The sequence below is a fragment of the Medicago sativa genome, chromosome 4 (genome assembly GCF_051527215.1).
Source record: "Medicago sativa cultivar Bolivia chromosome 4, Bolivia_mono, whole genome shotgun sequence".
Lineage (NCBI taxonomy): Eukaryota > Viridiplantae > Streptophyta > Magnoliopsida > Fabales > Fabaceae > Medicago > Medicago sativa.
The window spans coordinates 31968170-32040258 of NC_140752.1; the positions used below are offsets into that span (position 1 = coordinate 31968170).

At 34.7% G+C, this 72089-nt stretch overlaps 4 protein-coding genes across 4 annotated transcripts; all 4 read left to right on the plus strand.

Annotated features, from left to right (window-relative positions):
• Positions 1–12875: 12875 nt before the first annotated feature.
• Positions 12876–13991, plus strand: LOC146928786 (uncharacterized). The gene is made up of 2 exons (XM_085708189.1): positions 12876–13166; positions 13394–13991. The coding sequence occupies exons 1-2, from the start codon at positions 12891–12893 to the stop codon at positions 13880–13882; spliced, it is 765 nt and encodes a 254-aa protein (XP_085564315.1). The 5' UTR covers positions 12876–12890; the 3' UTR covers positions 13883–13991.
• Positions 13992–28304: 14313 nt separating this feature from the next.
• Positions 28305–28824, plus strand: LOC146928787 (uncharacterized). The gene has a single exon (XM_085708190.1). It carries the CDS (start codon positions 28305–28307, stop codon positions 28611–28613), a length of 309 nt encoding a protein of 102 aa, XP_085564316.1. The 3' UTR covers positions 28614–28824.
• A 3859-nt stretch (positions 28825–32683) lies between these two features.
• On the plus strand, positions 32684–37410 carry LOC146928788 (protein ORANGE, chloroplastic-like). The gene is made up of 8 exons (XM_085700998.1): positions 32684–33023; positions 33107–33221; positions 34524–34640; positions 34741–34827; positions 35532–35608; positions 35844–35971; positions 36229–36365; positions 37062–37410. Exons 1-8 carry the CDS (start codon positions 32821–32823, stop codon positions 37137–37139), a joined length of 942 nt encoding a protein of 313 aa, XP_085557124.1. The 5' UTR covers positions 32684–32820; the 3' UTR covers positions 37140–37410.
• A 947-nt stretch (positions 37411–38357) lies between these two features.
• On the plus strand, positions 38358–42618 carry LOC146928789 (monooxygenase 1-like). The gene is made up of 6 exons (XM_085700996.1): positions 38358–38474; positions 38566–38712; positions 39464–39514; positions 39619–39790; positions 40753–40987; positions 41525–42618. Exons 1-6 carry the CDS (start codon positions 38395–38397, stop codon positions 42088–42090), a joined length of 1251 nt encoding a protein of 416 aa, XP_085557122.1. The 5' UTR covers positions 38358–38394; the 3' UTR covers positions 42091–42618.
• The last annotated feature ends 29471 nt before the right edge of the window (positions 42619–72089 follow it).

The following is a 72089-nucleotide window of genomic DNA, read 5'->3' on the forward strand; positions in this document are numbered from 1 at the left end:
CAAGTCGTGCTGCGATTTTTGAAGCAAAATTACATCCTCCCTGTTTGAGGGAAATCGCGGCACGCCTATATACATGGCGCGGCGCGATTTTGATGGGTCAGGCCCATGACTTCTATAAATACTGCACTCAATCTGAAGAACAAGGGTTACGATTTTGAAGAGCAAAGTGCGATTTTGAGACATCGGAGACGGCTAGAAGGGCGATTTCTTCAACCTTTTACCAATTCATGTATGTTTTAATTATTTCATTGATTATGCTATTTGTAAACTCGATTATGAGTAGCTAAATCTCTTAGAGATTAGATCCGAGATGAATCTTTGTAACCCTAATTGACACATGTTGCTGTGAAACTCTATTTCGTTTATGAATTCAATTTTAGTTTATTCAATTCAATTGTTCTTAATGTTTTTTATATCTTGATCACATATAACTTGATTTCGTGAGAACGAATGACCACTGACCATGGCTTTCGACTTAGACCTAATTGAATTGTTCTAATAAACAGGGTTAGTCTAGGAATAGATAATCGTTTGTTAGTGATAATAGGTTAACATTCGGTAAAACCTTCAAGAATTATTAGACCACCTAAGGAATTAGGGGCTGTAGTTTAAGAAGAGGGTCCTAACTCAAGGGATTGATTAGGGCTAATTTGTTAATCATCGTAAACTAGAAGAGGGTTCATAACAAATAGGTGCAGTAGACCAATTAGGGGAACTTAGAGGATTCGACGGATCTGATCTCATCTTTCTCTCATATTTTCTTAATCAAATCTAATTTCTTTTATTTGATTTCATAAAATCAAACCAAATCTTCTGCCTAGTGGCAAAACAAAATAAACTTTACACATCCTAATTATATAACGAAATTGAATTATTGAAGTTAATAACAGTCCTCGTGGGATCGATATTTTTACTACTTCGATAGTATTTGGTGCACTTGCCAAACTTCTATCATCTACTGATTCCGTCAACCTACGTTGACTTCTCCCTATCTTGTAGCCTTGCACTTATGTTCCAAAATACAATTCCTTTCTATACAATAAACCCGTTCCAACAACGACTCTTACTGAAGCTTCAGGTCATACTTAGATATTTCCAAATTCTTCACTTACGGGTATACGAAATATCATTAGCAATCTACCCAATGTTATCTGAGCATTCTTCTAAACATTGCCTTACATTCCCGGAGGATTCACACTTTTCAGTGCATCTTCATCACATACTTCGTTCCTCCTGGGTCCTATTCAGCACTCAAGCATCCGTTCTAATCGTCGAATGCTAAATTGAGTTGATCAGGCTCAACTAACAACAACAATTAAAACATTTACCCGGAACCCAATGGCCCCACTACCTTAGTTGTAACCTAATGACCCAAGGCACTGAATCGACCTGCTTTGATACCAAATGTAATACCCACACTAAACGTATCTAGAAAGTTTAGCATGTGCATTAGTTTAGTACTGTATACATTAAAATTTACAACATTAAAAGTTCGAATGAATATCTTATGCAACAGTATGCGTTCGTACAATAATAATACAACTCAACTTTTCTAAAACATAGTAAATGCATCCTCGCATATCCATCATCCTGCAGCGGGTACGAACGAACACTTGCTGAAACATCCATTCGGCTACTAGCTTGCCATCCAACCTGTTTATCTGAAACAAATAAGGATTGGGATGAGACATAATGTCTCAGTGAGTTCCACCTAATCCTAGGCTATAGGTAACCTCAGGGGAAACCTATGGTCACCACGTGTCTACAATACAACCTGCCGGTTGATTATACGTGTGTGGGGACTTGCATACTTAGACGGTCGTGCATACTAGGGCTGTTGTAAGATTCTTCTTACCTTGTTATAGGCTTCACTTCCTATACGTGTCATGGCGGTCAAGGGGAGTCTAAAACCGCATTGCCAAGAATACGCTCTACGTATCGAGGCCTACACATACTATAATCATGACACGATTCTAAACCGGATGATTAAGGGAAACCTAAGATCGTCATCGGCATAACTTTATTTACTTGCTCTATTGCATACATACGATGTGTCTAACAACATATCTTATCTTTCTATCATACTAGTTCTTGATGATCTACGTCAATGCTCTACTAATTCTTGACGATCTACATCAAGGCTCTATGACATAACATAAACATGTCCAATAATTATGCATAGTCAGATTCATTCATTAGGTTAGCGTTTAACAACAAACATTATCTGAGTTCATTTTACGGAGAGCCCCGGGGTGGAGTAAACCCGAGCACAATCCCTCTCTAACCGAAGGAAACCTATCTAAGGTATAACCAACGACACTCCTGCAGTGACGTGCAGGTTCCTTACGGCTAACCCCATTTCACCTAATGGAAACCCCTTGAGCCAACCTAGTGTGGAACATAAGAGACACGACCACTACATCTTGTTTAAACTTTCTTTGTGAATAGATAGCTAATCGCTTCAGAACTTTAATAAAGTCTTGGTATATACATGCATGAGTACTAAATCTATACATGCTATCTCTTTTACCTCGGATTCCTATACGATCCAACTAGAGGTAAACTATATCCTTGCTTAACTTACTATGTGATGAAATATCTAATCAATTCACGTCTTGCCATACTCGTATGGTCACTCTAGCTCCTATACGAAGAGAATACTCTATATCACTTCGCATCTTATCAAGCATAAGACTCTTGTCTAGCATTCTATTTCTTTACAAGCTATTCTAGTTCTTGACAAGCTATGTCAAGGCTCTACTTTCATTCCCTTCCTGAATGATTAAATTGCTACCTGATTCTTATCGTAAAATATCTCGTTTGCCATGCTTTGCTAGCTATGCTAAATACCTGCTTCATTCAAAAGAAAACCTTGCGAAAGATTATTAAATAGGACCTTGGTTTGAGGGGGTTTACTTTATAAAAAGACTGCACAAGAAAAACCGGCTCGAAAGATCACAGAAAGGCCTGAGGCGAGCAAACAGTGCGATGTTGCACTGTCCACTCGCCTAGGCGAGTAAGCTTGCTCGCTGTGGTGAGTTGGAGGCGAGCAACACCCCCAATTTTGAGTTTTAGCTCGCCTAGCGAGCTACCTGCTCGTTGTGGCTAGTTGTGACAGTCCAGCACTTGTAAAAATGGTATTTTTGACCCAAAAACCTCAAAACCAAGTGTCTCTATGTATATTATGACTCTAGTGGTCATAGAAAACCTGTAAAACATTTGTATGGCAAGTATTTGCAAGCTTAGTAAGCATGGCATAAAAAGGGGTAACAAAACTCTATGCTTAAACCCTAGAATTCATGGTTTTCTTACACAAGTAATCACAGAATCCCAAGGGTGGAAAACTATCTAAGAACTCACCTAAACAAGATTCTTGTGACAGCTCCAAGTCCCAAGCTCAAACAAGCCAAAACCCTAACTTTTGATCCACTTGCTTCCTTTGCTCAAACCATTCAATCTTGTTGTTCTTTCTTGCAATCTAAGGCACCTTGATTCTTGCTTGCTCATCTCTATTCCAACTCAAAGCTTCCTTCACCAAAACCCTAATCTCTAGAAAAATCTCTTTGTGAGGAAGAGTAGTGACATCACCCAAAGCTTCTAAGCGTTTCTTGAGGAAGAAGAAGAAGAAGACCATGTTGCATGCTCCATCACCAACCTAAAGATCTTTGAGAGATCTATTGGATTTGAGAGGGAGAGGGGCGGTGGAGAAGAGAGGGAAAGAGAGACTTTCTTTTCCTCAAGCTTAGATAGAGAAACGGATAAGAATTGTGAGATATTTTTGAGCCAAAACATATAAATATCTCTTTTGCATGAAATTACCAAACTGCCCTTGTCTTAAGCGTGTTAAATCCAGCTCTGATACTTAATCCGTATTAAGCTAATATCACATAATAATTATTTCCGTCAAACTTTCTTTCCGTTACATTAATCCTCTGACACGATCGACTGGTAATATTCCGATACTGATAGGCAGGATATTATAGTATGAAAGAGCAATTGAGTACTCTAATGTGTGTTCAAGTGCACAAGACCATATAATTAAATTCTGACTTCGAAGTCAAGTTTTGGTTTTGATACATCAAGCTCCGAGCCTTAAGGAAAGCATTATGGTACTCAAGAGAAGCATTGGAAACATATGAAGACTTAGAAGATGATATGAAGAAAGGTCAACAAAAAGTCAAAGTTATTATTAGAAGATGTTTTGAAGACTCTGATGAGAACAAGTTGTAATGGAGTTAGACTCTGAAGGAAGTATGTTCTGAAGGACACGTCAGCAGTTTGGGTGACTTTGACTAGTTTTATCTTCTTCTGAAGGAACGTCACTTTCAAAGTTATGATAATACTGTTTGTCTTTTTCTGATCACGTGTAGCAACAAACAAGCAACTTCAATGGCAAATGGAATGTAACAAACTGTTCCCTAAGAAGCAATAGACACTTCTAGTACTATACAATAACATTATCCAACAGAGGCAATGTTTTGCGAACTGACTCAAAGCTCCTCAAGGATGCATTTTATGCGCTGGAACTCTTTAAACAATGACTCTCTAATTTCTCTCCTATATAAGAACCTGAACAATTTGAACAAAATTAAGGGACTATAAATATTTTATAAGCGCCAAAAATCTGTCAAATTCAAAAGTGCACAAACACTTAGATTTTTTTTACAAACTTAGTATCTTAGAATTTTTTAAGTGTCAGAAGTTTGTAGACCTTAAAGCTAGTTTGCCACTTTGTGAGTTCTAAAGTGTAAACACATACAAATTTATTTGTTAAACTTTGATTGTATAAGTCCTCTTGTGTGTGACAAGGAAGTCTCTGACTTATGTGTTGGAGCATTTGTAATCTTGTGTGATTATAGTGAAAAATCCCTTGGAAGTACAAGGGGACTAGACTAACCTCATATTGTAGGGTGAACCAGGATAATTTTCTTGTGTTATCTCTCTCTCTCTCTCTCTCTCTCTCTCTCTCTCTCTCTCCCTCTCTCTCTGATTATCTCTTTCTATGTTCTTATTCAGACACTTAAAAAAGATTTTTAGAAAAAGCCAACACAATTCAACCATTCTTCTTGTGTTTTTCTCACTTTCACACCCTGTCATAAAAGTATGTGATTTTTAATTTGTGAAAATTCTCACATTTGAGTATGTATTTGATGACTAAATTTGGCAAGTGCACCAAATTGTTTCAAGTAATAAAGTAGTAAGTAAAATCTTATGAAGAGGGACTGTCGTTTCAATTAGGGAACTAGCTTACCTTATTAAAATAGAAAGTAAAAAGAAAATTAATCAAATAAAAACAATTAAATTTGGGGGAGTTTGAAAGTTTGATTTGATTGTGCAAAACAGCTGAGTTTGATTGCAGAAAAGTAAATGGTTTGATTTCAAAATTTTAGCGGTTGTTAAGATTCTTCGAATCCCACTCTATTTCCTTGTTGCATTTAAAGACAAGCAATTATCAGTAATGACATAAAGGTTCTATTTAAGTGAAGAGTTTGTGGGGTTGTTACGTCCCTCCACCTATCAAATTCAACTTGCTTATCACAATAAGGTTATACGCATTCTACGGGCATATTGTGGTTAATCCTACGGGTATGTATGCCTACATAAGGTTGTTAGAGTGGTGATTTGTTCCGGTGCGTTTTTGCCTTTTTCTTCGTCTTTTTGAGTGCTTTATTCCTTGAAACTTTTATTGGGACTTGAGATATATAGAATTTCCTCAACTCGTAATGTCTTCTGAGTCTTATTGAATTTTCATTGATTCTCTTCTTAATTCTGTATGAGATATCTTGTTTTGCCGAAGTACATGATTTTTCAATGAATTACATCAAAATCATCTGAGAATCGCTTGGTTTATGGAAAACTAGAATTACACGACTTAATATGAAAACATTAAAAAAAATGTCTGTTAAACCATAGGCAATTCTTCTAAAACTTCTCTAATTTGGATCAAACAATAAATAAAATGACTGACAAAAAAATTGCTGAAAATAATGTAAGATGACATGTCATCACAACCCCAAACATAAACCGTTGCTTGTCCTCAAGTAACAAAAAGAAAGTGAATCTTAGATTTGGCATATTTTCTAGAGAAAACTTACCTTTCCGAAAAGGTTGCTCATATCATCATTTCCGAGCCTAACTAACTGATGACATCTCATATTACGTTATTTTTAGCATACTTTTCAGTCATTTTATGTTGGACCTACATATGATAACGTATGACAAAAATTACAACAATGAATTTTTTTTAACCAAGAAATTACAACAATGAATTCGTAACGAATAAACCGACTAAATGAAGAAAAAGAACAAAAGACTAATAATGTATATTCTCGGGAACTACATTTTGTCTAATAAAAAACGCTTTGAATTAAATTAAAATATAATATTTTAAATATAAAAAACTTGACAAACATAAGTGAGTGTATTTTGTATTTTTTATATTCAATTAAATTTGACTCGTTCGCTTTTATTTTCTTACCTTCTCATCTTGGAATTGAAATTCAATTCCTCTATCTATTTATGTAGGGGATGTATTGGATTAGGATTCTAAGGGATTTTAAAAGACTTTTTAATTATGAAAAAGTCTTGTGGTATTCAATCAAGACTCTTTGCAATTTAAAAAAAGTCTTGTGGTATTCAATCAAGATTCTTTGTCATTTTAAAAAAGTCTTGAGGTATTCAATCAAGACTTTTCATCACTTAAAAAAAGTCTCATGGTATTCAAAATCATTCAAATTTCAAAGGATTGTTTAATAAATTAGATTTTGATGGATTTTGTGAGATTGTCTAGTGAAATTTTAACAAAAAAAAGTCTTCCATGAAGACATAAGATTTCTTAGGATTGTTTTTCTTTAAAAGTTTTTAATATCTTTTTCTTATCCCTTCTTCCTTCTCTCTTCTCCCTTCCCCCTTCTCCCTTCCCTCTCTCCTCTCTTTTCTCTCTCTCTCTCTCTCTCCCAACTCTTCGTCTCTCTCTTCTCCCTTCTCTCTCTCTCTCTCTCTCTCTCCTCTCTTTTCTCCCCTCTCTCTCCCTTCTCTCTCTCTCTCTCTCTCTCTCTCTCTCTCTCTCTCCCCCTCCCCTCCCTCTCTATATATATCTCTCTCTTCTCCCTCTATCTCCTCTCTTTTCTCCCTCCTCTCTTCCCTCTCTCTATCTCTCATAAAAATAAAATAAAAAATAAGAGTATGTATTCAAAATATTATGATAGAGAGTGTGTTGTACTTATTTCTTTTAATGAGTCCTTAAAATTCATACAATCTTTTGAAATCTTATAAATCCATACAATCCTTTAAAATCCTTTAAAATCTTATGATGTAAATCCATTGAAATCCAAATTGAAAATCCTGATTGTCTTTTAAAATCATGAAAGTCATTAAAATCCTACAAAATCTTTTTAAATCTTTGAGACTTTTTTAAGCAAAAAATGTTCTTCAAAATCTTAATCCAATACACCCCCGTAAACTTTGATTATATAAATGCCTTTGAAATCCCTGACTGGATAGTTTAGTCAACAAATAGCAGCTAGTGGATTGCCGTTTCTCATATCCCGCAACCACTTTAATGCATAGAGGATAAGTATGTAGTGTGAAATAAAAAAAATTATTAGAAAATAGTATGGATTGAATATATTTTTTCATCTATACTAAATTACCAACTTTCGTTTTTCATCCCTACAAAAAAAGTTGCTCTTTTGGATGCATATAAATTTTCTTGAACAAAGTTATAGTTCATTTTGTTAAGTCAACATGTTTTTTTACTGAATTTTTTTTCATAAATGTTTAAACCATTATATAAAGCACCTTTGCAAAAAATAGTATCAAAATATCATTTCTAAGTCCACATTTTCACTACTTTTATCTTGAACTTTAGGTGTTAAAAAAAATTTATGTTTGATTTACCCCATTTTAAAAAATTATAATCTTTTGTGAAATAACATTTTTAAAATTTTGAATATAATTAATTAAATTTTTTTTTTTAGCAAAAAAGTGGAGCAAAGAACTGCTGCCACCCAATATATAAAACAAGCCAAAAGGAAACAAAGGGGAGGGGGGGACTAGGCCAAAACCCCCTCAAAAAGGAACAAATCTGAAGTTAGGCCAACCTAACTTATCTCTAACAAAGACAGCTTGCAAAGAAGCAGGAATTGTTTGAAATATTGTAAACTGGTTAACAGACAGACCTAAGTTAGCTAAACCATCCGCACATTGGTTCCCTTCTCTAAACACATGAGAAACGTAGTAATTCATAGATTGAAGTAATGTTTTGCAGTTCATCCATCTGTTTCTTAACCTGAAAGGCACTTGCATTTTTGAAGTCAAAGCCTGCACCACCATGGCCGAATCCAGTTCTAACCAAAGATTGCGCCAACCATTTTGATGAGCAGTCTCAATCGCTCTCATTGCGCCAGTAAGCTCAGCTTGGAATGCGTTGTCCACCACAAGCTTCTCAACAAAACACATGATCAAGTCAGAATTATGATTTCTGAAGATACCTCCACAAGAGGAGGAGGTGGAATTGAAACAACCATCAGTGTTGCATTTAATCCAAGGAATGGTAGGAGGTTGCCAAATTACTTCAATAATTTTGGGGGCCCTGGGGGGATGCAGATTGATATTGAACTTCTTGAGAAGGGCAAAGTCTGACATAGAAAGAGAGGTGGTCCTTGAATTGTTCCCTGCTAGAGAGACCTGTGCCAAGACCGAAGAAATAGAACTCTTCTAGTGTATTTTCTTGTTACTAAATCTCAATTGGTTTCTAGCAAACCAGATGGAATTTATGATATTTATAATTGCAGAATTCACAACCAGCTTGCTTTGTTGATTAGAGTACCTGTTACATAGCGACCAGATGTCTTCAATTGAGTTAAAGTGGAGCGGGATCTGCAGCAATCTAGACAGCCAGCACCAAAGGTTGCAAGAGTATAAACAATCAAAGAAAAGGTGAAAAGAGGTTTCTACATTTCTAGAACACAAGGAACACATTGAAGGCATGTTGAAGCCTCTATGAGACATATTATCATCAGTTGGAAGTTTGTCCATCATCAATCTCCACACCATAAGTGACTTGGCTGGAGGGACATCTCTGCTCCATACTTGACTGGTCCAGGGGAGTTTAGATGTGTGTTGTTTCTTAAACTTATATGCTTCAGCTAAAGTCAGTTCTCCATTGGGTGTATGCCTCCACATAAGGATGTCTGCAGTGTCAAAAACAGGCAGGGTGACTTGTGAAGTGAGATTCCTCAGGTTTGGGAAAAAATTGTGCAGATTATCATCAATGCTCCACTGAAAATCATGAATATAATTACAAACTTTGGTTGGGAGTTGGCTGATCAAAGGCTCACTAATCTGATACTCATAAGCTAAAGATTCCCCACACCATTGATCAGTCCAGAAATTCACATTCTTACCATTGCCAATCAGCCAAAAAGAGTTATCAATGATGGTATAATATTCAGCTTTTATACCATTCCAGATAGAAAATGTTATGTGATGAGAAATACAAGTAGATCCTTTAAAAACCCTATTTCTTAACAAGACTGCCCAGTGTTCCTCAGAGTTAAAGAGCTCAAGGCAAAGCTTCAAATTTGTTGCATTATTGAGAGTGATAAGAGATTTAATACCTAAGCCACCTTCTTCATAATTGTTGCAGACCTTCTTCCATGAAACAGTAACCATTTTCCTCTTGTTGATATCTCCACTCCAAATGAAATTTCTGATCCACCTTTCTAAATCCTTGAGCAGGGAAATGGGCCAGGAGTAGATTGACATTGTATGAAGTAGCATGCTATGAATTACTGATTTTACCATTTGAATCCTTCCAGCAATGGACAAGAGAGAAGCTTTCCATGTAGCAAGTTTATTTCTGACTTTATCGGCAATTGACTGAAAATGAAGCACCTTGGGTTTGCCTTTGAAAATTGGTGCACCCAGATAGGTAAAAGGGAGGGTGCCCGCATTAAAACCAATCACATTAATAATGTGGTCAATTCTAGATTGAGTAATACCACCAGCAAAGAAGAAAGATTTAGCAGCATTAATAACTTGGCCAGAACAGTTTGCATAGATAGTGAATAACTTTTTCAGGGCCAGCAAGTTAGAAACCTTCCCCTTGCAAAACACCATCAAATCATCAGCGTAAAAGCAATGAGAAGGAACCTTAGTTCCCCTAGAGCTTGAGATGAGATCCACCTCTCCGTCAGATACTAGCTTAGAAATGCCCCTACTCAAAGCTTCTTCTGCTAGACAAAATAGCAGAGGTGAGAGAGGGTCCCCTTGTCTCACCCCTCTCTTGCAAGAAAAGTAGCCCTGTTGCGTGCCATTAATTGATATAGAAATCATTGCTGATTTGAGAATAGTGTGTATCCAGTTGCAAAAAATATTGTTGAATCCAAAACCATGCAACACTTTTAACAAGAATTTCCAGTCCAATGTATCAAATGCTTTTGAGACATCTATCTTGAGAGCTAAGTTACCACCAAAACATTTTTTATCCAAAAGATTGATTGCTTCAGAAGTTAGAGCAATACAATCTTTTATGTTTCTGCCTCTATTGAACCCTCTCTGCTCTTTAGAGATTATATTTGGAAGGATTGCTGCAAGTCTATCCGCTATGATCTTTGAAATGATTTTGAATTTGAAATTTGCCAGAGCAATAGGTCTATATTGTTCAATGGTGTCTGCATGAGAGTGTTTAGGGATTAAGATGATGGAGTTTGAGTTAAAACCTGGAAGCAACCATCCAGTGGTAAAAAATTGGAGCACAACATTCACTACATCATGCTTAATCACTTCCCAATACTCTTGAAAGAATCCAGCACCAAAGCCATCAGGGCCAGGTGCTCCTTCCTTGTTCATATCAAATATAGCATGCTTGATTTCTTCTGAATTCGGAAGCTTAGTGAGTAAAGTATTGGTTTGAACATCAACAATCTCAGGGATAACTTCCTCCACAAGTGAGCTGTCCTGCAAAACAAGGTTAGTAGAAAACAGACATTTATAATAAGAGACAATGTGATCAGCAATCTGTGAATGATCAGTCAAAATTTCATCATTCTTTCTGATGGATGATATCATTTTGGTTCTATTTTTTATTTTAGAAATTCTATGGAAATATTTGGTATTTCTGTCACCATCAAGGTGCCAATGCACTCTAGCTTTTTCTTTCCAGAAGAGATTTTGTTTTCTAAGAGCTTCCTCTAACTGAACATGAGCATCTTTTTCCAGGTTGAGAAGAGAGTCTGAGTGGCCATTGGAGTTGATTAGGGATTGGATATGGTTCAGGTTGTTTTCAGCAGTGTTGACATATTTAATTAAATTTGAATTTAAGATGAACATATTTTAGGAACAAAAAAGTGCCAATTTTATTATAAGGATAAAAATGAAAGTTTGTGATTTTGTAGACATGATAAAACACATTAAATCCAATAATATATTGGGTAAAATACTTTTTTGGTTCTTATAAAATTACCAAGATTCATTATTTTTTCCTCATAAAAAGGTTATACTTTTTCGTTCATACAATGTTATCTTTTAAACAATTTTAGCCTATGGTTAGCAAAATTATGTTTATCCATCAAATTTTAAATTGACAAATTTATTTTGGCATGCATTTTTCGAACATTATGAGAAAATTGTCTATAGAAATCTAGACTTTTTTTTATTACTTGAGATTAATTGAATATGAATTTTTTAAATAACGACCTAGATCAGTATTTGCGATAATTTTCTTTGGAGAAAATATTTGTAGAATTCTAAACATACTATAAAACGTCATCAACAAATAAATTTTTCTCTAATAATCATGTTGGGACTAAAAAGTATGATTTTATGGATATGAAGAATAAAATTTTGTAGAGCGAATATTTTTATTAAACGTTAATACATACCATATTATAAAGTTAAATGGAAAAAGAAACATATATAAAAAAGTTTCAAGATATACTCTTAAGCCATAACATCAATATTTTGGCTCCTCCTCTGTTATCCTTTTCAGATTTTCTTGTACTTTTTTTATTTTTCTAGTCAATAAATATTGTGTTGCTTAATTTACTGTAATAAATGGTATTTAATTCGCCTCACTAATTTTTAATTTTTCTGTGAAGTAGCATTATCATTCCCCATCGAAAAGACGGAAACGTTTTTACTACGCTAACGGCGTGTAGATTATCAACGATATTTGATAGAAATTTTGCGTGTAAATTACAAACGATATTTCATATAATTTTTTTATATAAATTAAATTATATATATATAGATATTTGTGACTTTCAAATGTAACAAACTCAACAAATCATATTTCTATTTTTCAATGACAACAATAATATAAAAAATATAACAAAAATTCTTATCTTTTTAATAATAATAACAATATAATATTATTATAGAAAAAATTGTTTAAGGGTATATTTGGAATAAAAAAAAGTCAGCCCAAAATCTTCCAAATGAAGAAATTATTCTTCAAAAAAAATAAAGACTTCAATTTTCAATGCAATAAATGCACAAACTTTTATAAAACCTTACCACTTTTGGTGCTTAAAGAGTGCCCGGAGGCACTCGTTAAATTTTTCTTATTTTTAAATATAGAATTAAAAATAGGATAAAACTTAGGTACAATTCCTTATGTACTTTGCGTATGGTTCTTAACTAAATTCATCTTGATTTCCTTAGATCCATAATTTTCTCAAAGTTTGTTATATCCAAAAAAGATGTATTTTTAGTTAAGAACCATACAAAAAACACCTAGAGAATTGTACCTAAGTTTTGTCCTTAAAAATATTTGTGAATTTATTATTTATGGAGTTACTATATGTTTATACAACTTTTCAAGTATATAAATACATGTATGTTTGCACACCCACTATCACTATCAGAAAAAATCTCTTTCTTTCATCATGCAACCACACTCTCATGGTAATCATGGATTTCCTTTCGGCATCAATGGTTATTATGTCGGTGGAATCGCAGGGTTACAACAATCTCAACATCCACAACCTATTGAACTACAACAACCACAATATCATCAACCACAAAATCAACAACAGTGGCAGGGCCATGTTGTTCCCTTTTCCAATTCTCATGTCCAAGTTTCAAGCATCTTAAGTTATCCTACCTTTGATTCTCTATTTGAGAAACAAGTCAAGGAGACAAATCAGTTCATCAATAATCAGGTTAAAATTTATATGCATCATAATTTTTTATCAAGATAAATTATGAAAGAGAAAAAGACTAATAAAATAAAATAATATATTTTTATTCAACGAGTCTCATTCTCCCTGTGATAGAATCTTTGGGAGGATATCAATTCATACATCTTTTAGGACTACATTTAATTATTTTACTTTTTATTAAAACGTATTTTGCTCTGTCTATTCTACTGATTTTTTTGTTGTAACAGAATGATAAATTGAAACTGCTGCTACAACAACATCAAAGGGAGCTACAAGTGACAGCACAACAAATGATGATAATAAAGAAGGAAGAAATTGTAAAAGTTGCAAAGAAAACACAGGAGTTGGAAAATCTCGTAAGAAGAATTGAGGCTGAGAATAAAGAATTTGACAAAATACTTAAGGAAAGGGAAGCGACGATAATAACTTTGCATAACAAGTTGGAAGAGGAGAAGAAGAAACTAAGAATGTTTGTAGAAAATGATGCAAAATCATCTACCGGTGAAAGCGAAGAAGTAAGCCTTGAAAAGCATGTCAGACGTGGAAACAATATTATGTTTTGTCCCAAGTGTAACACAAAATCCTCAGGTGTCTTATTTATGCCATGTATGCATCTTTCTTCGTGCAAAACGTGTGAAGCTTTACTCGAAGCTTGTCCAATATGTGGAATGAAAAAGAAGGGTGTTATTGAGATTCAGAATTTGATTTTAGATTAATATTGTTCCTAAAAAATTTAAATTAATAACTTAGCTATGCTAAGACGGGGTATGAGAATGATTTATTTCTTTAGTTTCATGTTTTATATGATTTTGTATTGTTAGTTTAGTTTGGTCAATAAAATGTTGTTGCTTTATATCAATAATATAATATTTTTATTTTGGTTCAAAATCTATTTATTTAGGTATGAATTATAGGCTCAATTGCATGTGTTAATCTCTTATGTTTATTTTAGGTTTAAAGTTGGTCCCTTTTGTTTTAAAGGTTTCAAGTTGGTACCTTATATTTTAAAAATTTCAAGGTGGTCCGAAATATTACTCATTGAAATAAGTTAGTACTTTCGTCACTTGGCCGTTTAGAGATAAATGTTGAGAATAATGGTGCCGGATTTGAACTTATTTATAAAATCAGTTTTAAAATATTTTTTATTTTTTATTGTTTTATTAAAGTCAATATAATGTGGTGGAAGAGACAAATTTATTTAACTATGAGTAATGTTTTGGACCAACTTGAAACTTTTGAAACATAAGTGACCAACTTAAAACCTAAAATAAATATAAGGGACTAAACATGCAATTAAACCTAAACTATATTTAAAAAGTCCTTGTGAGCTTAGCTCAGTTGGTTGGACAATGCATAAAAATATGCAAGGTCTCGGGTTCAAACCCCGGCCACTACCAAAAAAACTATATTTAAAATATTAATGATACTTTTGTTTCAAGAAGATAATTAGTATTAATAGAAGAAGATTATACTTAGTGTTAAATATTTAAATATCTATACTATATATATATATATATATATATATATATATATATATATATATATATATATATAGGGTTTTGTTACAAGCCACCCTTTGGTGGTGTCTTTTAACAAGTCACACATTAAGGTGTGATTTTCACTTTTTAGTTATAACTTTGTTAAAAGACACCTTCATAAAAGTAAGTTGGTGTCTTTTCGCAAATGCTCATAGAGTAACTTGATAAAAGACACCTTCATAAAAGGCGACTTCTATCATAACCCATATATATATATATATATATATATATATATATATATATATATAAAGAAAACTATCCCTTTCAACAATTTTAGGCTGAATTTTTCCTTTCCAAAAATACCCTTAATTTTCAATACAAATAAGACATGTAACAAATAGATAAGAATAAATTTAAATATTAAAATAAATGTAACAAACACGGTATAAATATATGTCTATATTTTTTCCTTTATCATTTTTTTTTGACAAGTTTTTCCTTTATCATTTAAAAGTGTAACAAACTAGATGAGTATATTTATACTTACTTTTTCATTATCCCAATTATACCCTTAAACAACTTTTTCTATTATAAAGATTTTTGTTGGTGTCATTCAAAAAATAATTTAAATTATATTTTTTTTGTCATATTTTTTTGACAAGGCCAGAGCATAAGACATCAATTTTTTTTTTGTTATATTGTTCATGTCATTGAAATAGATAATCATAATTAATTAGGTCTATTATAATTTGAAAGCAACAAACATTAATATTTTTAGTTTTAATCAAAATCAAAATTTCATAACAAAAATAATGTTCATAATTTTCAAACGTTAGCGCAATAAAAGAGCAGAAAGACGGGCACGTGAGTGCCTATCTTTTCGCTAGTGAAGTATAAAATATTTTGACTCATTTATACATGATCTGTTAATGTCAATTTTATAACGTTTGACTTGACTCGCTTAAATCATGAAGCACTATCTTAAAGTATAGTACGTTTTATATTCAAGAAAACAAAAAAAAATTATCAAAAAAGAAAACAAAAGATTTATTCAATCATTTAATGAGTTGAGTCAAAATAATTCACTTCGTTTGCACGCTTAGACAAGACCACCTTTATTGGTGTAAATTTTTTATATAGTTTTTTAAAATAGTCTTGTTCGCATAACATAAAATCTCACAAATTTTTCTATATAATTTTTCAAACCAACCATTATATTGAAGGTTATATCAAATTAAACTTAGAGAGAGATAAAAAAAGGTTGTTGTGATATCAAATTGATCATTTTTAAATTAGGATCACAAAAAATTTAAACTGGGTTGTATGGTTACTAAAGTCTGAGAAATAAACTAAAGAGAGAAGCAAAATATAAAATAGAAGTGATTAAGGATTTGCGAAATAGGAGAAGATATTGTTCCAACTAGGCAATTTACGTTACTTATTTAAAACATAAAATAAACAAATAAAACAATAAAAATAAAGTAAGTGGGGGGAGTTTGTACAATTTAACCTGTTTGCTCAGAGTTTTGAATGTTGGAATATTTTATTATTTAGTTATATTCCGATATCATTATGTGAGCAAATATCGTAATAATAATTATATTAGCCATCTATCGGTTGTGAGCATTAATTGATTAGTGATCAAATTAAGTAATAAGACTATTAGATTTCTAATTAGATAATTAATTAAATATTTAATTAGTTGATATGAACTCAATATGAGTGGACGTCTGGATGACCCATTAACGGAATAATGTGAAACCCTAATGGTCATCCAATATAAAATAGGCTATGGTCCCAAACTCTCTCTTCACCCCATCTGAAGAGAACTTTAGGCATAACGGAAGAACCAAATCAATCACCACTAACTCTATTGTGAGTTTCAGATCATCTCCTTTTTTTGTTACCATTGTTGATGAGAGGGCTGCCATTAAAGCTTGATCCATGTATTCCTAATACCTTTAATTATTAATATCCTTGACAAAACAAACATGTTGTAGATCCGATCATAATCATGTTCAATGTTTGGTTGCTTCCGCTATTGATTCATAATGATTGAACATGTTTTGTGAAATATGTTTTTATTTAGACATAAATTTATAACATAGAAGTAACCTATTTTTGATTGCAAAATGTTAGTGGCGGTTAGGATTCTCCGAATCCCCTTCATTCATTTGTCGGATTTAAGTAATATAGTCAGATTATTCATGGATTGGTTAAATGATACCAATTTAACTGATGAGTTCGTGAGGTTTTATCCCCTCCAGCTATCGAGTTGCAACCATTACACCTAAGGTTCGACGCGCGTCAAGGGCATATGGTCGTCAATCCTAGAGGGAGAGTGAAACACCCTAACCTCAACTTGTATTTTCTAAATTAAAAATACAATTATTATTTAAAGGGAAAATTACATTGACCTCACTTGAGTTTTACTTAAACAACACAAACACCCCCTCTAGTTTTTAAAAAACACATAACTCCCCTTATTTTAACACTGTTCAACTTCTGTTAGATAAAGAAACAAAAAGGGTTATAGTTTATCATTTTTGTAGCTGTTTCTCCAAAAATATAGTGTTGAGTCATTCATTTTCTTAAGTACCGAAACCGGTAAAACTTGAATTTCATGGCTGATGCGATTCAAAAGGTACATAACAATGGATTGAATGTAATATCCCACTCGACGATTATTTGAATATTACCAGTCGAACGTGCCAGAGGATAATGATATGCAAAGTAAGTATGATGGAAATAATTATTATGTATTGTCAGCTAAATACGAGTTAAGTATCAATGTCGGAATAAACACGTTTTAGACGAAGGGCATTTTGGTACTTTCACGCTATTGAGTATTTAAGTGATTTTGGGCACAAAATCTTCATAATTCTTTGTTCTTTCTCTCTCTAGGTTTTTGAATTTGGGAATCGCTCTCCCTTCTCTCTAAAACTCACGCCCTCCTTCTCTCTTTCTCTTCCTCAATCCTTCCCAAAACATCTTTCAAAATCAAGAAGCATGTTGTACAAGGTTCCTTCAAGATCTTTTGTTACTTGGAAGCTTGTTTTTAGTGTGATTTCTCTACTTCTCCTCATAAGAAGAGAAACAAGGTTAGGGTTTTGGTCTTTGGTAAAGTTGGGAGATGGAGCATGAACTTGTGCAAGCTATGGTTTCTTCATGGTCAAGAATCAAAGAGAAAGATGGATTAAGTGGGATTGATGAGCTAAGGCTAAGGATGTATGTTGAATCAAGAGCTAGGGTTTGGAATTGCTTGAGCTTGAAACTTGGAGCAATCACAAGAAACATGCTAGGTGAGTTCCTTACATAGTTTCCCTACCCTTTGGGATTATGTGTTTAACTTGTAACGAAAAATATGAAAACTAGGATTTTTATGTTTAGTGATTTGTTGCTCTTTTATGCCATGCTTGCTAAACATGTGGAAGCTTGCTATATGAATTTTTTTCAAGTATTCTATGATTCATAGAGTTAAAATATGCATTAAGACACTTGGTTTTGAGGTTTTTGGGCTAAAAATGCCATTTTTACAAGTTCTGGACTGTCACAACTCGCCGGGACGAGCTATTACTCACCACAGCGAGTAGAAAGCCACATAACCATTGTTCTGCTCGCCTCCAACTCACCTAGGCGAGTAGACAGTGTAAAATCTCACTATTTGCTCGCTTCAGGCAGTTCTGGCATTTCGCGGGGCGGTTTTTCCCTGTGACGTTTTATAAAAAGTAAACCCCTCAAACCATGGTCCTATTTGGTAATCTTTCAAAAGGTTTTCTTGAGAATGAAGCAAGCATTTTACATATTGGTAAAGCATGGCTTACGAGAGAATGATACGATATAAGTCGGGTAGTAAATTAGTCTTTAAGGAAGGGGAATGAATGTAAAGCCTCGACATAGTTTGTTGAGAACTAGAATGCTATGCATGAGTCTTAAGTATGTTAAGACGCGAAGTGTTTAGTGTATTATCTTCGCATATGAATAAGAACGACCATGCAAGCATGTTAAGCCATGATTAGATAAGTTATCCCTTCGCTATGTATGAATACGAATATGTAGGTAGTTTGTCGTTAAACGGGTAGATCACGGACCCGTGGTAAATGAGCAAGTATGGATAGGTTTAACCTTCATGTGTGTATGATTAAGACCATGATGTATGCGTAGTTTACCACATATGTTTTTGGATCGCTCAAGGATCCGTGGTAAATGAGTATGTAAGACGTAGGTGTTGTGAGAACGGGATAAGCTCCTCAAGGGGGGCCCGTACTTCACTGAGGGAGTCCGATGTGCCTTAGCTAGGTTTTCATCGGTTATGTATGGGATTGTTCTCGGGGTTACTCCACCCGGGGCACTCTGTAAAATGAATCAAGATAATTATGTTTGTTCAACGCTAAGTTATTCTTTTGATGTATTTATTATGTTTTAGTCAAGCTAAGTTATTCTTTTGATGTACAAACGCTTATGGATGTATAAGATTTATCTTTGAAGTTTTATTGTTGTAAATTTTAATGTATCTAGTACTAAAGATAACAAACATGCTAAACTTTCTAGATACATTTAGTATGGGCGTTACATTTGGTATCAGAGCAGGTCGATTCAGATCGTGCCATGGGTCATTAAGTTACAACTAAGGTAGTGGGACCATTGGGTTCCAGGTAAATGTTTTAATTGTTGTTGTTAGTTGAGCCTGATCAACTCAATTTAACATTCGATAATTAGGACGGATGCCTGAGAGCTGAATAGGACCCAGGAGGAATAAAGTACGTGATGAAGGAGAACCGAGAAGTGTGAACTCGGAGTAAGTATAGTAAGAGTCTAATCGTGCCAGATGGTGGCCGGTGAGCTAAGCCGTTAAAGTATGAGTCCTCCGGGAATATAAAGCAATGTTAAGACGGCGTGTTCCGGCAACGTTGGATGAGTTGTTAATGATTTTCCGTATACCCGAAAGTGAAGAATTTGGAATTGTATTTTGGAACTTAAGTACAAGGTTACAAGATAAGAAGAGGTCGACATATGTCGACGAAATCGGTAAGCTTTCAGGGTTAGTAGTATATGGATGAAGTTCGAGTTGTGAATGCCAAGAGTGGACAAGGTTCTAATGTCTAAAGGGTTGCGCGAGGCGACAAAATTATGAGATAAGCTATTCATAGTGGAAGAAGTTAAGGTTTTATGTTAAGTGTTACTACGACTAAAACAATAATTTCTGATGTACCGATAATTGCGTTGATTGATGTTAATGCTTGTCATGCAAATGTTATGGAATGTTTTTATGCTGTTAGGGGTGGTCAATGTGCATTGTTACTTGCGAGATAAGAATTTTATGTAAAAGCCATTTTTCTTAAAACATTGAATCGAAGAAACTCGCTAATAGCCAACCTGGGGACGGAACTTCAATTTTCCCAAAAACTGTTAGCTCGTCACTAGGGACTGCAATGGCTGTTGGGGGTCGTCTTCACGATATTTTACGCAATGAAAACTCTTTATGACATCAAGTAACGAATGCACATTACATCCTAAAGTTTTAATGGAAAGGCATGGACAACCATTAATGGAATCGATTCGGTTCAAGGTAACATTAGAAGTTAATGTGTTAAGAGTTAAGAATGGGCTTGAATCAGAAGTTCGAGGTTCTGGTTTATGGGATAGATGTTGTGGATGTGAAGTCATGAGACGGGGAGTAGCATGGTGAAAAGTTATGTGTAGCCATAAGATTTCCGAATTATGTGAAGTTATGGGTTTTCTTCGAATCTATGTTTTGCTTAATTAACTTGCTAATGCTCGTTACAATGATGAATTTCAATGCTTATGAAGTTTAAGAATATATACGCATATGGGTGATTGGAGTTGGCGTTCTTGAAACTAAAAAGGAATTCATTATATGTATATGATGAAAAATCGTCAACGCCAATGACCCGTGTGCTAATTTATGAAGTTTTCCTTAAAAGAAAAATTAACGAGCACACATTGGTGTGATTAAGCAAAACATAGCATGCGAGAATACGAAGATGCAATGTTGGATGTTAAGAAAGGCATGTACGAGTACATGATGAGTCTACCATGGGAATTCGAAAGGATGATTCATGAAAATGGTAATTATGTGGTAACAAAGGATGTGCACTATGAGTCAAGATTGCTCGGGAACAAGTTTAAGTATGGTATTAATATGTCAGGAATTAAGCCCAACCAGTAAGTATGTAAGATCTATCCATAAGAAAAGTATATGATTATATGATAAGCCTACCGTGAGATCCAATCTCACAAAGCAGTGAAAAGTGTAAGGTTGCAGTGTTAGTTGCAACATGGAAGATTATGATAAGATAGTAATCATGGGTAGAAGGAGTGCGAAGTTCACTGGTCTCGACGGATTAACGGTTATGGCTAAAATTGATTAAGGAAATCAGAGTGGCGCAACAGAAGTTAATCGGTAAAAGTATAATGAATGTGTCTTCACCAAGTAAGATAGGAAAGACTAGAGTCACTACAAATGAATTAGTCGGGTTGCCTATTTGGTGATGTCGAACACGCGCAAGAACTGTCAGTCAGTTAGAAAGAGTATGTGCTATGGCAAGAGGAATACATGTAAGATTCGGAAGGTTTCTTCTTGTGACTCAAAGTAATGATCAAGTTAACAAGAGTGATAACTGGTATCTGAATATGATGTTATGATGATTCAAGTTCAGTGTCCTTGGAATAAGGGAACGAGATATCGTTATATGGGTCAAGGATCCTATAAGATTTATGTTATGCAGTAATGTGTATCTGAGATATACATGTAAGTTAAGGAGGAATAGGAAAGAATCCACATTTGAGGTTTAAGAATTTTATCACGAAAAGAGATACAATTCATGAGTTTTGCAAGATGAGATTCATACCCTCTTATGCCATACTTGTTAAGTGATAACGATACTTGATATGATAATGTCAAATAATGATTTTATAACTTTTAAAGTTAAGATGGGTACTAAGGGACTTGGAAACGAAGTTTATTTCAATAACAAGAAATTTTTATGTTCTGAAACCAATGACACATGCCATAAGCGAGTAAGCTCACTTAAGATATGCGGACTTCAGGACCAACTCGTCATTGGCGAGCTTAGGGTGAGTTGAAAACCTTTTCAAAATATAGTGACTCGTCCTGTGGTTATGCATTACCGTTATGGATTTGGTTTCGCAATGTTGTTTCAAAAGTCATGCTTCTATTCGTTCCAAGAACCCGTATACCAATGTTTAGAAGATTTCTTAAAGCAAATGATAGAACAAGTATCGTTATTATCTAATAGTATGTGGCACTTGAAAGTATGTAAAGCACTATGGAAAGTAGGTTTGACGAAGTGAACAACAATGTTCTTCGAAGGGTTATATGAGACGTACAAGTTTCTATGGAAAGTATTCTGGTACAAGTGGTCTAAGACGGAAGATTCAAGATTATGCGAACTAAAAGAGTAGTTAATGGATGTCAGGTGTATCGGCGTATTTGATTTCGCTTCTCCATGTCAAGTTATAAGAGTTACCATGAATATGGGAGCAATGAGATCGGAAGATTTCTTAAAACTCTAAAGATGAGATAAGAGAATTGCAAGAATCATTGGATAACCAACGTAAGTAAAGAGAATAAGACTCAAGATACGGTAAGAAAGACCAAGTATGGACTATATGAATCCAAGACGACCATTCCACATGTAGTAAGGACATGTTTCGATCACGATGTTCTAAGATAATTCTAGACTTTAAGGAGGATATTAAGATTAAGAAGGCTATAGTCAGTTATATGCGTATTAAGAAACAAGATGAATTACATGCTTTGATGAGGAAAGTATACGATGAAATCCTTAAGAGCGTATGACTAGAATTGGGTATGACTGAACTAAAGATGGCATGTTTTGATCACAATGATTGGTAAGTAATCTCTAAATTTCGAGGACGAAATTTCTTTTAAGGGGGTAGAGTGTAATATCCCACTCGACGATTATTGGAATATTACCAGTCGAACGTGCCAGAGGATAATGATATGCAAAGTAAGTATGATGGAAATAATTATTATGTATTGTCAGCTAAATACGAGTTAAGTATCAGTGTCGGAATAAACACGTTTTAGACGAAGGGCATTTTGGTCCTTTCACGCTATTGAGTATTTAAGTTATTTTGGGCACAAAATCTTCATAATTCTTTGTTCTTTCTCTCTCTAGGTTTTTGAATTTGAGAATCGCTCTCCCTTCTCTCTAAAACTCACACCCTCCTTCTCTCTTTCTCTTCCTCAATCCTTCCCAAAACTTCTTCCCAAATCAAGAAGCATGTTGTACAAGGTTCCTTCAAAATCTTTTGTTACTTGGAAGCTTGGTTTTAGTGTGATTTCTCTACTTCTCCTCATAAGAAGAGAAACAAGGTTAGGGTTTTGGTCTTTGGTAAAGTTGGGAGATGGAGCATGAACTTGTGCAAGCTATGGTTTCTTCATGGTCAAGAATCAAAGAGAAAGATGGATTAAGCGGGATTGATGAGCTAAGGCTAAGGATGTATGTTGAATCAAGAGCTAGGGTTTGGAACTGCTTGAGCTTGGAACTTGGAGCAATCACAAGAAACATGCTAGGTGAGTTCCTTAGATAGTTTCCCTACCCTTTGGGATTATGTGTTTAACTTGTAAGGAAAAATATGAAAACTAGGATTTTTATGTTTAGTGATTAGTTGCCCTTTTATTCCATGCTTGATAAACATGTGGAAGCTTGCTATATGAATGTTTTTCAAGTATTTTATGATTCATAGAGTTAAAATATGCATTGAGACACTTGGTTTTGAGGTTTTTGGGCTAAGAATGCCATTTTTACAAGTTCTGGACTGTCACAACTCGCTGGGGCGAGCTATTACTCACCACAGCGAGTAAAAAGCCATAGAACCATTGTTCTGCTCGCCTAGGCGAGTAGACAGTGTAAAATCTCACTGTTTGCTCGCTTCAGGCAGTTCTGGCATTTCGCGGGGCGGTTTTTCCCTGTGACATTTTATAAAAAGTAAACCCCTCAAACCAAGGTCCTATTTGGTAATCTTTCAAAAGGTTTTCTTGAGAATGACGCAAGCATTTTACATATTGGTAAAGCATGGCTTACGAGAGAATGATACGATATAAGTCGGTTAGTAAACTAATCTTTAAGGAAGGGGAATGAATGTAGAGCCTCGACATAGTTTGTTGAGAATTAGAATGCTATGCATGAGTCTTAAGTATGTTAAGACGCGAAGTGTTTAGTGTATTCTCTTCGCATTTGAATAAGAATGACCATGCAAGCATGTTAAGCCGTGATTAGAAAAGTTATCCATTCGCTATGTATGAATACGAATATGTAGGTAGTTTGCCGTGAAACGGGTAGATCACGGACCCGTGGTAAATGAGCAAGTATGAATAGGTTTAACCTTCATGTGTGTATGATTAAGACCATGATGTATGCATAGTTTACCACATATGTTTTTGGATTGCTCAAGGATCCGTGGTAAATGAGTATGTAAGACGTAGGTGTTGTGAGAACGGGATAAGCTCTGCAAGGGGTCCCGCACTTCACTGAGGGAGTCCGATGTGCCTTAGCTAGGTTTTCATCGATTATGTATGGGATTGTTCTCGGGGTTACTCCACCCGGGGCTCTCCGTAAAATGAATCAAGATAATTATGTTTGTTCAACGCTAACATATATGTATGATTATGATTATGAATATGTATTATTATGATATGATGTTAGACACGCATAAGTATATGAAATAGAACAAGTTATGAATGTTATGCCGATGACGATCTTAGGTTTCCCTAATCGTCCGGTTTAGGATTGTGTCATGAATATGTTATGTTTAGGCCTCGATGCGTTTAACGTATCTTGGCATAGCGGTATTAGGTTCCTCTTATCCGCCATGACACGTATGATGTAGACAAGACCTGTGACAAGTAAGATGAACCTACGACGGATCTAGTATGCACAACCGTCTAGGCAAGCATGACCACACACGTATAATCAACCGGCAGGTTGTATTGTAGACACGTGGTGACAGTAGGTTTCCCCCGAGGTTACCTATAGCCTAGGGTTAGGTGGAACTCACTGAGACATTATGTCTTATCCCAATCCTTATTTGTTTCAGATAAACAGGTTGGTATGGCAAGCTAGTAGCCGTATGGATGCTTCATCAAGTGCTCGTTCGTACCCGCTGCAGGATGATACAGATTTCAAGGATGTATTTATTATGTTTTAGACAAGCTAAGTTAGTCTTTTGATGTACGAACGCTTATGGATGTATAAGATTTATCTTTGAAGTTTTATTGTTGTAAATTTTAATGTATCCAGTACTAAAGATAACAAACATGCTAAACTTTCTAGATACGTTTAGTATGGGCGTTACATTGAATATAGGAAAAAGACCAAAGTTCTGATTTGAAAAATAGTCAAATTATTATTCTATTCCTTTTTTTCCCTTCTGTTCTTTGGTTTTTTTGTGTGCCTGAAGTGTTTCTTGTATTAGCCATCAATGAATGATTTTAACCCCGTTAGATACTTCAACCTCTCAAACAACTATATTATCACAATCCGACCCCTAAGCATAAACATATACAGAAACACAATAACTCATAAAATGGAACGATAAATAACCTCATGATCAGTAAAAAAAAATTGTGAAATGCACACAATTTGAAACTGTTTCTTGTTTGTGTCTTTTAGCATATATTCAAAAGTAAAAGCCATATACAAATTGCAGGGTAATTTTTCCTTTTGTTTCGTGAAATTGCGTTTCATAAAATCCATAAAATAAACAAATTTGAAATACATTCATTCATGATATAGAACTAACTTACACAACCACAAAAATAGAAGAGAAACTTAATAAAATAGAGGAAGAAAAAATGTTCAACAATGAAGTGAAGTAAATGAGTTCATAATATTGAGTGAAAGTGTGAGAGTTAAGAAAAAGATTTAACAGTGTTAAGATGTAATTTAATGGTGTTAAGATGGAAGGGAGGTGTTTGCCCATTTGATAACAAATAAGGGAGGTTAGTGTTCGATTAAAAACTAGAGGGGGTGTTTGTGTTATTTAAGACAACCTTAGGGGAGGTTAGTGTAATTTGCCCTTATTTAAAACATACAAGAGTGTCACACATTCCCTTCGTTAAAAAATACTTCAATTTAATTAAAACAGTGCAGCGAAAATAAATTCAAAACACAGACACACAATCTTAGCAATTAAACTTAACTCAACATGAATCTCAAACTAAAATTTGAAAAGTAAAAGAAACTCCAATCCCCATTGTTACAGAATTAGAGCATTGACACAAAATAAACTCCCAACAATGATAAAAGTAGACAAGAAAGGCTTCAACGCCATCCTCCAAGACTCACAACTTCTAAGGTCCGTCGTCCATGACTAGTTTAAACAAAATCTTAGGAACTTAACGTAAAAATCACCAGTGTTGTAGAGACTACAAACAAATTTAATCCGAATATTAACCGATACGTGAAAAAAAATCACAATTATCTTTACTTATAAATGTAAATTAAAGCAACAACAAAGGACATAAAATTGACAATGTTATTTAAGAAAGTTGGGCAAAAAAAGTTTCAATAAGCCAATTTTATCCATAATTTATTGTTTAGTAAATGGATTAATAATCTCTTTTTCAATGTAAACAAATAGGTTATTTGCAGAAAAATCATTGTCCATTCAATTCGTTTATGAATTTTTTAAAAAAAGGAAGGAATTTGTATATGATTATTGTTTTGATAATTTTTATTGTTGAAATTGTTTTCTCTATAGTTGTTATTGAGATCAGAAGTATCAAACCAATACAAATAAATCTATCAATCATGTATTGATTTTTTTAATAAACAATAAGCACAAAGTTATTTTTTTTTGATAAACAATAAGCACAAAGTTGACCATCAATAAATTAAATTACATATCATAAAAATTTAAAATAATTATCTATGCATTTGACTTAAAATGTGACAGTAACATATACACAGATGACGAAGAGGTTGGGTGAAAATATAATTTTATTTAAAAGTCAAAAATATTATAGTAATTTTTCCTAGTTTTTTTTTTGTGGGATGGATTGTGGTCCACCCGATCTCTTGAGTGGAAATTTAAACTTAATACTTTAATATTATAATGTTAGACTATTACCAGCGAGCTAATATCCTTATTGTAAACATAGTTAGAATTTACAACAATGTCTTACATATTTCAAAAAGTTTAAGATAAATTTTTCTAAGAATGCTTATTGAGATAACAACATTGATTATTCTTTTTTTGCCAAAATAACATGGATATTTATTGACTTGAGTTTTATTTTCCAAATGGCACAAGTGACAAGTTGGACCATAGTTTTGAAACTCGGACTGAACCGGCCGGTTCGACCGGTTGAACCGAAGGCCTCAAACCGGTGAAAACCGGTTGACTCGACTGAACCGGAATATGTTTATACTGGTTTTAATTAATTAATTAATGCGGCTTTTAATGTTAATAACACGCCTCCATAAAGCTTATTTATAAGAGAAATGATATGCGACTTTTAATGTTAATCTCTATTTATAACGATGCACAATATCATATGCAAGCTGTCACATATCATATGCAAGCTGTCACGTTAAACTATCACTGTGATATTTTATAGTTTATTAGTTTTGGCAGAATAATGGTTAACCAGAAATTTGAAAAAACAAAGCAGCACAGCAAGAATCGAAGAACCTTGCACAAAACACTCACACGTTCACACTCACACGTTGGAGTTTTACAATGGTTAACCAGAAATTTGAAAAAACAAAGCAGCACAGCAAGAATCGAAGAACCTTGCACAAAACACTCACACGTTCACACTCACACGTTGGAGTTTTACAATGGTTAACCAGAAATTTGAAAAAACAAAGCAGCACAGCAAGAATCGAAGAACCTTGCACAAAACACTCACACGTTCACACTCACACGTTGGAGTTTTACCACTGCACAAGCAACTAACTTGTACTATATAATAATGGATATTTACATATATATGTAATGTCACATTGTTATGTTGAGATTTTTTTTTTTTGGTACATTACTCTTGTGATTGTTTTTCTCTTCTACATTATTTTTATTTTGATATTTGATTTGATGGAACTTTAGATTAGAATATTTAAGGTACCGATTTATCCGATTTAATATAAATACAAATTTTTATCAAGACCGAGTTACACAACCGAATCATCCGATTAGTCATGCGGTTCAACCAGTGACCCAATTGTTCAACCAATAAACCCGCGACCCAGTGACCTTGCCAAGTCAATGATCGGTCCGGTTTTTAAAACTATGAGTTGGACACGTATTTCTTCAAATTTTCAACGTGCTAGTGCTCTTTTCCTTTAATTCTCAAAAACTATACTCTTGTAATACACTTCTATCCAAAACTACAATCAAAATTGGCTTTTAAAAATTAGAACCTCCCTAATTGTTTCCTCCGTTAGAAAATCACATAACCCACGTTTGTTTTGAATTTTGAATATATAAAAATATCATATACTTCAATTCAAGTCTATTTCCATGCTATAAAAAGGACTCTTAACCTCTACATACTTCACAAATATCAAAATAAACAATCTTCTTCCTTCCTTCCTTTTCTATTTGTGTTTCAAATTACCCTTTTCAAATTTTATAAACTTTATAAAAGATGAAAAGCACTATCCTCAAAATTGAGGCATTCTTAATTCTCTTCATGTTAATGAACTATACGGTTTTAAAAGCTCGTCCATTGAGTATTATTGACACAAAAAAGACAGCTACTAGAGAGGAAATTGTGAAATTCTTTGATTGGTTAACACATTCTATTGGAGCAATCAAGCAAGGCATGCCAACTGAGACTCTAGGAGGGATTAAGGATTCAGGTCCTAGTTCTGGAGGTGAGGGACACAAATTTACCATCAATGAAACTCTTGGTGGAATTAAGAACTCTGGTCCATCACCTGGCCAAGGACATTAATAACATGTTCTTCACCCTCTTTATTCACATATAGTTAGCATTTAGCATGCTAGTTTCCGATTTATTCCTTCATTTATTTATGTGTAATTTTTTTCCCTCTTCACATTAATGTTTATGATGCAATAGTAGAAATAATGTAGAATAAAATATTACACAGGTGTTAGCTTGCTCATAAGAGTTTAGCCTTAAAATCTAAAAGTACAAAGTTCAATTCCCCTTTAGAAAAGTTGTACAAAGTTCTTCCAACTTCTCATAATTCTTTTTTTGTTTTTCATTGCATTAAGAGAACCAGCGGTTATGGATGTTTTTCCATTTCGATCTAGGAGACTAAGTGCAGATCCTGAGGCCAAGTGCGTGTTATATGGAGAAAATGCAGTTGTTGCATTACCCCCATAACCGTCGAAGCTGGCATGGAAACAGTTACTCCCATAGAAGTTGACACATTGGCACTCACTGTCGAGGTGGGGGCCTGAGTGGATTGTTCTTGCGTGGATTGAGCAATACTTTGTGTATTTAATGCAGAAGTACTACTAGTATTTGGATGAGCCATTTATGGAAAGGATTTGCCTACAATTTTTCTAGAAAAGTCTACCAAAACGTTTTGAAATTTTTTCCAGAAGTAATTTCTTCACAAGAACTCTTAGAAATTTTTTGAGGTAATGAAATTTTCTTCCAAAATTTGCACAAACAGGGTCTCACTAGACGTGTCAATTTGTTTGGTGGTGTTTTTAGTAAACAAGAAGACTAGTTTTTTAAATTTACTTGCATGATCAAGCTAGAAACCCTAGAACATGTTGTGCAAAGCTTTTTCCAAAAAATGTATGAATATTCACCATGTTGTTTAAATTTGAATATAAAGAAGATGGAGATAGAAGTTTGATTCGACAAAATCAAACAAGTGTTGATGATTTTGAAAGTAAACTTAAACTTTTAAGGAAAAAAGGAAGAAAATTTAAAGGAAATAAAATTGCATTAATAAAATGGTTCATCAAATCACATCACATACATTCTATGTTACTCTCTCTCTCTCTCTCTATCTCTCTCTCTCTCTCTCTCTCTCTCTCTCTCTCTCTCTCTCTCTCTCTCTCTCTCTCTCTCTCTCTCTCTCTCTCTCTCTCTCTCTCTCTCTCTCCGCTTGGATAATTCGAGTCTGAGAACTTGTAAAAATGATTTATGACCCCTTTTTTCTATGAAAAACTAGTATATATACATAAGAAAAATAACTAACAGACCAACGGTCCTAAACTATATCTGTTCGACAACCTTGGCCAGTGTTGCATGTGTCGAAGTCTTTACTCTCCTTGTACTTAGAACATTTTGTGGTTTTGGTAACCACATTTTCCGTCGAAATAATCATTTTAAAATGCAGGTTAATAGGACCACCCCACTTTGTTATCCCTACGGAAGGTATCACAAATCATTCTAAAGAGAAGTTAAACTTATTAATAAAATATATGAAATGACAAACTTTGTGATAATAATGGAAAGAGAAGTATATATTCCAAAAAAAGGAGTCAATGCATTCAATATTGTTTACCATCCATTTTTTAAAAGATTTAAAAGATAATATTATACTCTTATTTTTATATTTTTATGGCCAAATACCACGTTTGGTCCTTTTAATTTGATAAAATTCCTAAGTTAATCCTTTAAGTTTCAAAAGTTTAAAAAATATCCTTTTAGTTTGACAGAATTCTCAAGTAAGCCCTTTAAGTTTCAAAAGTTTCAAATAGGTCATTTTAGTTGATAAACTATTTCACCGTTACTCATGCTGTCAGTTAATAATTAACTGATGTTGATGTAGCCTTTAAGTTGTTGACTTGGATCAAAACGCTACCTTTTAAAAGCTTCAAGGTGTCAAAATGTTACGTTTAATGGTCACAAATGATCATTCTAGCACTATAAATGTCGTTTAATAGTGTTAGAAAGGCATTTGTTGTTGTAAATAGTTGCCTTTCTAGCACTATAAATGATCATTTGTGACCATTAATCGTAGCGTTTGACACCCTGGAGCTTTTAAAAGACAACATTTTGATCCAAGTCAACAACTTAACGGCTACATCAGCATTAGTTAAACGAAGACTGACAATAGGGGTAACGGTGAAATAGTTTATCAACTAAAAGGACCTATTTGAAACTTAAAGGACTAACTTGAGAATTCTGTCAAACTAAAAGGACATAATTGAAACTTTCGAAACTTAAAGGACTAACTTAGAAATTCTGTCAAGCTAAAAGGACCGAAAGTGGTATTAAGGAGATCACAAACTGCAATAATGTATCACTGCTTCTCTCTCTCCCTTCATTCTTTTCCATCCACCATAGAGGGATGATTCTGACCATTTTTTTTAGGTATAATCACTTATCCCTATTGTTTTTTTTCTTCGTTTTTTATACATTTAAATAAGTGATTTTAACATAAATATGACTTTTCTTTATTGTGGTGATCGTTTGACTCGGTTGAACTTTGATCGATTACAAATTCAATAACTAGTTTTAGCATTGCCATTTCAAATCAAGAAGCGTGAATATTTCAATCACTTTATAGATATTTTGTGGTTTTATGTTATTAACACAAATATTGCTAATTTGTTCATATATTCATCTTTTATAATTTTAGCGACATTGAATTTGTGTCGTTTTTTTTTATGTAATCTATCCATTTGAAATGAATATATTTCTCAATAAAAAAAAATACTTTCTGAAACACACTTTCTAACAAAATAAACATAATTTATAAAGTACTAAGTCCATGCAATGCTCTGTACCAACAAGAAACGAAAAATGATATTTATACAATTATTTTAAGATAACTTTTGAAACAACCTCTCATACTCTCATTGTATTCATTCTCTTTCTCTTTTCCGCTATTATTTTTGTTCAATAAAAAAAGGTTCTTTTAAATTTTTCCAAAAATGGCTGTACAAATATTATTACTTCTAAAAATATATAAGTGTATAGAAAATTTAATTCACAAATAAATTGTTAACATGTGCATTAGGTATATATGCTAAAAAAAACTCAAATAGAATAATCGTCTTAAAAAAAGGTGAATTCTAGCCCCTAGGCTACCTGACAAAAAAAAAAAGAATAATCATCTTAAAAACCATTTGTTCAACTTTTTAAAATTTCAAATATGTTTTTTTTTCAATGCAACTTTCACTTTCAGTTTTCTATCATGTATCCTCAAAACACAAGTGAGTTTTGAAAGAAAAAAAAAACACAAATGGGTAATACAGTAGAAACTTTTTAATTTAATACTCGGTAAATTAATAAACTCTTTAAAATAATAAATTTGTCCGGTCCCGACTTGGGCCAATGTAAAAAATTGAAAAACTCGATAAAATAATAAGATAATAATTTTTCGGGAGATCCCTTTATAATTTTCGGTCCCAAGAAAATCATAAATTAATAATTCATAGAAACTGAAAAAAATATATTAAGAATACATTGAACACATTTGTTCCTCTTGTTTACATTTACTGTACTTCAAAAGTCATTATTGATTTCCAATGCATATGAACACAGTAGTTACTAATTTACGTTGAGTCATAAGGTTCGCTGCAACGTAATTCTAAGAGGCATAGACTAATTTGCCTTTTGGTTTGGTATGTACAGTATAATTACTTAAAAACTCTTTAAATTAATAATTATTAATTTATCGATAAATTAATAACTCTCTAAATTAATAAATTTTTCCGGTCCTGACATTATTAATTTATAGAGTTTTAACTGTATTCTAAAAGTTTCGAACAATTTTTTTTTAAAGTAATTTAGTGGCTAAAGTTCACACATTTTAAATATAAGAAGTGGGATGTTCGGGTTCAAACCCCAACCCTTCTCAAAGCTATGTGTCCATCAAACTTTTATTATTGAAAAAAAAGGACAAAAATGTGTGAGCCATCCACAAATCCAACCACAATATATCATTTAATCCACTTCATTTGTTGTTTTTTAGTGAAACCTTGTCATTTATCAATGGAATCAAAAGTGAGGCAACCGTCTCAACTCCACTAAAAATACCCTTTCCAAAAACAATACTGTATATCTATTTTATTTCATTTCATTTGATTAAAACAATACCCCACCAATTTGTGCAGTCCATTTTCACATCCTCCATTCTCAAACTTGCCATCAACAACAACTACCTAAATTTTCGATCCAATTTCAACCTTTTTTCAATCTTAAAGTTGAGAGTCGAAAAAAGAAGATGATGTTGTGTTTGGGTGTAGTTGGTGGGTCCACAACATGTCTTCAACTAAACAACACCAAAAGATTCATTCATCTAAATAATAAGAAAAACAGTTTCAATAAGAGGTGGCGTGTCATGGCACTTGAATTTGAATCAGACTCTTCTTCTTTTGCATCTTCTATTGATTCTTCTGATACCACTGATAAAAACTCTGCTACTGGGTATTCTTCTTTCTACACCTCCTTTTTATATGAAATACACCTCCTGTTTTAAAAATGAGTTTTTTTTATCGTTTTGAACGCAGGTTCTGTATTATAGAAGGACCTGAAACTGTTCAAGATTTTGCTAAGATGGAACTTCAAGAAATTCAGGATAATATTCGGAGTCGAAGGAATAAGATTTTTTTACATATGGAAGAGGTGATGATACTTGATGCTTCTTCGTACAACTACATGTTGTTATGCTAATGCTAAAAAAATTAGTAAATAGTCATTTTAGTTCTGAATTTTATACATTAACAATTGACCAAAATGATAACACGAGTTCGATTCTTGGATGGAACAATTTTTGAACAGACTTTACTTACCTTTCGGGAAAAACTCCGGATTACTAGGGACACTTCCCCTATGAACTAGAGAGTTAACACGAAAAAAGTATACCAAAATATGTTAGTGATTGCAAAATGTTAATTAATCAAGTTGGATCCGATGAAAGAACAATAATGATGTTTCACATGAGATCTGGTTTTTCATAGCTTGTATGTAGGAAGATGAAGGTTAGATATATAGCGTCATAGAAAAATGAATTTAATATTGAATGGATGATGGTTGGAAATTGCATGTAAAAAAATATTCAAGATGAAGGGATGATCAGTGGCAAGAGAAGTGGAAACTCCTTTGATCGAGTAAAGTTTCCCACATAAGATGCCAATGATCTAAAGTGGAACTTAATTGATGGTTGGTGATGACGGAACGTAGTGGAGGAGGTTGACGATTGATCTCTGGCGGGGATGGTGTACCTGCTAGCATTCTGATGCTCAAGTCGGTAGAAGATTTAGGTGAGTGAGGTAGTAAGAAACTAAGAATGATGTGTACCTTGCTCCTGAGGGAGTGAGGGAGGTCCTTATATAGTAGAGATCTTTAGAAGAATTGGAGGGAAGATCCATTGAGTACGTGAGAAGACGCTCAATTCTTGCCTTGATAAGTGGATTGTCGTCTAACCACGATGATATGATGATGATTCTCGGAGGGATATTATGCGTGTGATATGATATTTTCGCATGAGATTCCAATCCAAATGGGCCTTGGCTCAGTCCGGAACAACTATTGACTTCTTTCCGTATAATTGTGTATATAATCACACTGGTGGTTTATGGGTTTAGACTTTTATCTATTACAATAGACAGTTTCAGTTAAGATCACTGTTGCTTGTAGGAGTCATATTAAGAAATGAAAATCTTAGAGTGAACAATTCCGCGAGAAAGTGTTCTACAGTTTGATTTTATTACTTATGGTTGCTCTGCTCATGTATACATAAAATTGAGATGGATTTTTTGGTTATGATTTTGTCAATTATCAAGATTTTCTTGATTCATTTTTTTTTCTTCATTGACTTTCCATGTTTAATATAAAGAACCTGTTGAAAATTCAAATTACCATTTATACATTTTACTCTATGGGATGGCTTTTTCTTATCAACAGTATACTCTTGTTATTTTGTAGGTTCGAAGGCTTAGAATACAGCAAAGAATTAAAAATGCTGAACTTGGAATTTTTAAAGAAGAGCAAGAGAATGAACTTCCTAATTTCCCATCATTCATTCCATTCTTGCCTCCTTTGGTAAGTTTCATGTAACTGATTCTGAATTATGAGTATAAAGAATTTGCTTTCAATTTGAAGTGCTTGGCAAATGGTAATCAACTACATGTGTTATTTGCAGACTTCAGCAAACCTCCGGCAGTATTATGCAACCTGTTTTTCTCTTATTAGTGGGATAATACTTTTTGGTGGTCTCCTTGCTCCGAGTGTAAGATTTACTTTTACTTTATGAAACGTTATCCTCGATGTGAATCCGACTCTTTTGTACTGGTGCAAAAAATGCACCATTTCATATTCTACTTCATTAATGGCTATCATCAGTAAGAAATAAAAAGAAGAATGTCAGTCATTGATGAAATAACAATTGACTTTTCAAAGAGAGATCAGTGTTGTCAAATAGCGGCCCGTCGTAATAATCTATATTGTAGCGGAATTCGAACAAATCGGTGTCAAATAGAGGCTATATCGGTGCTATAGCACTGATGAGTAGGAGAACTTGAACAAACCACTATTCATGATTGACAACACTAGAGAAGAGAGAGAGGGACCACGAGACAAAAATTACAATAATTCACTAATTACGCAAAAATCAGAATTGTTCAATGTTTGAGCAGGCCCTATGCTATTGCTGTTGCTGGCCAATCCTTTTACTTTTGGGTGCGTTGCCAGTAATATTTGCTTAACCTAAAAGCACTCTCCTTAACTATATTCTTGGCAATGATAATATTTTTATTGATAAGGCTTAGGATGTACAGCAAATTAATGGATATTGTAATTTTTGTTTTTAATTATATGTTCCTTTTGATCATGCTACCTCAAAAAGCACTACATTGTACACATTTACTTTTTATATCCATCTTTTGTGGCATTTTCAATCATTCGAACTCGTCTCATACTTGTCTAATTTCTCAGCTGGAGCTTAAGCTTGGAATAGGTGGCACATCTTATGCAGATTTTATTCAAAATATGCATCTGCCTATGCAGTTGAGGTAGCATCCATTTCCTGATTATTGTCTCCTGTTTACTTATTCTTCGCAGAGGAAGCAATGTAAAACAATAGTCATGTAGTCTCAATTTGAAGTTCTATCGATAATTAAAGCTGAAAATTATTCTCTAGGGGCATATTCTATTGGCGTCAGATTATCACTGTTGGAATGAGTATCAGTGCATTCTATTTATTGTTCTGACTTTCCAATAATAACGAAATTATGTTGGAAATTGTAGTCAGGTTGATCCTATTGTGGCATCATTCTCTGGTGGAGCTGTTGGTGTAATCTCTGCATTAATGGTTGTTGAGATAAACAATGTGAAACAACAGGAACAGAAAAGATGCAAATACTGTCTTGGTACTGGTAAGACTTCAAAAACCACTTCGGAGATCTGCATTTTAGGAATCAAATTTCTGAATGGTGGAACTGAAGCATTATGGCTTCTTTTTTCTTTTCCTTTCTTAATGCAAATTGTTACTGCTTTCAACTGTTGAGGGGAAGATGGCAATGCAAAAACTGTCTTTTGAAATATTGTGAAATACTTTAAGATTTTAAAACTTCATCTGTTGAATTTAAACTACAAGAAAGTTGACATTTCTATTATACTTTTGGCTTGTCAGGATATCTTGCATGTGCTCGATGTTCAAACACGGGAGCACTTGTCCTGATTGAACCGGTATCCTCCTTCAATGGTGGAGATCAGCCTTTATCACCACCAAAAACCGAGAGATGTTCAAATTGCTCCGGATCTGGCAAGGTTGGACATTTAGAAGTATTTTTGTATTTCTTTCTAGTTTTGTGCTAATTATATACTTAAACACCGCCATAATATAGATAAGTAATACTTGATGTCACATTTTAATGACATTAACATAGCAAAATTGCACCAGAAGTCCTTTAACTTAATTTAAAGTTCAAACAAGTCATTTAATTTTTTTAGATAAAAAATATCCTTTATCTTTCAAAACGAAAATAACATTGAACCTTTAGTGATCTTCAGTCCAAAACCGTGAAAAATTGCCCTTTTATGAAATTTTGGTGCCATGTTGGCCTTATTTTGGAAGTTCGATGCCATTTTAGCTAGTAGAAATGAATAAAAGAATTATGGTTTACAATTTAATGGGATCAGAATTGCACCATAATTCTGAAGTGAAGATACAATGAAAAATTAAATTTAAAAAAGTGGCCATTTTTTTCATAGTTTTTTATAACCTTTTTGTCGTTAGACCTCTGCCTTACTAACACTCGGGTACAGTTTGGCCACGTCAACATTGTTCCCTTGATGATGATAATTGTAACTCTGAAACTTTTCCATGTTATCTAGACATAGACTAATTAGCTTGGCTACCTAGATTAATCGTCTATATCTTCGCATACCTTCTGGGTTTGTAGCAATAATTGTTGTTATGCTTGAGAATAATGTTGCAAATGTGATACTGAATTCTGATTGCAGGTCATGTGTCCAACATGTCTTTGCACCGGAATGGCTATGGCAAGCGAACATGATCCGCGAATTGATCCTTTTGATTAGATGTTTAATATTCTTATAGATATTGTAAGTAGGCAATTTGAAATTGTATGATGGGTGTGGTATATGTTTCTGTTGTGGAATAATGGAATTTTTGTAAATATGTATAAACATAGTAATATGCAAAAGAAAGGAGATAAAGATCGAAAGATCTGGAAATATCCATATTCCCAGAGAGATGGATAAGATACCTCGACTCAGTTCCATCTTGATACCACCCGGAACAGAATGGTTTCCTTTATTTTTGAGAATTTAATGTGGTTGTAACAAGAAATTTTCATGATTACTTTTTGAGAATGGACACAAGAAATTAGGGACCTGATTACTATTTTACAAAACAGGTTTAAATGTATGGAACACATACTTAGATACAGACACGAGACACCAGACACAGACACATACGTCGATAATAATTTGAGAAAAATGTCATAGTTCAATGTAATCATCTATGTTGGTGTCTAGACACGATACATATCCAACATCGTGACACGTCTAATTCGAAGAGTAACTTCGTAAGTTTCAACATTCAACCACGTAGGAGACTCTTTCTTAAAAGATAACTGAACCCACAGTGAATATCACATGCTAGTTAAGGTAGGTCTTAAGCACCCCATATTGTGACCCCCTTTAAAATTGATTTTTGGATGTGTCTCTTTCTCTTTCTTTGGTATTAATCAAATATCTCTTAGGAGAAGCATTTCATACTCCTTTCATCTGTATGATTGATTTAAACCTAGAACCTTAAAAATTTCATATCATTACATTCTTGACCAGCTCTCTTGGATTGAAGTATTGTGAAAATCTTAAACTTTTACCGAATATGAAAATATTATTTTCATAAATTAATTTTTTCTAGAAATTATTTTATGAACCTTTTTGCATTGTGAAGATTATTTTACTCTTCAGAGGAGAAATGAGTCATGGTAATTTAAAGTTCGATTTGAAGACAAAAAATATAAGAATAGTTTGTTATATTTACCGATCAAATCAACGTATTCGTGAGCAGCTGTTTGATTACTTAATTTACTTGTATGTAAAGTATGCTCTAACAACTCAAACAAAATAGGAATTTAATGATTATAAAAGTTAAATAATATTTTATTATTCCATATTTCCAAGATCATGCAAAGTATACACGAGTAGTTGTTGAGATCAATTTTTTATTTCGTATAAATACATTCATACAAGATTAGGATTTTTGTATTGTAAAAGTAACTAGAAACAAACACAAATATTTTATTTTCTTGATATCAAGAATATGAAGAGAAGTGTAGAAAATGAGATCGTCATTGTTGGTGGTGGTATATGCGGCCTTGCAACAGCCCTAGCACTTCATAGGTTTTATTATTATGCAAGCCAAATTTATTTATGTATATAAAACCTTGATATGATCTTATAAGATAAGTTTACATTTTCATTAACTTTGCAGGAAGAGAATTAAGAGTTTGGTGTTAGAAAAATCAGAGGAGTTGCGAGCTACGGGGGCAGCTATAATTGTGCAAGATAATGGATGGCATGCACTTGATCAGATTGGTGTTGGTTCAATACTTAGAGAAACTGCTATTCAAATACAAGGGTAATGTTTATTTTTTTATCTCATGGTAACCAAGATAAAAATAAAATTCTCAACTTATACACTATAAAATCACAATTTTTTTTTTCCTTTAAAAAAATTTCAAATTTTATTTTTTCCGTTTTAGCCACAAAATTTGCACACACTGCTATCAACAAAATCGTAATCACTTGAAATAGATGAATGAAATTGGAAGTTGTATTGATGAAGAATAAAAGAGTGCAATGGATACCCTTAGTATATAGTTAATTTATGGAAAAGATGAAATAGCATTAGAAAATACATAGGAAAGAAGAATCTAAGTATAAATACTTAAGGTCATTACTCTACTGGAGAATATTAAAGGGAGTAGACTTTTCTTCAATATTTTTCGCACGCATTATTGATAATCATTTCTCTGTCTAAGAACAATCGAAATTTCCTTAGCTTCAGGATCACTAATCACGTTTTTGTTTATATTGATAAAAGTATTGCACGCCGCATTGCAAGTTCGAGTCTGTGCCACCAACCTATCACATGTCATTTTTCTCATAAAAATGCACTTATTCTTCACCATTAATTGAATGCATATGTGGAATTCATATTTTTGTATCATATAAATCTTCCTTCGAAAGCATGTCATTCTCTTCTTTATGATCGCCCAAACACATTATTAAACAAAATTTAAGAAAATGTATTTTTACAATGCATAAACACTACTAGTTGGTTAGTGATAAATAAATTTCAATAACATCATCATCTATCTTATATTTAGGGGAAAATTCATATCGCTTGGCGAGGATGAACCAAAGGAAGTACCATTTGGGTGAGTAATTGGAAGAACACAATCTCTCTGTATAGCTGACTAGAATGGACATCATGTTTGTAACATCTCATAGTTACTAATATTTAACCTTTCTTGTTAAACAGGATTTATCGAGAATTTAGGTGCTTAAAACGCACTGATTTGATCAAAGCAATGGCCAATTGTTTGCCGATGGAAACTATACACACCGGCTGTCAAGTAGTTTCCATAGAATTAGATCCAATCACACAATATCCACAGCTTGTGCTTAGTAATGGAAGTATGCTTCAAGCCAAGGTATGTTAGGTAAAAAAGAAGACCGTTCCTTTTCTTACACTCCAACCTTCTTACGCATCCTATCCGGATTATAATGTCATAAATAATGGAGGGTTTTGTAACGTGTTTTACGCTTTTCTGATTATATAATCCGAAATTTGTAGAACATGCAAGAAATTAGTAGGGTGGGAAAAGAAACAATCAGAAAAGAAAGTAGAACTATCAATTTTTTGGACCGGTCCCATGGATTGGCCCACTTCTGTGTTGGTATGAGCTCTGAAAATAACTGAACCATTAGGCAAGGGCCCAATTATGCAATTTTTTGAAAAATAAGAATTTAAATTACACTGAGTGATTGCTCTACAGCCTATCATATTGCTCAACCTCTGAAATAAGTTGATTGACAGTTAGACACCAATCGAAAAAGCAACAATCGGTTTGTAACTTCCAATAGATTTTGTGTGATACAGAGTTACGATCTGATAGCTTCATGGGGCTTTGACCAATGTGAGGGGCGTATAAAGCAACATTGATCACGTACTTGTTAAATATCCGAGTTTACCCTGACGAGGCTCAATGCGTTTTGGGCTAGACCAAGAAAACAAACTTGTGGCCTAATTAGACTTTGGATTGGCTCGACCTAACCCTAGGGTGTCTGGCTCAATTTCACAGTTCTAATAAAAGTTCCATTTAGAAAGTGCCTTTTTTAAATTAATTGACAGACCAAGTGAACAATTAGGCCAGACACATTTAAAAAGGCGCTTCAATGTGTTTGCTGTGTTGTTAATTAATTTTCGCTCCTGATCGAAGCGTAACTTTCGATCGGCTTTTTCGACCAAGTGAACAATTTTGAGAGGTCTATTGAGCAACCATTTCTTTTTTTGTTAGGGGTGTTGAAAATGCTTGTTAAAATTTATAAAAGTAAATCAATATAACTGCAAGTACTACAATTAAGCACATGTACGTTTGTTGGTAAATATCAGGTTGTTATTGGATGTGATGGGGTGAATTCCACCATTGCAAATATGGTTGGACTACACCAAACAAAGCTCTTGCATTTCTCAACATGTGTTGCTCGAGGTTTCACAAAGTATCCAAATGGTCATCAATTTCCAAGTGAGTTTGTTATGATAAGCAGAGGTCAAGTCCAGCTTGGAAGGATCCCAATGACTGACAAGCTTGTTTACTGGTTTGTAACAAGAATCAACACTGCTCAAGGTCATTAATTTCTTAAAACTCCCCTTGAAATAGTAAAATCTCTCTGTAAATTTGTTTAATCATAAACTCTAAAAGCTAAACCATATTACACTAGAAAAAATTGAATTGACGACGATAATTAGAGACAAAAACTTGAAACGATTTTTAATTTTGACAGCTCGAAGACTCGGTCAAAATTAAAGATAAAATTCATATCTTTACATCACTATTTAAACTGTTTTAGTAGTATATATTAGTTATATATAATGTAAATGAACTACAAAAAATAATTTTCTTTTTAAACGACAAAAAAATAATATTAGTACAGTGAGTGGTAATTTATAGTGGATTAGGTTATTTTTTAGTTAAGGTTTAATTTAGCAAAACTCCTTTGGCATCTTCCATTTCACTATGTTGCTTACTTGAAGTACTTTAAGTTGTAAAATGGAGATGGTAAAATGTGATTAGATACATGTATTTGAAATAAGTTATGTTAATTACGTAGTTAATAAACTCTTGTTGAATTTTAAATTGAGAACTTTCAACCTACAAAAGCAGATTCAATAATTTCAAAAGATCCAACTCTTATACGACGATCATTAATGGAGTCGATGGAGGGTTTTCCGATACATGCGATGAATATGATACGAAAATGCAAGTTGAACTCTTTGCATCTCACTGACTTGAAGTACCGTCCACCATGGGATTTGCTTCTTAACAAATTCAGTAAAGGAACAATAGTAGTTGCTGGTGATGCAATGCATGCCACTGGTCCATTCATAGCACAAGGTGGCTCAGCCTCCATTGAAGATGCAATTGTTCTTGCTAGATGTCTAGCACAAAAGATCCATAATACACCCAACAGCATAGTGAAGCGAAGTACTATTGAGGAAGCATTTGATAAGTACGTGAAAGAGAGGAAGATGAGAATTTTTTGGCTCTCTTTAAATACTTATCTTGTTGGGAAGAAGCTTGATACAAAATCATGGATAGTAAGATTTGTAGTCATAGCAATCATGTTTGTTCTATTTAGAGACCCAGATTGTCATTCACACTATAATTGTGGAACTCTATATGAAGAGGAAAGTCTAAAGGAAAATTCTATGGTGAAGTCAAGAGAATGACTTTTCTGGTGAAGTTGAATTGTCAATCATTGAACATTTGTGTACTGAATCCATGCCACGTCAGATTATTTGGTGTATTGCACATTTACCCATAATGTGTGTCATTATATTTTTATTTATTGCAATTGTGTCTCTAATTAAATCAAAATTAGACATAGATTTCCATTTGTGCACTAAGATATTGAAATTCCCCTTAATATTTTGTACGATGACTGATTTGTAATAAGGTAAAGTTTAGTTTTTGAGTGGTCACCAACAGGACACTAGTTGACATGACATCGACAATTTTACTATAAGCTAAACAAAATAACTTTTCCAAAAAATTTAGTTTTTTGACTGCACCCTAGAAAACAATCTTTTGCCACATAGGTAATGTAAAACCTCATTATATGTTATGCTTGTACATGTATTGTGCTAAGTGTGACATTCTGCCATAATGTGAAATGTGATATTTTTTTTTTTAAAGGCAACGTGAAATGTGATTAGTTTTGTGACTTTGCTAAATGATGATTTTGAGTGTGTTAATTATGTGTAATTAAACGTGCTTTGAGGCTGTTGTGTCCTTAGATTATGGTTAGGAATTAATGTGAGAGTTATAGGAAGGTTGGGAATGAGTTGGAATGGAAAAAGCCATTTTCCTGTGCATTTGAGTGAAAAACAATTTTTTTAAGAGTTTAATATTCTTTCTTGGTTTAGTGAAAAAAAAGAAGAAGAAAAAAACTCTTTTGGTGATTCCAATTTTGTTAAGGTTTCAATCAACATTATAGCTATCGTACTCCACAATCCGAAACATATCGGTATCTAAACCTAAATATATTTAATTTGGGGAAACCCTGCTGGTTTCAAACTTTATGAGATAGAAGACAAGTGCTCTCGGATAACTATGGAAAGGGAATAAGATATTCAAAGAGTGTTGAAAGGAAATCCTTGGATGGTTAGGAATATCTGGTTTGTGGTTCAATCTTGGGACAGAAAGGTAGCTATTAGAGAATTAGATTTTACTCATGTTCCTCTTTTAGATACAGATCTAGGGTCTTCCTATCCATTGCAAGTATGAAAATATGGGAAAAGGTATTGGTGCTCAATTAGGGGAAGTGCTTGATGCTGGCATGCTGCTGTGTATGAGTTCCATGATAAAGCTAGTATTGTGAAGATCAAAATTCTTTTTGACATCAGATCTCCTATTAGGGAGGGAATGTTTATTGGTAATCATGTTGATGGCATTAATTGGGTACATTTCAGGTTTGAAAACCTCCAATGTTTTGTTTTCTATGCGGATTGGTGGGGCATAATTCTTGGAACTGTTGGCAGAAACTAGACATTATTGATGATCATAAACGGAGAATACCAATACTATAGGAGCTTGGATGAGTTCTAATAGCTATGACAGAAGGATTATTGAAACAAAAGAGAAAACGTTCAGAAGTAATCATTGGAATTCTTTGAGTAGCGGGCAATTTAGCACTACCCCTAAGACATGATGGCTAGGCTAAACGTTAATAAAGAGCACTTGGGTGTCATGGCTGAAAGGCATGAGACTCAAGATAAGGACATACATGACATGGTTAACTTGGTACACAAATTCAATAGAAACTTTGTCACAAAAGGAAGCCCTCAAAGTTACTTGTAGACAATGTTAATGTCTAGGGTTTTAAGGATAGTAATGTTGTATTGGCAGGCCTTAAGAACAAGGCTAACTAGGGATAGTAATGTCCTAAGGATAGTAGTTTTAGGGTGTTCTTGATGTAATTCACGAAGAAATCAAGCAAATCAGGCAAAGCAAGACATCTGAAGATTTATGTGGTCCTTGGAAAGATAAGAATAAAGATTCAAGAGGCTTTAGAAGACTTTACAAAGGGAGGAATTTTGTTCCAAAGTTCCAAGATATTTTACATTGAAGAAAACACCCTAGCAGGCGGAGAAAACATGCAAAACAACACAACAAACACATTGAAGCGCCTAGGCGCACCACATGGGGCGCTAGACAGCCCGAAGATGTTACACTAAAGCGCCTAGCGCATGCCAGGGGGAGCTAGGCACCTCTGCCTGGCAGGCACATGCGCTAGGTGCATGAAGACTTGCAAAAATAGTCACTTTTAATGACTTTTTCGCCCCCAGAAGTCCATGGTTTTAGCCCAAGTTATGTGGAAACTTTCCCTATAAATACCTCCTTCCTCATTCACAATTTCTTGTTTAGAACTGGAGCAGTTCAAGAGGAAGGCGATTCTAGGAACCAATAAGGAGTTATATCTTCTCCTATCTTTTCTAGGGTATGTTTTTATCTTTTTGTATTTTGTCTTAGTTATCATGTGTAACTAGATGTTTATAGGCTAGGGTTCTAAGACGAACCTCTTTTTGTTTTATTGGATAATTATTTAATTTAATGTCGTTTATTATAATATATTTTATGTTCGCTATTAAGTTTTATTAGGATTAGTATTCCGGCGAAGTGCAACCCTAGATTAGGTACTTAGGTTGTGATAGGGCATAATATTGATATTACTCTCCCGATGCTTATATCTTTATACTCATATCTTGCAAACTAATATCTATCTATTGTTTACCGTGTTTTTGGTAAACAAACTACCGACTGGTTTTGATTATAACAAGAAGGACCAAACCAGAGATCCAAGGACATGTTGTGCATTTTGTTGTTGTGCGTTCTTCGAGTTCGTAGGTGGCTTAACGAATGGGAAGAGTCCGTGTGGTGTCTTTCAACAGGTTTTAAAAGCGATAAAGGTGCATTAAGTTTAAATTGCAGAAACTTAAAGAAAAGAAAAAGTGCAAATGCAAGTGCATTAAAAATAAAGGTGGTTCGACAAATCCTTTACATACATTCTTTATGACTCTTTTACCTCGCGCCGGTACTTCAAGTGTTTTAGAATTTTGTATAGGAGATTTGTGACCCGTTTTCCCTATGGAAGACTACGACCCATTTTCCCTATGGAAAACTACTATTTTACATGGAAAAATAACTAGAAAAAGTCTAACTCCATGATCTACACTTCTTCCATGTAGACAACCGCTTGTCTCCCACGTTCTCCCTTGAGGAAACCGCTTCTCTTTTGAAATTCGAATCTTCCCGCTTCAAAGGTAGTTGCTTGACTTCGATGGGTTCGCCTCTTCCTCCGTATCTTGTTGAACTTCAAAGCTTTGAGACTATTTATGCTAAGTCCAACATCTCGTCGAAACTCCTTTGATTGAAGAAAAAACTTTGATTCCTGCAAGAGTAAAATTCAACTAATTGTTGACCACATTAAATGAGGCTGGTGAAAATACCAGCTAACAAATTGCCCTCCAAAAATGCCATTTTCGACTGAATATATTCAAAGGAGAGAATTGACATTTTTGAGAAAAACTCTAAGTATTCCAAAGCATGATGTCACACTAATCATGAATTTTAAGAGTCGTCATTTCAGGTTTTCTTTCTCCTCACGATTTCAAGATTTTGCAGGCCACCACTTCTGCAGTTGAACAGTTAATGGAGACTTTTCATTTGCTCCGATATGCCATGCGTCCCTCGATGTCTTCTCATCTCTAAGTTTGCACGTTTTTCACTCTTTTTCAAATAATCTTCGACAGATTTAGTTGATTGTCTCCTCACACTTGCTAATTCTTTTAGACTTATCCTAGATTGGCCCATGAAAAATTGTTCATGAAATAGTCTCTCTAATTGAGTCCAGTGTTGAATGGAATGCGGTGCAAGCGTGGTAAACCACATAAAGGCATTCTTTATTAGAGAATTTGGAAAAAACTTTAATATCAAATTCTCATTGTTTGCAATATCTCCAGCTTCCATCAAATAACGTGCTATGTGTTCGATAGTAGATTCTCTAGTGTCACTAGCAAAAGTTGTGAACTTAGGAATTTTATAACCCCTAGGAAGTTCAGTTTGTAGAACATATCCTGAGAAAGGAGATACAAAATTTGGTCTATGTAAACCTACGTTTATACCATTTTGAGCCATGATATTTTCAACCAAAGTGGCTATATTATGTGCTCCGAAATTTTGTTGTTGGACATTTCTAACAACTTCGTTTGCATCATGATTACTATCTACCAAAATTATCTCTTTCTGTGCTTGTACCATTGGTTCGACTGTTAAGGTCGAGGCACAGGTTGTTGTCTTTGAACAATGGGTTCGATAATTTGCACAGGTCGAGTAATTTGGGCTTGAGGGATATTTTGGATCTGAGGGATCTGTTGATAGACAGTTTGTGAAGGGGTGAAGAAATATGCTATTCTCCCTATTTGAGTGGCTAATGCTTGGTAACCCTGATTCGTGGTTTGAATCAAAGGGTTAAACACCGTGCCAATTTGTTGTGTCAACAAATTAACCATCTCATGATTGCTCTCATCCATTTGTTGCCTAAACAACATCATAGACTCTGTAGTTAAGGTTGGTAGAGCGCTTCTGCCAAACACGCTAGAACTTGAAGGACTATGTTTGTTAAACGGTGTAAATGGATTTGCATGTTCTGTAAATGCAGGAGTATTATGCAAATTTGCCATCATTGAAGAATTACCAATGGGAGAAGGAGAGTGTGTTATGAGTGTCCTAAGATTCATAGATGGGAAGACCTTCGGGGACATTGGCCTTCATTGCCTTTCGAAACCTAGGAACACTAATTTAAGTTTATGTTTCAATTACCTATGAATTAGAAAGACCCCAAACGTAAGGATCACCATGTGATCAGCAGGTGCATTTACCCATCAGAAGGAAAAACCTAGATCAACCGAGATAGTATAGATCCAACACGTAAGGATCACAATGCGATCAGCAGGTGCAGAGTGACACCCGACTAGGTTAGAACGTCCCAACGGCCTCATCACTTGTATAGTCTACTTAAGATAACTAAACATGACATGAATTTTATTTAAATCTTACAAAATAAATAGGGGGATTCAAAGAGTCCTAACCGCTGCTTACTTTTCTGCAACCAAACAGGTAACTTGCTATGTTGCAAATATATAAAAGTTGCAATCTCTAAGCCTTTAATCTTTTATTTTATATCGTCAACTTAAAATAAGTAACACGAATTGTTTGAATGAAACGACAATCCCTATGGAAACGATACTCTACTTATCACTTTATTACTTGGTAAACGATTTGACACACTTGCCTAATGCGATCATCAAGTTTTTGGCGCCATTGCTGGGTATTATTGATATTTTCGACTAAATAATTCAAATAACTTGTTTGTCATTTCTTTTATTTTACTTTCTTTATGAGCTTGGAATTCCCCTACGCAACCCCATGATGGGATAAACCCAACCCCTTTTGGGAGTATGAGCAAGAAAGACTTTCCGGGATGGCTGAAGCCTTTCAAGCAGTTTTATCCGAGTCTCAATGGAACCCTAACCAATACGCTGAAACTATAAGGAAATCAAGAGAGGAACAAGTTTCATGGATTGATGTTATTTCAGAGAAGCTTGGTGAAATTCAAGAGATTATTGACAAGAAACATAAAGTTTTGCAATGTGAAGTTTCATTGGAAACAAACTCCAGCGATTCTTATCTTTATTCTCAAGAGACTGATAACAATAGAAATAGGGAAATTCTCAACTTAGGTAACCTTAGTGATAACTCATCTGTAAAGGAGGAAGAGATTTATCCTAAAAGGGATGAAACTCCTAAGTTTGACAAGAAAGAGCAAGTGTTATTTATCAAACCAGTATCTGTCATGACAATTAATACTAGGCACCTTTCTGAACATACTGGTATTAGGACTAGCATAAATATACCTAAGAATACCTAAGAATAACAGTAGGAAGGTCAAGAGAAATAATTCAATTAAGACTAACACCAAGAATTGCTATAGTACCTTTATTCCCTTGAGTATTGATAATCCACGTAGAAAAGAGAAATTAGGGAAATTAACTATAGGAAATCATAGAAGAATTTTTTTTTTTAACCTAGGTAGGGTCAAGTTAGTGACCTAAAAAGAGCCATTGAAGAGGAGATATTGCTCTCTATTAAAAAAAAATTCAATATACTCAAAAAGTTCTTGGTTTATATTAGTCCAACAAGATTACAATATATTGTAATTGATTTATATAGGACCAGAATGTTCTGAAGAATGATTATATAAGCAGAATGAGAAGAACGATGTTAAGGCGAAATGCAAAGTTATTTAAACAAGGACCAGAATGTTATGGAGAATGATTAAATATAAAGAAAGAATGATAAAACTATATTATAAGCTGATTTTGATCTTTAGTTAAATATTATGCAATTGTTTTATCTCGGACCAGAATGTTCTGGAAGCAGTTGTATAATGAATAAGATAATGATTAAATTAGGATCAGAGAACTCTGGATTAATTTGATTGTGATTAATTAGGACCAGAATATTCTGGAGATTAATAAATATTAATATGAGTGTGATGGTGTGTGTATATTGTGTAACTTAAATAAAAAGAGAAAGGGAAGAAGAATAACACATGAGAATTATCCTGGTTCACCAAACTCAGCTACTTCTAGTCTCCACACTTTGTGTGAGATTATCCACTATAGTATCATGATAGTAGAAACTTCTGACTAGCATTATAAGGTCTTGATCACACCATATCAGTCCTGAACAATTGTATTATCAACCTCAGCAGGCTTCTATAATTCTTTGCTTTCACACAAGAAAGGTTGGAACTTTTCTATCTCAAACTATTAAGCCCAATAGATTACATTTTGTATGATGATTGGTTTGTTTAGATCGTGATATCTCAACACATGAGATTTTTACAAACACAAACTCAAGAGATAATGATACTAGAAATATAGTGAGAGATTATGGAGTTTTCTTGTGTTTGTTGTGTGGGAACAAAATGTGTTTAACAATGAACCTTAAAGGGTTTTGATGATAACAAGGTATTAAAAATTGTAAATTGGACTAGCTAATATTTGTTCAAGTGTACAGGACCATAGTTAAAAATTTACATCATATAAAGGTTCTGAAGAACAAATAGAGAGCTATGGACTAAAGAAAAGGAAGCTTGAAAGCATCTGAAAAGAAGTGCATCTGAAGTCATAAGTGCTACTGAAGAATGATGACGTCATCAGAAGCTGAAGATCATCAGAAGCTGAAGATCATCAGAAGCTGAAAGTTATCAGAAGCTGAAGGTCATCAGAAGTTGAAGGTCAACAGAAGCAGATAGCCTTCAGAAGCGTATAGCCATCAGAAGCAGATAGTTCAGAAGCAACTTCATCAGAAGCTGAAGCTCATCAGAAGCTGATTATCACCACAGGGGGGGGGGTTGAATTGTGACCCTTTTAAAATTATTCCTGAAACTGTAATTAAGTTTATATACTCAAAAAGTTCTTGGTTTATATTAGTCCAACAAGATTACAGTATATTGTAATTGATTTATATAGGACCAGAATGTTCTGGAGAATGATTATATAAGCAGAATGAGAAGAACGATGTTAAGGTGAAATGCAAAGTTATTTAAACAAGGACCAGAATGTTATGGAGAATGATTAAATATAAAGAAAGAATGATAAAACTATATTATAAGCTGATTTTGATCTTTAGTTAAATATTATGCAATTGTTTTATCTCGGACCAGAATGTTCTGGAAGCAGTTGTATAATGAATAAGATAATGATTAAATTAGGATCAGAGAACTCTGGATTAATTTGATTGTGATTAATTAGGACCAGAATATTCTGGAGATTAATAAATATTAATATGAGTGTGATGGTGTGTGTATATTGTGTAACTTAAATAAAAAGAGAAAGGGAAGAAGAATAACACATGAGAATTATCCTGGTTCACCAAACTCAGCTACTTCTAGTCTCCACACTTTGTGTGAGATTATCCACTATAGTATTATGATAGTAGAAACTTCTGACTAGCATTATAAGGTCTTGATCACACCATATCAGTCCTGAACAATTGTATTATCAACCTCAGCAGGCTTCTATAATTCTTTGCTTTCACACAAGAAAGGTTGGAACTTTTCTATCTCAAACTATTAAGCCCAATAGATTACATTTTGTATGATGATTGGTTTGTTTAGATCGTGATATCTCAACACATGAGATTTTTACAAACACAAACTCAAGAGATAATGATACTAGAAATATAGTGAGAGATTATGGAGTTTTCTTGTGTTTGTTGTGTGGGAACAAAATGTGTTTAGCAATGAACCTTAAAGAGTTTTGATGATAACAATGTATTAAAAATTGTAAATTGGACTAGCTAATATTTGTTCAAGTGTACAGGACCATAGTTAAAAATTTATATCATATAAAGGTTCTGAAGAACAAATAGAAAGCTATGGACTAAAGAAAAGGAAGCTTGAAAGCATCGGAAAAGAAGTGCATCTGAAGTCATAAGTGCTACTGAAGAATGATGACGTCATCAGAAGCTGAAGATCATCAGAAGCTGAAAGTCATCAGAAGCTGAAGGTCATCAGAAGTTGAAGGTCAACAGAAGCAGATAGCCTTCAGAAGCGTATAGCCATCAGAAGCAGATAGTTCAGAAGCAACTTCATCAGAAGCTGAAGCTCATCAGAAGCTGATTATCGCCACAAGCTGAAGATTCAAAGATCAACACTTCAAAAGCTGTCTATTGGATTCAAAAATACTGCAGAAGATTAGTGGATGGTTGCAACGGTCATTTTGGAGAAGATTTGAAGGCCTTGGAACCTTATCTTCAAAAAGCGTTGACATTGTACTTTGTACGAAGTGTACAACCACCTTCTCCACTACTCTGTTTTGTGTCCACGCTACAGGACAATAAAACAGCTCCAGAATAACAGCTATGCCTGTAAAGATGTTCCTTCACAATGGGAATGGATTTCAAATTAGTTCTTCATAGGACAACAACCAAATCAGGCAAAAGATCATTGGTGAAAGATCAAGCTTCAACAACGACTCTTTGATGTGCTGGCAATTTCACAACGTCTCTTTCACACCTCTATATAAAGGAGTGAAGACTTAGAGATTTGGCAATGCTGAACGAAAGACTCACAACATTTTTACAAGTGCCAAATCTCTGCTAAAATTGTTCTGCATTCACTTAGAATTTCTGTGTCTTAAAGTTTCATCTTAGAAATTCCTAAGTTATTGAGTCTGTATCTGATTTGTATTGTGAGCACCTCTGATTGTATATCAAGTGTTCAACCTTAAACAATTTTCTGTGTAATTTTGTTTAGTTAGAAGTCTCTTGCAGTTGTGCTTGAGCAGGGAAGTCTCTTGATTGTGTTCTTGAGCAAAGGAAGACTCTTGCAAAGTGTGCTTGAGCAAAGGAAGTCTCTTGTTGGTGTGCTTGAGCAATTGTAATCAGATATTACTCTTAGTGAAATCTCCTTGGAAGTGCAAGGGGGACTGGACTACTTCCGGATTGTGGAAGGAACCAGTATAATTGCTTTGTGTCGTTCTTCTTCTTCTCTCTCTCTCTCTCTGTTTTATTCCGCTGCATTTAGATTCTGATTACCACTTCAAAAGCTGCTTCACTTAGCTTCGAACAAGTGTGTTCAGTTTTTAGGAGAAACGAAGAATTTTCCAAAACACAATTCAACCCCCCTTCTTGTGTTTTTCTCACCTTCAATTGGTATCTAGAGCCTTGGTTCTGTTGATAACACCTAACAGTGTAACAGTCCAAGATCAGAGAAAAACATGTCTGACAAATCTGTTTCTGGAAATGGATCTGGCAACAACAACAAAAGTGTTGCATATGATTACAATGTTGACAAGAAATCCAGTGTTGGAAAGATTCCAAAGTTCAACGGAGATGCTGAAGAATTTTCTTGGTGGAAAACCAACTTCTAAAGTTATATCGAGAGCCTAGATGAAGAACTATGGGATATACTAGAAGATGGTGTTGGTGACTTAGTTCTTGATGAAGAAGGAGCTGCTGTGGATAGAAAGAAACATACTCCTGAGTTGAAGAAACTCTATAAGAAGCATCATATTATCAGAGGAGCCCTTGTCACTGCCATACCCAAAGCAGAGTACATGAAGATGAGTGACAAATCCACTGCTAAAGCTATGTTTGCTTCTCTCTGTTCAAACTACGAAGGCAGCAAAAAGGTCAAAGAAGCTAAAGCTCTCATGCTTGTACATCAGTACGAGTTATTCAAGATGAAGGATGATGAAACTATTGAGGAGATGTACTCAAGGTTTCAAACCTTAGTCTCTGGGCTACAAATTCTAAAGAAGAGCTATGTTGCTTCTGACCATGTGAGCAAGATACTCAGAAGCTTGCATGCAAGATGGAGACCAAAGGTGACTGCCATTGAGGAAGCTAAAGATTTAAACACTTTAAGTGTCGAAGATCTTGTTAGTTCTCTCAAAGTTCATGAGTTAAGTCTTAATGAACATGAGTCTACTAAGAAGAGTAAATCAATAGCTCTTCCATCCAAAGGCAAGTCATCAAGAGCTCTCAAAGTGGTTGAATCTGAAGAGGAAGAACAATCAAGTTCAGATTCTGAACCAGATGCTGCTGAAATGGCCATGCTCTCCAACAGACTTCACTATCTGGCCAAGAAGAACAGAAAGTTTCTAGCCAGAAGGAGTAACTCCAGAAGCTCAAGGAAAGAATATCAGAAGGGATGCTTCAACTATAAGAAGCCTGGACACTTTATTGCTGAATGCCCTGATCTTCAGAAGGAGAAGTCAAAGGACACGTCAAAGAAGTCAACGTTCAAACCAAGTAAATTCAAGAAGCAGATCAAGCAAAGTTTAATGGCAACCTGGGATGATTTGGGAAGTGAATCTGGATCTGATAAAGAGGAAGCTGATGAAGATGCAAAGGTAGCAGTTGGGTTAGTTGCCACAGCAACTTCAGAAGCTGGATCAGAATCAGATTCTGAAGATGAAAATGAGGTATATTCTAAGATTCCCAGAGATGAACTTGTTGAGTCACTTAAAGAACTTCTTACACATTTTGAAGTAAGAACCAATGAGTTGAAGGATTTAAAAGAAAAATATGCTGATTTGGTAAAACAGCAAAAATCAACTCTATTGGATCTGAAAGCTTCTGAACAAGGACTTAGGGGCTTTGACTTCATGTGTAAAACTTATGAAGATCAGCTCAGGTTCTTATGCCAGAAGCTATAAGAAAAGTGTAATGAAAAACCTTTAAGCAACCATGAAATTGCTCTTGAAGATTTTATCATATTTGGCATTGACAGAAGCAGAGTGGCTTCTATGATTTATAGCATTTACAAGAACAATAGCAGAGGAATTGGTTTTCCAGAAGTGAAACTTGAGAAAACCAATCTTAAATCTTGTTGTGAATGCATCAAGGAAGGTCTGAAAACCTTCTTTGTACCTGAAAGTGCTGAGTTGGAAACTGTTGTTCAATCAGAACCTGAAGCTTCTGGCTCTAAGGCTAAGATTACTTCAAAGCCAAAGAACTCTAAGCCAAAGGCTATGATCAAATCTGAATCCAAGACTTCAAAGATCAGGATCCTGAAAAGATCAGAACCTGTTCCTCAGAGTCTGGTGAAACCAAAATCTGAGGTTCTGAAGTCTAAGTTTCAGAAGAAGACAGTTACTGCTTCTGAAGCACCAAAACCTAAGGTGATGGTTAATCAGAAGCAATCCAACTCACAGCACAAGGTACAGGAAGTGAAGAGTAAAGCCTCAAGTACTAACCTTTCAGGATCCATAGGACAATGGGTACCTAAATCTGAAAATGTCAATGATGCAGGTATGTCTAAGAGCAGCACCAAAGCAAAAATCATGGTACCTAGACAGCGGTTGCTCAAGACACATGACAGGAGAAAAGTCCAGCTTCCTCAGCCTAACAATGAAGGAAGGAGGAAGTGTGAAATATGGAGGCAACCAATCTGGCAAGATCATAGGTACAGGAACTATTGGTAATTCCTCTACCTCAATAATGTATGGTTGGTTGATGGTCTTGAACATAACCTTTTGAGCATTAGTCAATTTTGTGATAATGGTTATGATGTGCTTTTTGAGAAAACCAACTGTACTGTAATCAACAAGGAAGACAAATCCATTGTGTTCAAGGGAAAGAGAGTTGATAATGTCTACAAAATCAATTTTTCTGAACTGGCTGATCAGAAGGTGATTTGCCTTCTATCAGTGAATGATAAGAAATGGATGTGGAACAGAAGGTTGGGACATGCTAACTGGAGATTAATCTCTAAGCTTAGTAAGTTACAACTTGTCAAAGGGCTACCAGACATTGACTATCATTCAGATGCACTCTGTGGTGCATGTCAGAGAGGGAAAATTGTGAAATCATCTTTTAAAACCAAAGACATTGTTTCAACCTCCAGACCCTTAGAATTACTCCATATTGAATTATTTGGACCAGTAAGTACTGCATTCTTATATGGAAGTAAATATGGATTGGTCATTGTTGATGATTATAGCAGATGGACTTGGGTGAAATTCATAAAGAGTAAAGATGTTACTTGTGATGTATTCAGTAGTTTCTACACTCAAATTCAATCTGAAAAAGAATCAAAGATTTTGAAAGTCAGAAGTGATCATGGTGGAGAGTTTGAAAATGAGCCATTTAAAGCTTTTTGTGAAAAACATGGAATTGTCCATGAATTTTCTTCTCCTAGAACTCCACAACAAAATGGGGTTGTAGAGAGAAAGAATAGAACTTTACAAGAAATGGCTAGAACCATGATTCATGAAAACAATTTACCAAAACATTTTTGGGCAGAAGCAGTGAATACAAAATGTTATGTCCAGAACAGGATCTATATCAGACCTATTTTTGGAGAAAACAGCATATGAACTCTTTAAAGGAAGGAAACCCAATATCTCTTACTTTCATCAATTTGGATGTACATGTTACATTCTAAATAACAAGCTCTACCTAAAGAAATTTGATGCCAAGGCCCAAAGAGGAATCTTCCTAGGTTACTCTAAAAGGTCAAAGGCATACAGAGTGTATAATTCAGAGACACTCTGTGTTGAAGAATCTATGCACGTTAAATTTGATGACAAAGAGCTTGAAGATAAAACTTCAAAGCAAGGTGAAAGTGTTGCAGAGATACAGGTTCCTGAAGCTACTCCAGAACCTGATCAGATAGCTGAATCTGAAGAAAGTCCAGAAGTTGAACCCACATCAGAAGCGCAAGATGAAGCAGCTTCTAATGAAGCACAAGATGGCTCACATCAAGCAGATCCTCCCAGAAACACATTCAAGCACAAGTCTTCACATCCTGAGGAATTAATCATTGGAAATAAAGATAGTCCACAAAGAACAAGATCATACTTCAGACAAGAAGGATCAATGATTGGACTGATCTCAATGATTGAACCTACAACAGTTGATGAAGCACTTTCAGATGATGGATGGATCTTAGCTATGCAAGAAGAGTTGAATCAATTTCAAAGAAAAGATGTGTGGGATCTAGTACCCAAACCTCAACACAAGAACATTATTGGAACAAAATGGGTATTCAGAAACAAGTTGAATGAGCAAGGAGAAGTAACAAGAAACAAAGCCAGACTTGTTGCACTCGGTATAGTCAACAAGAAGGCATTGATTACACTGAAACATTTGCTCCAGTTGCAAGATTGGAAGCAATCAGGTTACTTCTGTCCTATGTAGTTAATCATGGCATAATATTATATCAGATGGATGTCAAGAGTGCATTTCTTAATGGTGTCATTGAAGAAGAAGTGTATGTCAAGAAACCTCCTGGATTTGAGGATATTAAATATCCTGACCATGTTTTTAAACTGAAGAAATCACTATATGGCTTGAAACAAGCTCCTAGAGCTTGGTATGATAGACTGAGTAATTTCTTAATAAAAAATGATTTTAAAAGAGGACAGGTTGATACAACACTCTTCAGAAGGACCCTTGGGAAAGATATTCTTGTTGTGCAAATATATGTTGATGATATAATATTTGGTTCTACTAATGCATCTCTTTGCAAGGAATTTTCTAAGTTAATGCAGGATGAATTTGAAATGAGCATGATGGGAGAGCTGAAGTTCTTCCTGGGCATTCAAATTAATCAATGCAAAGATGGAGTCTATGTTCATCAATCAAAGTATACAAAGGATCTTCTGAAGAAGTTCAAGCTTGAAGATTGTAAAGTGATGAACACTCCAATGCACCCTACGTGCACCTTAAGCAAAGAAGATGAAGGAGCTAAAGTAGATCAGAAGCTGTACAGAGGTATGATTGGTTCTTTGTTATACCTCACTGCATCTAGGCCAGATATTTTATTTAGTGTATGCTTGTATGCAAGATTCCAATCAGATCCTAGAGAATCTCATATGACTGATGTCAAAAGAATCTTCAGGTATTTGAATGGAACAACTAATCTTGGACTCCTTTATAGGAAATCCTTAGATTATAAGCTAATTGGATTCTGTGATGCTGATTATGCTGGTGATAGGATTGAAAGAAAGTCAACCAGTGGCAATTGTCAATTTCTGGGTGATAATCTTATATCCTGGGCTAGCAAAAGACAAACAACTGTTGCCATGTCTACATCAGAAGCAGAATACATTTCAGCTGCAAGTTGTTGTACACAACTACTTTGGATGAAACATCAGTTGGAAGACTATCAGATAATTGCTAACAGTATTCCCATTTATTGTGATAATACTGCTGCTATTTGTTTGTCTAAAAATCCAATTTTGCATTCAAGAGCTAAGCACATTGAAATCAAACACCATTTTATCAGAGACTATGTTCAAAAAGGAATTTTAGATATACAATTCATTGATACTAAAAATCAATGGGCTGATATATTTACTAAGCCTTTAACTGTTGAAAGGTTTGATTTTATAAAGAAAAATTTGAACATGCACTTTGTGTCTGATTAAATGTTTGCTTGCTCCTGAATAGGATTTTAGGTTCTGAAGTTAGTTCAGAAGCAGTAGTTCATCAGAAGCTCTTTATTGAGGTTCTGAGGAATACTCGCTTCTGATGATGACGTCAGCATCTGAAGTCCAGAAGCTGGATTTTATGCTTCTGAATAGCAGAGTTAGTGGAAAAGTTGGGAGTTACTTTTTATGGTAACTTCTGGCCCACTAACTTGGTAGTTACTCTGAAAGTTTCTGACGTGGCCTGTCTGTATTGGTGTATAACTAAAACGGGCAATGATGATTTAATAGCTTTGAAAAGTACTTTCACACTCCCCCAATTTGTCATTAATGATATGTTTGTTTGTCTCTTTTGAATTGCAATCGTTTTTACTCTTAACACTTTGACAATTCACACACTACTCACTTCACAAACAAACACTTTGTTTTCAAACCTGTACTTGCGAAGTAAGCGCATTCTCTCTACCTTAGAACCCTAAAATCATCATCTTCTTCAAATCTTCTTCAATCAATCAATGGCATCATCAAGCTCAAAAGTTTCAGAAGCTACTTCAAGCATGCAAGGAGCATCAGAATCTGGGCTGGTCATCAAACCTAAGACCATGTCTATTCCTGAAGAAAAACTGATTGTTCAAAAGGAGACACCTTTTGACTTCACTTCTCCGAAGAAATATGATGTGAACATGGAAGCTTACGTCAAGAAACAAAAGCTACATGGTTATTTTCGTATGTTGAATGGACCAACATATGAGAATCTGGTAAAGGACTTTTGGTTAAGGGCTGAGGTCTACGACGAGGAAGCTGCCGAACTTGAAGAGAAAAGGGCCGTAGAAAAGAATTCAAGTTTAAAAGGAAAAACTAGAGAAGAAATGGGTCTGAAACCTTTTGAAGGATTGGAGATTAGATCTGCAGTGATGGGTATCCCAGTAACCATCACCAAAAGAGCTATTTCAAAAGCATGCAGGGTATCTTCAAAAGGATTTTTTAAGTGGGAAGTTAAGGATGATATTCTATTACAGAGCTACGTAAATCTGTTCTGCAAAGGAGATTCTAAGTTAAAAACTGCAGATATGGAAGTGTGTCACAGATTATTGCTAAAGTTCAGTGCACATTGCTTCTTTCAAAGAGGAGGAGGAACTGATCAACCAAACAAGGATCATCAACTAGCCTTGTACTCGTTGGCTACCTTTCAAAGGATTGATGTTCCAAATTACCTCTTGCATCATATGTGCTCGGCCATCAAAGAAGCTACTAGCAGGAAAAAGAAACAAGTACCTTGTGGAAGGCTTCTATCAGAAATCTTTCACCAAGGGAAGCTGTTGGAGACTCTGAGGAACTTCGAATCAGCTACTGATAGCTGTTTTACAGTTAGCACTTCAGACCGCATCTGGAACAGCAAATCCTTGTATGCTATGAAGGTCGTCAGCGAACATCCTGTTGATGAAAAATGGATTGAACTGACAACAGCTGAGTCAGAACCTTTGAAGGATTTTCCTTCCATCCTTCAAGAAAACAATGATGAAGTTCTGGCCAGTCTGGTAGCTGCTCATGCCAGAGAATCAGGAGCCAACACTGCAGCTGTTGCTGCTGCTCCTGATGCATCTAAAGGGAAGAGAGCCAGAACCAGTTCTGAATCTGACGTTGCTGGTACAAAGAAAAAAAATTGGTGTTGCTTCTATTCCCACAAAAAGAGGCAAAGAGGCAAAAGCAGAACATGGCAAGCTTAAGAAAAGAAGAGGAAAGGGAGAGCGGTTTATCACCAAAGAGCAGCTGGATGAAGCTTTTGAAGCAATAGAAAAGGAAGAGCATGAGCCCAAGAAGAAGAAGGCTCCCCTTCAAATTGTGAGTCCTATGATTGAAGTGACTCCAAGATTGAAAAGAATGGCTAATGAACGTGCTTCTGACATTTTAGCAGACAGAAAGGAGTTAAAATTACAATACATTTAACAAAGAGATGAGAAGCTCAAAGCTTTGGGTATGGAAAACTGTGATAAGTTCTACCAAGAAAAATTGGCTGAAGTCAGGGAAATTGCTGGTAAGGCTGCTGAAGATGACGAAGAAGAAGAAATGATGATCATTGTGGAAGAAGCTATTGTTGATAACATAGAGCAAGATCAGATGAATCAGGGAGAGAATCACGGAACAACAGAAGATGATGCTTCAGGTTCTGTTCCTCCAGCTGGTGCACCAGATGCTACCACTTCTGAAGCTGATAACTCAGTCAAGGTATGTCAGATTCCAGTCTCCTCTACCCCCATCTCACACTCTTCTTCACAACCACCAGCACCTGAACAAATAGAAGACACTTCTGTCTTGGACAATCTGATTAGTCACTACTCAGGTGAACTATCAGAAGTTAACCTTAACTCAGAGAAAGCCTCTGAGACAACCTCAGAAGCAGTTGCTTCTGAAAAAGTTGTTTCAGAAAGCCCCCAACAACAAACACCAGATCCACACAAACCCGCCTCACCTCCACAACAACAATCACCCATAGCTGACATTGACCCCCAACCTAACATTCAAACACAACAAACTTCACCACAACAACCACCTCAATCTAACCCACAACCAGAGCATACTGAACCACAAGAAGAACAAGTTTTACCCAAACCCACTCCCATGGATATTGACAACCATCAAGTCAATCTCCAAGCTTCAACCTCAAACGCACACATTGCTTCTGACCAACCATCCTCTTCAACTCAATCTGATCATAACCTCACTATTATAACACCTGAACCTGTTTAAGATCTGTCCCTTAGTGACTCTGACCAATCCTCAGATCTAGAAATTCTTGAACAACCACCCCTAAACATACTGGAATATGAGTACATTGATGTTGAGTTACTCAAGATACTCCCAGAGTTGCAAGATCTTGTACAGAACAGAAGGATGATTGATCTGCCATCAGCCTATGAGGAACAATGGGAATCCTTGCAGAATAGAGTTACTGATCTGATAGCATCTGTAAGAAGAAAATGCATCAGAATCAAGACTTTTGCTGTAAGGAAGTTTTTGAAGAATGTGGAGTCAATCAAGAAAGGTCCTAGGCTGCTTCTGACAAATGAGCCATTCTACTCAGAAGCTGACTACATGACTAGAGAGGCCAGGATGTTCAAGCTACTAAGACAGAAGATGGCACAACAACAGCAGGAAGCTAAAGCAAAGGAACTGGAACTTCTCCAGAGGCAACAAGTTCTTGAAGATCTGTTGAAGAAACAAGCAGAACAAATGGAGAAGATGATGAAACAACAACAAACCAAACCTTAGTTGCACACCCTAGTGTTTATTTTTGTTTGTTGTTTGTTTTAACTGTTTCAGTTCTTGCTTCTGAACATCTTTTGTTTCTGAATGTTAGTAACTTGCTTAGTTGGTTTTGATCCATCATGCTTGATATTCTGCTCATACATTGCTCTGAATTACTTTATATTCATGACTATATTTTTGATAAGTATATAGGTTCTGATTATAGTTATACTCTCTTCATGTTTGAGTTTTTCTCAAATCTTTTTGTCTTTATTGCTTATTTGAATTTTTTTGCTAATGACAAAAGGGCGAGTATATGTGATAGTATTTAAAGGCTCTGAGCCCCATTAATAATATTTGAAAATTTTGAAAAACTTATATCCTTTTGTTTTACCTAAAAAGGGGTGTATCAAAAAGGGGGAGTATCAAATTTCAAATAAAAATTAATTGAACCATTCTTCTTATCTATACGTTAATTCTTTCAATTTTAAGCTCTGATATTATTATTGCACGCTAAATGAATTTAATTAACCTGGATAGAACTTAGGGGGAGCTTACAAACCTCACCTTAAAGACTATCAGACTCAGGGGGGGTTTGAGCTTACAAACCTCAGATTCTGAGCTTACAAACCTCAGAACCCCAAAGTCAACTTGTTAATTAGATTAACAATAATTGATCAATTTTATATACTATTGTTTGTCATCATCAAAAAGGGGGAGATTGTTGGAACAAAATGTGTTTAACAATGAACCTTAAAGAGTTTTGATGATAACAAGGTATTAAAAATTGTAAATTGGACTAGCTAATATTTGTTCAAGTGTACAAGACCATAGTTAAAAATTTACATCATATAAAGGTTCTGAAGAACAAATAGAGAGCTATGGACTAAAGAAAAGGAAGCTTGAAAGCATCTGAAAAGAAGTGCATCTGAAGTCATAAGTGCTACTGAAGAATGATGACGTCATCAGAAGCTGAAGATCATCAGAAGCTGAAGATCAACAGAAGCTGAAAGTCATCAGAAGCTGAAGGTCATCAGAAGTTGAAGGTCAACAAAAGCAGATAGCCTTCAGAAGCGTATAGCCATCAGAAGCAGATAGTTCAGAAGCAACTTCATCAGAAGCTGAAGCTCATCAGAAGCTGATTATCACCACAAGCTGAAGATTCAAAGATCAACACTTCAAAAGCTGTCTATTGGATTCGAAAACAATGCAGAAGATTAGTGGATGGTTGTAACAGTCATTTTGGTGAAGATTTGAAGGCCTTGGAACCTTATCTTCAAAAAGCGTTGACGTTGTACTTTGTACGAACTGTACAACCACCTTCTCCACTACTCTGTTTTGTGTCCACGCTACAGGACAAGAAAACAGCTCCAGAATAACAGCTATGCCTGTAAAGATGTTCCTTCACAATGGGAATGGATTTCAAATTAGTTCTTCATAGGACAACAACCAAATCAGGAAAAAGATCATTTGTGAAAGATCAAGCTTCAACAACGACTCTTTGATGTGCTGGCAATTTCACAACGTCTCTTTCACACCTCTATATAAAAGAGTGAAGACTTAGAGATTTGGCAATGCTGAACGAAAGATTCACAACATTTTTACAAGTGCCAAACCTCTGCTGAAATTGTTCTGCATTCACTTAGAATTTCTGTGTCTCAAAGTTTCATCTTAGAAATTCCTAAGTTATTGAGTCTGTATCTGATTTGCATTGTATTGTGAGCACCTATGATTGTATATCAAGTGTTCAACCTTAAACAATTTTCTGTGTAATTTTGTTTAGTTAGAAGTCTCTTGCAGTTGTGCTTGAGCAGGGAAGTCTCTTGATTGTGTTCTTGAGCAAAGGAAGACTCTTGCAAAGTGTGCTTGAGCAAAGAAAGTCTCTTGCAGGTGTGCTTGAGCAATTGTAATCAGATATTACTCTTAGTGAAATCTCCTTGGAAGTGCAAGGGGGACTGGACTACTTCCGGATTGTGGAAGGAACCAGTATAATTGCTTTGTGTCGTTCTTTTTCTCTCTCTCTGTTTTATTCCGCTGCATTTAGATTCTGATTACCACTTCAGAAGCTGCTTCACTTAGCTTCTGACAAGTGTGTTCAGTTTTTAGGAGAAACGAAGAATTTTCCAAAACACAATTCAACCCCCCTTCTTGTGTTTTTCTCACCTTCATGTTGAAGAGCTTGAAAGAGAGAATGATTGCTTTTGATTTGAGAGAGATAAATGCTTTGTATTTCAAACTCTTGCTCTTAACCGTCAATGACCTCCTCTATTTATAGAAGCTGAACACCCTTGGAAAACAAGCCACAAAATAACTGTTGAGCTTCCCATTCAAATTTGAATATGCTTTCGAAAGAAGCTTGGAGAGAAAGCATACCGAGAACGTCCTCAACACTGCCTAGATCGTTCTCTTTGTTCCAGCCAATCTTGAGAGAATTATTTCACACATGATTTCTTTGCTTTGATGACATGTGATCAAGACTTGAGGAAACTTGCTACCCACTTGTTGATCCTTGTTGATGTCATCTTGATGATGTCTTGTAACTTGATGATAAATAGTGATTCTTAGATATTTATTCTCTTGTTATTCCTTAATGGGTCGAAACACATGGGGGAACAAATGCTGATTTTATTCCTTTTGTATTAACATCACATGTGCAAGAGGGAATACATTTATTTGTATTTGATTTTTTTCCTTTTAATGCCTTATCAAGTATCTTGATTTCTTTCCTGTTTAAGTGAGACAAAAAGAGTATTTGCTTTGTTCTTGATCTTAATTATGCATATCTTGACATCTACCCAAAAAGCTCATATTTGTTCATTTGCTATATTTCAGAAGCTTTTGTTATCTCTTGTGAGGCCAAAACATTCTCTTACTTTGCCAAGAACATTCTCATGAAACATTTCTCACAAAATATATTAGTAGATAATAATATAAATAAGAGTGAATATGTTTGTTATCTTTAAAACATCAGTAAAAAGATTTTGCTTTCAACAAACACGCGTCGTGCATGAAGCCACGTGCAAAGCCCTTACAGGCGCGTGAGGTATGTGCTGAGGGAGAGTGGCTTAGGCCACCTCTCTTAAACCCTTATTTTCTCCAATTTTCATACTTTTCTCCCAAAACTCCCTAAACCAAACTTGACCATTTTTCTCTACTCCTCATAGTCACTTTTTCACTTTTAGCTTATGATTCCAAACACCCCTTTTATTACTTTTTTTCACTCAAGAACCCATTCTTTAACCCCTTTCACACCCTCTCTTCATGAATCAAACTTAGAAACCCTTTTCTTCCGCCATTCTGCTCCATTCTTTATTTCTCTAACCATTAACCCATAATCATGATTCCCACTTGAAATTCAAGCACTTCTAACCATCACAAACACTACACATTTGATTTTTTCCATAAATTTTCATCAAAAACCATGGGTTATTTTCATCAAAATAACCCATAACCTAAACTCCATCCAAATTCCCACAATTTCACCAAACTCCAACTTCTAACCCTTTTTCTCAATTTTTGAATTTTGATATTGTTGTTGCTGGTTGTTGCTGATTTTCTTGTTAAGGTTTGAATAATGGAAAGAGAAGGTGCTAGGCCCAGACTTTTTAGTAGCATCACAAACATGAATAGGTTTGAAGATTGTAAACATCTAGACTTTGTTGAAGAGAGATCATTCTCTCTTGTGGAAAATCCCATTGAGGGAATCAAGGAAGCACTTGAGAAGAGGAATTAGTTGAAATTGAATGGGTTAGAAAAGGAGTTCAATCGTTCACTTGCAATTGAATTTTATGCGAATGCATACCAAGGGAGAAAGAAGAAATACTCGTTTATGTTATATGTGCGGTGGAAAGAAATTTGGTTCGATGAGGATACTATTAATGAGTTACTTGGCACTCCAACACCTATTGTATGCAGAGTGGAGACTAGAAGAGAGGACATTGAAGATGTTAAGCATATTGAAGATATAGGAATTTTGGAGGAAATCAAGGATTAGCTATGTGTAGAGGGCGCATCGTGGCTTAAGCAAGGCAAGGGGTTGTTACCAACAAAGTTTAGTATGAAAGAAATGAAGCCGATGGCTAAAGCATGAGGTAGATTTGTGGTGCACACTCTTAAGAGTTTTGGGAACGCTTTGGAATTTCAATTGGTGAGAGCGGTCATTGTGCAAGCGATCATGAAGGGTGATGAAATCAATGTAGGAAGAATAATCGCATAGGATATGAAAAGAATTGTGAATGAAAAGAAGAAAGCTTTTTCTTATGGACATTGTGTATTGATTAATGCAGTGTGTGAAGCGGCGAAAGTTGGAAGAACGAGAAATGATCTTAAGTTAAAGAAAGGGTGTGTGTTGGATTCGAAGTGGCTTGCTAAAGAAAGTGAGGCACCTACTAAGGCACCCGCACGCCCTAATGGATAGTAGGGAAGAGTGGAAGATGAAAAACCTAGGATGGCTAATGTTACATATGATTATTTGACCCTAAGGTTCACTAATATGATGGTCGATTTGAGAACTTCTCTTCATGTTAGTTGTGTGCAATTTGAAAGAAGTAAATACTTGGACGAGGCATTGAAGAAAGTCAATGTGGAACCTAAAATCATCTTTAAGCATTGTAGGGGACATAGGTGGATGTTGGAATACATTCAATACCAAGAGAAATCCGCTTTTTAAGCTAAGAAAGCGAGTAAGAAAAGGGATTTTGAGATGCTATAGAGAAGTGAAAGGGAAAGTGGGGCCGATTGGATTTGTTGAGAGGGCTGAGTTTGATCCGACATTATTCCCTGGTTCAACATCCAAAAGTGGCTGAGTATGATGCTAATGTCAAGCTTAGAACATAAGATAAGTGTTTGGTTGGTGGCAACCCACTTTTATTGCATTTATATGATTGTCGGGACTAAGACGTTAAACAACCGCTGGATGGGAGGTGATGGCAGGCCATCTTACGTTATTCTTAGCATATTTTTCAGTCATTTTTAGTAGGTTTTTCCAACAAAAAGGAGGAGTATTAGAACGATTGCCTATGATTTTGAGACTTTTGTAATGTTTTCTATATTTGAGTCTGTAATTCTAGTTTTCCAAAAACATAGCAATCTTAGGGGGTTTTTGAAGTAATTCACGAAGAAATCATGCAAATTGGCAAATCAAGAACATCCGAAGATTTATGAAGTCTGTGGGAAGACCAAGAATGAAGATTGAAGAGGTCTTAGGAGACTTTACAATGGAAGGAATTCTGTTCCCAAGTTTCGAGGAAAGTTATTTGAAGACGAGACCTAAAAACGACAAAAATTGGAGAAACTAGGCCCTGGAAGCATAAAGATGCGCCTTGGGCACATGGGATGTGCCTTGGGCATGGTAAAGGCAAGCCATTCACCTTGGGCATCTTGTATGTGCCTTGGGCATATCCCAAGTTTTACTTGGTGCGCCTTGAGCATATGTCATGCGCCCCGAGCATTTGAAATGCGAGGGGCACATGCGTAATTTTATGCATTTTTGTGGGTTTAGCATGTGTTTTTATCCCAAATCCAGTTAGAAATCTCCACTATAAATACTAGCTTTCTTCATTCAGAATTTCTCATTCATAACTGTGGCAAATCAAGAGGAAGGAAACTTTGGAGCTTCAGGAGAGCTTCTGTCTTCTCCTTGATTTTCTAGTGTATGTTTTTATCTTTAGTAATTTGTTTTTAGTTACCATGTGTAACTAATTCTTTTTAGGTTAGAGTTCTAAGATGAACCTCTGTTTATTTTTGTTAGATATTTATTTATTTTAATATCGTTTATATTTTATTTATTTTTGTTAGCTATTAAGTTTTAATTAGAATTATTTAATTCAAAGGAGCGTAACCTTAGATCGATTAGGTACTTAGGTTGTGACAGGGCCTAATATTGTTATTACTATCATGCTGCTTATATCTTGATATTTATAGCTTTATACTAGTAACTACCTGTCTAGGAAGTAATTAGTTAATAACTAGCGAAAGATACCGAAAGCTAGTTGACCTTATGAAGACAGGTCATCTTACGTTATTCTTAGCATATTTTTCAGTTATTTTCAGTAGGATTTAGCAGCAAAAAGGAGGAGTATTAGAACAATTGTCTATGATTTCAGGACTTTTGTAATGTTTTCTATATTTGAGTATGCAATTCTAGTTTTCCCGAAACATAGCAATTTTAGAGGGTTTTTGAAGTAATTCACAAAGAAATCATGCAAATCGGCAAATCAAGAACATCTGAAAAATTGTGAAGATTCAGGATTACAAGAAAGAAGATTCAAGAGGCCTCAGAAGACTTACAAATGGGAGGAATTATGTTCCATAAGTTCCGAGGTAAGTTATTTGAAGACGAAGACCTAAAAACGACGGAAAATCAGAGATTGGGCCCAGGATACAGACACAATGCCCCTAGGGCATGGAAAAATGCTTAGGGCATGGATTTCATATACCATGCGCCTAGGGCATGCATTGGGGGTGCACTCTCATGTGTAACGCCTATTTTTATTACTTATTTATTTATTTGAGTTTAGAGTCTTTTTCGTTATAAATTAATTAATATGTTTGATAAGTGATATTTTTATTATTATGTGTTGATATTTATTAGTAGCCCCTATTTTTATTATTTAGTGGAGAAATATATTTAGTGGAAGAATATATTTAGTGGAAGAATATATTTAGTGAAAGAATATATTTAGTGGAGAAATATAATTATTTAGAATAATGAGGCTTTGGGGCAGAATTGAAATTAAGAGAAAATAAATAGGTTAAGGTTTATATAAAGAGGAGAGTCAGAGTTAGAAAATAAGGATTACGTGCAAACTGTTTTTGGGAGAAAGAGGAGAAACCTAGAGAAAGAGGAGAAACCTAGAGAAGAGAAGGGTGGGACTATCATTCAATAATCTTGAGTCTATGATTCTAGAAATTTCATTTAACTTGTTGTAGGTTTAGTTTTTGAGAATTGGAGAATTAGGGTTAAAAGTGATAATTGATGATTTATGTTATGTTGTTGTTGATTTGTGGTTGTCGATGATTGTTGTTGTTGATGTCATATTATGAATTGGGTATGAATTATGTTGAGTTGTTGTTGTTGATTGTGATGATTTTGAATGAATGTGAAGTTTGAATAATATAAGTTGCTTTTCCTAATTTTTTTTCTTATCTCTGTCCCGAATTTTGAAATAGAAACTGGTATTGATCGGTACAAAATTGGTCTAAGGTGTAAACACAAAAGTTGTAGGTATGGATGTTAGTTTTCTAATGTCGTTGGTCTGACGTCAAAATGATTTATAAAACTTGAGTTATGGTCAAATTACTGCACGTAGGTCACAATAAATTTTTATGGACTTTCTGCAACTTTTCCGAATTTGAAACGAAAACTGGTATTGATCGGTACATAAATGGTCTTAGGTGTAAACATGAAAGTTCTAGGTATGGATGTTAGTTTTCTAATGCCGTTGGTCTGACGTCAAAACGATTTATAGAACTTGAGTTATAGTCAAATTACAGCACGTAGGTCACAGTGAATTTTTATGGACTTTCTGCACAACTTTTTCGATTTCAAAACAAAAACTGGTATTGATCGTTACAGAATTGGCCTTGGGTGTAAACATGAAAGTTTTAGATAATTTTGTTAGCTTTCCAGTGGTTTTGGTTTTACATGGAAATATGTTATGTATAATTTATTATGTTTTTACAGAATTGCATGATGAATTGTTGGTGTTTGAATACGATGTTATATGATGAATTGTTCATGTTTGAATATAATATTAACGATGATCTGTGAAGTTGTTATAAGATGATTTAATTTTGTTACTGATGATATATATAATCGTATATGCATTATGTGAATTATAAGTGATGTTTTGAGACGATGATTACATTTTGATATTGTTATATCTTGAGATTATTGATGTGCTGCCATGTTGCTGTTTACTATTGATTAAAGTTGCATGTGTCGGTCTAAGATGTGAGATGTTGATCCAAATTATTGGAGTCATATAAGACGTTCATGTTGTCTAAGTTGTAAGATGTTGAGTCCATGCATATTCATTTAAAGATGAGGGTTCATGCCCTAGGAGCTTTTGCTCGATAAAGACGAGGGCTCATGCCCTAGGAGCTTTTGCTCAATAGCGACGAGGGCTCATGCCCTAGGAGTATATTTATGCTCAAAAGCGACGAGGGCTTATGCCCTAAAATAGTACCACATGCATGAATAAAATGATAGAGTTGCATAGTCGAGTTAAGTTGCATTGTCGAGTCAAGTTGTTAAGTTGATTTATGAAGTTGATTATGATGATGATAATGATGCTACATGACCATTGTTAGGATATGTTGATGATGTTTATGTTGTTAAATATAATTGTTGAATTATATGCTTAACATTATTGTTTGTGAATCTCACCCCTTTTGCTTGGAAATGTTGCTCTTCGTATGAGTAACTTGCAGGTGATCGAGAATAAGTAGCTGTTGATTGCTGTCGTGAGTGGCTATCTCTCACTGTGTCTTTAGGTGCTCTGATACGTAATGGGATGGGAACTTTTGTGGCTATTTTCTATTCCATACGTACTGCTTATGATTTTACATGACTATGATTTAGTTTTTGGATTATTTCGAGATGTTTTGATGAGGCCTTCATGCCAAGACTAATTATGTTGTTGAATTAAAATCCGCTGCGAAGTTTTTGAATATTTATGTTGACCAATTTATGAAGGATGAATTGTTATTTATTCCATTTATGATTTTTAAGAAGTGTATCATTCCGTTTATGTTGAATGACTCTGATTTATATGTGAAATTTTTATGTTGGGAAAGCGGGGTGTTACATCATGCGCCCCGTGCATGCAAAAATGCAGGGTGCAACCGTCTTTTCCTGCTTCTGTGTTGGGTAAAGGCCGTACTTTTAACCCAAACCCAGGTAGAAACTCTCATTATAAATTTCTCGTTCAGAACTGTGGCAGTTCAAGAGGAAGGCAACTTTGGAGCTTCGGGAGAGTTTCTATCTTCTCCTTGATTTTCTAGGGTATGTTTTTATCTTTAGTAATTTTTTTTAGTTACCATGTGTAACTAAATCTTTTTAGGTTAGAGTTCCAAGATGAACCTCTGTTTATTTTTGTTGGATATTTATTTAATTTAATGTCGTTTGTATTTTATTTATTTTTTGTTCGCTATTAAGTTTTATTAGGAAATAGTTTATTTCTATGATAGATACAACCTTAGATACTTAGGTTGTGACAGTGCCTTATATTGCTATCACTAATTGGATGCTTATATCTTGATATTTATATTCTTTTACTGAAAACTATCTATCTACGAACTAAGTGATTATTAATTAGCGAAAGATACTGAAAGAGAGTTGACCCTAGTAGTAGGTACTTAATAGGTGAAACTATTAAGACTTGGTGGTGCCCTACCTAACATAGGACATAACTGGTTAGTAATTAGGGAAACAAGTGCCTAGCTAAAGGAAATGAGCTGTAGCCTAACATAACCATTCTCTTGAAATCCTTAGTAAGGTAGACATAGATTAAGGCAGCCCGTTTGTAGAACTACTAAGTAAGCGTAGAGAGAGTGTGTTATGAGTGTCCTAAGATTCATAGATGGGAAGACCTAAGGGAACCTTGGCCTTCATTGCCTTGGGAAACACTAGAAAACCAATTTGAGTTTATGTTTCAATTACCTTTGAATTACAAGACCCTACACGTAAGGATCACCGTGCGATCAACAAGTGATGTTAGCCATCGGAGGGATAGACTAAAGTAGGTTAGTAACGTCCCAACGGCCTCATCACTTGTATAGTCTACCTAAGATAAATAAATACGACATTACTGTTATTTAATATCCAACAATATAGGAAGGAGGGATTCGAAGAATCGTAACCGCTGCTTACTTTTATGCAACCAAAAACAGGTAAACTTGCTCTGTTGCAAACAGATAAAGTTACAACCTATCTTTTATATCGTCAAACCTTACATAAATAAGTAACGCGAATAGTTTCGACGAAACGACAATCATTGTGGATACGATACTTTACTTATCACTTTATTACTTGGTAAACAATTTGGTACACTTGCCTAATCTGATACGCATCAGGAGGCAGCCCATCATTTTATTTTGCCACATATTTATTTTGTAATTTTTTGCTAAGCTGAGGTGACCTTTCTGAGTGGTGTAAAATCTTAAATTATATTAATCCTCATGTATTATGCAAAACTTTGTTTTTTTTTTCTTTTTGCATTTACATTTACAACCTTTTCTTTTATGCTTTAATTTTGTTTTAGTCTTAGGAAGTCATTTCAAAGCATTTACAGTGGAGTCTAGTTTACCCTTACATTCAAGAGCACGATACTTTCCAGGGCTTGCTACTAAAGGTACTTAAAGGATCACCATCTCTTTTCTAAATAGCATAACCGGTGATATTTAGAGCCAAATATTTTCATATCCATTCTAGGTTGTTAGATACTTAAATTCTTTCCATTATGAGTGTTCCATATGAATGCGATTTTTGCTCAAATATGCGGCTGTCCTTTATGGATGATCTGTTAGATTGTAATACACACGACACACAAGGCATTTTTCTTTGGTACCTTAAGCCTTTCAAACCACCATTTTATATTTTTATTATTCTTTGTGAAACCACTTTGAGCCTCTAGACAAAATTTCTTTTTGTTACTTAATGACGAATCATGTCACAATCCTGAACCTTAAATGCTCCATGTTTGATTTCTCTTGGAGTAAGATAGGATATTATTATAACTGAATATGATTTAAAGCTAAGTTTAAGGTTGCTATTTGAAAGTAACAACATTTTAAGTTTGGGGTGGGGTAACAGTAGAACTTATTTATCAGGAAAAGAAAAAAAATGTAGATTGCCATGTGTCAACGCAAAAGAAAATTGAAAAAAAGGGAAAAAAAATCAAAATCCAAAAACATAAAATATCTTGGTTTCATAAAAAAATGTTTATTTCTGTCAAAAAGAAAAAAGAAAAATAGTTCTACTGTATTACACATATTGACTGATTCAAGGAAGGAAGGTTAACAATTAATCATTGTTTTAATAGGAATCCCAAGGTTAGTAAACTAACTCGAAGTTCTTTTGTTAGCCCACTTTTCCAAATATATCCACCCTTAAGCTAAGTCAAGTTATAACCCTTAAAGTCCTCAAAGTGTGTATATAATTTAATTTTGACTGTCTACTTTCATGTGATGATTGGAATGGGCAAATATCGTGACCAGTGCTATTGGATTTAGGTGATACATACGTGTATCATGGAAAAATTATGTATGAGCTACTTTCTCTAAGCTGGATCCGCTTGAAGGTAATGTGGTATGTTTAGTCAACTGTTGTAGATGTGATGAATGATATTCTGAGCACAACTCCCGGAAATGTATGTTTTTCATGAAAAAGTGTAAAGAATAACTTATGTTTTTCTTTCGTTACTTGAGGACAAACAACAATTTAAGTTTGGAGTTGTAATGATAGATCATCTTACGTTATTCTTAACATTTTTTTTTGTCAATTTTAGTAGGTTTTAACAGCAAAGCAGAGGAGTATTAGATCAATTGCCTAAGTTTTCGGGACATTTGTAATGTTTTCTATATTTAAGTATGTAATTCTATTCTTCCCGAAACATAGTAATTTTAGGATGTTCTTGGTGTAATTCATGAAAAAATCAAGCAAATCAGGCAAAGCAAGACATCCAAAGATTTATGTGGTCTTTGAAAAGATGAAGAACGAAGATTCAGGATGCCAGGTGGCGCGTCAGCCTGGCAGGCACAAGCGCTAGGCACATGATGACTTGCGAAAAAGTCACTTTTCGTGACTTTTTGGCCCCAAGAAGCCCGTGTTTTTGGCCCAAGTTAGGTGAAAACTTTCCTTATAAATATCGCCTCCGTCATTCACAATTTCTCGTTCAGAACTGGAACAGTTCAAGAGGGAAGGCGATTCTAGGAGCAAGGAGGAGTTCTATCTTCTCCTATCTTTTCTAGGG

What these genes read in the sequence shown, in the direction of transcription:
- LOC146928788 (XM_085700998.1), top strand. Translation starts at nt 32,821, where the DNA reads ATGATGTTGTGTTTGGGTGTAGTTGGTGGGTCCACAACATGTCTTCAA. An exon ending in TTTTTTTACATATGGAAGAG is followed by an intron (nt 33,222 to 34,523) that starts GTGATGATACTT and finishes GTTATTTTGTAG; the next exon opens with GTTCGAAGGCTTAGAATACA. An exon ending in ATTGCTCCGGATCTGGCAAG is followed by an intron (nt 36,366 to 37,061) that starts GTTGGACATTTA and finishes TTCTGATTGCAG; the next exon opens with GTCATGTGTCCAACATGTCT.
- LOC146928787 (XM_085708190.1), top strand. Translation starts at nt 28,305, where the DNA reads ATGAAAAGCACTATCCTCAAAATTGAGGCATTCTTAATTCTCTTCATG.
- LOC146928786 (XM_085708189.1), top strand. Translation starts at nt 12,891, where the DNA reads ATGCAACCACACTCTCATGGTAATCATGGATTTCCTTTCGGCATCAAT. An exon ending in ATCAGTTCATCAATAATCAG is followed by an intron (nt 13,167 to 13,393) that starts GTTAAAATTTAT and finishes TTGTTGTAACAG; the next exon opens with AATGATAAATTGAAACTGCT.
- LOC146928789 (XM_085700996.1), top strand. Translation starts at nt 38,395, where the DNA reads ATGAAGAGAAGTGTAGAAAATGAGATCGTCATTGTTGGTGGTGGTATA. An exon ending in ACAGCCCTAGCACTTCATAG is followed by an intron (nt 38,475 to 38,565) that starts GTTTTATTATTA and finishes TTAACTTTGCAG; the next exon opens with GAAGAGAATTAAGAGTTTGG. An exon ending in CCAAAGGAAGTACCATTTGG is followed by an intron (nt 39,515 to 39,618) that starts GTGAGTAATTGG and finishes CTTGTTAAACAG; the next exon opens with GATTTATCGAGAATTTAGGT.